Source organism: Apteryx rowi, unplaced genomic scaffold, assembly GCF_003343035.1.
Source record: "Apteryx rowi isolate R43461 unplaced genomic scaffold, aptRow1 scaffold_657, whole genome shotgun sequence".
Classification (NCBI taxonomy): domain Eukaryota; kingdom Metazoa; phylum Chordata; class Aves; order Apterygiformes; family Apterygidae; genus Apteryx; species Apteryx rowi.
The window spans coordinates 250,215-315,877 of NW_020450935.1; the positions used below are offsets into that span (position 1 = coordinate 250,215).

General features: G+C 44.8%; 1 protein-coding gene across 1 annotated transcript; it reads left to right on the plus strand.

Moving 5' to 3' along the window:
* The first annotated feature begins 9,955 nt into the window (after nucleotides 1-9,955).
* On the plus strand, nucleotides 9,956-58,731 carry SCN8A (sodium voltage-gated channel alpha subunit 8). Its single transcript, XM_026084972.1, has 26 exons — nucleotides 9,956-10,282; nucleotides 17,737-17,855; nucleotides 19,917-20,006; nucleotides 20,226-20,354; nucleotides 22,598-22,689; nucleotides 27,281-27,502; nucleotides 28,290-28,353; nucleotides 29,028-29,169; nucleotides 29,869-30,075; nucleotides 30,705-30,992; nucleotides 31,840-32,199; nucleotides 34,898-35,033; nucleotides 37,019-37,257; nucleotides 37,706-37,879; nucleotides 38,850-39,206; nucleotides 40,360-40,830; nucleotides 41,226-41,343; nucleotides 42,015-42,169; nucleotides 43,090-43,263; nucleotides 48,197-48,319; nucleotides 52,059-52,343; nucleotides 52,753-52,806; nucleotides 54,144-54,281; nucleotides 55,023-55,127; nucleotides 55,947-56,217; nucleotides 57,220-58,731. The coding sequence occupies exons 1-26, from the start codon at nucleotides 10,010-10,012 to the stop codon at nucleotides 58,365-58,367; spliced, it is 5,934 nt and encodes a 1,977-aa protein (XP_025940757.1). The 5' UTR covers nucleotides 9,956-10,009; the 3' UTR covers nucleotides 58,368-58,731.
* Nucleotides 58,732-65,663: the final 6,932 nt, after the last annotated feature.

Below are 65,663 nucleotides of genomic sequence, written 5' to 3' on the forward strand. Positions count from 1 at the left end.
CCCGGAGGTCTCGTCGGCATCCCTGCCCCTCCCCTCCCCCCGGCCCCGCTGCGGAGCGGGCCCGGCCGCCGCCGCCCCCTCCTCTCCTCCCCCCCCCCTCCGCCGGCCGCGGGGGGAGAAGTTGGAGGAGAGAGTTTTGTGGGGGAGCTCCGTGGGGCGGCCTCGGTGCTTCGGCTGACCTCGGTGTGGGCACCGTGCTTGGTGCCCTCGCTTCCTTCCGCTGTACAGATTTGGGGGAATTAGGAGGGTAGACCTCTTCTTCTTCTTCTTTTTCTTTTTTTCCTTTTTTTTCCCCCTGGGGAAAAGGAATTGCCTGTTCACAAGTTTTTTCTATTAAAAATCTGGGTGTCTTCTCCCCCTCCCCCCCCTCCTCGCTGGTGCAAATTGTGCCCAGCTGACGTGGGGGTGGGGAGGCTGGAGGAGACTCCACGGCAGGAGCTGCGGCTGAGCCGGGGTGAAGTCTGAAAGTCTGCCGGCAAGGGGAGTGTGTGCAGCGGGGGCGGCCCGGCCGGAGCCGGGGGTCTCCGAGGGGCCGGAGCTCAGTTTTGGGAGCGAGACTGCAGGTGTGGTAGGTTTAGACGCCGCTTTCTTTCCATGTGCGCCGCGTTAGAGGCGATCGGCGCGGGGTCGCTTAGGAGTCTTACAGGTGGGGTCGTTTTTTTGGGGTGCCGGCTGCGCGTCTGTGGTGTGTGGACATGTCACCCGGCCCTTGTAACACTGCAGCAATCCGCCCCGATGGGAACCCGTGACCCGTATGTCCTCATTTCACACCGGGAAAGACTCAAACGTGAGCAACGAGGCTGTTCCGGGAGCCTGCTCGCCCCCTCCTAGAGTCCGGAGGCGAAAAGGGGAGCAGCATTCCCGTCTTCCCGTTGCCGCTGTCCGGCAATCCGTGGCCGGCGCCGTTTCGGAGGGAGGGCGGCTGGAAATGTCGTTGCACAGTAACGCTCGTCGTCCGCGCCGCGTGATGGACGGGCCCGCGGAAAGAGCCCCGGAGCCGGGGCGGGCAGCGCGGCCGGCAGCCGCGGGGGGGACGCGGGACGCCGCCGCCGGCGCCCGGTTGCGGAGGGACGGCGCGTCCCGTGGTGCTGAAATGGACAGCGACGGCCGGGGCCGGGGCCGGGCGGCGGCACCGGGGCCGCCACCGCGCGTTGAAGAGGTCGTTATATAACCTCCGGTGTGCGGGGAAAACCCCCGTCGCCGTCCGGGCTGCGACGCGTTCCCGCTTAGCCGAACAAGCGGAACGCGAGTGTTTCCTGAGCAGAGGCGGAGAGCGAGGCCGGCGACAGGCAAAGAGAGCAATCGCATGGCGCAAGAAATGCGGCACGGGCGTTCGGTTTAGTTTTCGGTTAAAGGGGGAGAAATAGAGACTCGATCAGCATTGAGTGAAAATAGCAGAGTCTGAAATTCTGAAACACGGTGTCATCTTCTTCCCCCTTTTAACTGCTATGTCTGCTTTCATTTGTGGGTTTGTTTAGCAGGCTTTTTCATTAAAATGAACCAATAGGGCTTTTCTTTACTTATCGGTTGATGCTTACTATTTTTCAATGACTCGAGAAGCAGTCGGCACCAGAGGCTGTATGTGACTCCTGGGGCACACAGTGTTCATGTGGTCACATGGTTTCCATTCACTATTGATTGCCTTCCTCCTGGAGCGCTTGCAACTGTCATTGAAATAAACAATGCACTAGGATCAATAATCTGTCGTTATGCTCAACGAAATGGTCTGGATTAAAGAAGATGTGGTAAAATAATGTAACAAAGGCATTAGAGATGAGAGCAAGTTTCTCTGCAAGTAGGCACTCGTGTGGAGATGGAAAAAAAATAATAAAAAAAAAACACAGAAGAGATTGCATGTGATGGCTCATGTTGCTGGTACTGCAGTGGAGACCCTATTGTTGTTTGGCCATTGGTTTGAATCCAGCGTGGTTCGGAAGTAACTAAATGCTATATCGGTCCATTGGACCATGTTGGTGATCTCGGTCCAGTCCCCAGTTAAAAAGCATCCACCCTTCAACCTTCAGAGAAACTGGCTTTAGTTGTCCTTCTCGTTGGCGTTTTCGGCAAAGAGGGGCCATAAAGTCTGTTCCTCACAGGCCCAGATTCTCCTTTATGCCATATTATTCCAGGCTCTGTGTGAGCAGAGCGGACAGTCACCAAGCAGGAGAAGACAAGTACAGAGAAGGTAGTTCACCACTGCAGGATAAGAGTAGTAAAATTCCTTCTTGGTAGTATCTCAGAGTCAAGAGTAGCTTCTAACTTTTTGCATGATCTTCTGTCCTATGAAAGAAGTGTCTTTGAATACTGCTCCGAAGTTAGAATAACTTCTGCCTTTCTTCTCTCAGTCTTTTCCTATAGCAAAGTACTATCCCTACCTAATGGAGCACATCAGCATGGAGGATCTCTTAAGCAGAAAGAGTAGCCATCAGGGACTGGACTGCAGCAAATCAGTGAAGTGCTCTTTTCTAAGAGTAGCCATTTTAAAAAGCAAAATTTTGCCATCTAAGACCTGAAAATCATATTCCGTGTTGCTCATGCTGCTCCTGTGCTAACAGAAAGGTGTAAGGATTCTATATTTGAAAATAAAATATTCTCAGCAGTTAATTCTAGGAGGAAACATTTTCCAAAAAAAAAAGCGGTAGTGTTTTTCATTGTTAAGTAGCGTATAATACATCCTTGACATTACAAGTAGTGGTCTTAAAGGCATATAAATAAAACCTGTTATTGATTCATTGTTATAGAAGTAGAGAGTGGAAAATCTTGAAAAAGACTAAAAGCCATCGCCTTACTCTTTTTTCTCTCTCAATATATGTGCACTGTTATTTATGTTCACCGGAACTCTACATATGAATTTTAAAAACAAATAAAATACACACGTATGCAGCCACTTAGGTATGTCTAAGAGGGCTTCGAAACCGTTCAGCTCGGCTCCTGGGGGAGGACGTGGTGCTGCTGCTGCTCAGAGGCTCCTACGGCTTGTTGAGGCAAACTTAGCAATATCCGGTTCTCTTTGGCCAGTGAGGTGATATTCTGGCTTTGGGTTTTGCGGAAGGATACTTTAAAAACAAAGCAGCAAAGCTCATCACAGATAACTTGCATATCTTTTCCCAGTGCTTCAGCTTACCTGATTTTCTTTTCCTGGCTAAGCACCTGCCCAGGTATTAACTAAATTTATTTTGTAACTTATGATAAACAGGAATATTGCCATTCTGCGGCCAAGAATGATAAAGCCTGTCTCGATTTCCAGGCATGTCGAATTCCCAGTAGTTCTGTGGAAATCTAATAGGAGTCAGTACTCAACACCTTTAAAAATTAGACCACTTTTAAGGAGCCTAACTTAATAGTTACAAAGTTGCAAAGCTAGATGTCCAATCCTCAGCCCATTCATGGATTTTATCTTCCTTAGTGACTTAAGTGGCACTTAAGTGATACATAGGCCCTTCGCTGTGAGTTAAAGTTCACCTAAGAGGGAAAGTACTCTAAAAACATGAGGTTGAACAACAAATGCCTGTATTTTAATGATATTTTAAACAGGAGCAGAAGGTGAACTTTTTATTGACTGGCCAGTGAAGTCAGTAGCAGGATGGTAATGTAAGAGAACTAGGAATAGCTGGATGGCTCTAACTACATCTTTTGCAAGACATCAGGGAAGAATGTTTTTTGTCTAGTTAGCTGAGATCTGCGTGTGAAGAGAAGAGAAGATGAAGGCAGCACGGCTCAGGCAGCATGGGGAAACGCTGGGCCTGCATGGGTTGTATTCCAGAACATGGCAGAACTTTTGAGAATCTGTGTTGTGTAACAGCAGAGAAGTAGAAGCTGGCTTATTCTCCTTCCTTTCATTTTGTTAACAGATTTGCGTATTTATACTGTTTATTATTGTACCATTTGAGCGCATCACAACCTTAAATGAATTCCTCCAAACTTCCTGTGAAGAATAACCTTGCTCCTGTTTTGTGGGTCACTAATAGGCTAAATGACTTGAAAAAGGAATTAAATTCTGAACAAGGAATTAAATTTAGGTCTTTCAAGCAGTACACTGGTGTCTTTTAATTATTAAGCAACACCTATTTTGAACAATTCTTTGTTCAGAACTTAGCTTTTCGAAAGGGAAGCTTGAAGCGCCATACTTCAGGGTGCTTAATCGGGATGAATCGCCAGGTTCCTACGTGCAGTTGGTGATAAATGCAAGTCAGCTTTGAGTACTGTCAAAGACAGGGAACTGGAGATCTGGGTTTAGCTATTTTTAGTTCTCATAACTTAGTGGGTGACATTAGAGAAGTCATACTGCTACTGATGGGGATTTAAAAAACCCACAGTACTAGCTCTTAAGTTTTTCAGTTCTTTATTAAAGCCTCTTTAAATGTTACAATTAGTATATTTAATACTTTTCTGTTGCTTTGGGTTGCTGCTGTGCTCCTGTCTCCTCCACCCAGCTCTGTGCATTTTTGTCACATGGCAGCTTTTCTAAGGGAAAGGTTTCCACCTGCATCTCCGCCAGTTACATTGTCCTGCACTTTTATCCATGAAGTTGGCCTGTTCTAGACTCGCAGAATTTACCGCAGGGGGAGAAGATTTGCTGGTTCTTTTGAATGCCATTTCCAGCCACAGATTCTCTCATACACAGATTTTTTTTTCATTTTGATTCCAGGTGTTTTAGGGTCTCATCCAGTCGTATTTCAGAGGATTATTCATCTATACTGATGTCGTCTTTTCTGCCCCAACCCTGCATGTTCAAATCAAAACCCATGTGTCTCTATGTGGGTTATATAAAAATTCTTATAGAAAGGCTCTTTTTTGAAGGAACTGAAACATACACTGTGAATGACTGAATCTTGCAAATTAATATGCGAAGAAATGTGTTAAAGCAAAGATATTGCTTCAAAAGTGTTTTTCAATTTATTTTGACAATCAGCTTTAATAATTTATTAGAGTATTTCATAATGCACCAGTAAGTGGACTGCTGGGAACATTTGTAAAAAATAATTAATTCTTAGTAAGTGAACACCTCAGTACAGCATTTTTTGGGGTGTAAAATCTTTGATCTTTGAAGAATATGTGTGTAAATAGGCAGTTAGGCCCCAGGTGTTTCTATGCRTTAAACTCCAGGTGCCTGGGACAAATTTCTGACTCCCCTGAAGTCATCGTGAATTGCACTGCTGATCCCCAACAACAGCATTTCATTCCCGATGTGGTCRTCCGTAGCTGGGAAAAGCATGTACACTTTTCTCTGATTCCAGCCCGATAGGCAGCCTTTGTCACAATTTTTTAAAAGTTTCTGTTGGAGGTTGAAGAATTGCATTGCGGAAAGCGTTGCCTTTGCCAAAACGAATTCTAGCACCTATTCTCACCAATTTCTGTGTATCCCGGCAAGGCTTTGCTCATCTGTAAAAAGAAGCGGCTAGTTTTCTAGGCTGAAGAAACCCGTGCGGAGCGGACGAGGCTGCGCTCCGGCGGCCCAGGCGTGCCGTGGCCGAGGTGCTCGGAGCCGGTGTTGAGGGAGGCGAGCGCAAGCCGCTTGGCTCCCCGGACACCGCCCGCGAAATAGGCCTGGGGCCCGCGAGAGTCCCAGTGCTTGTGATCTGCTTCCAGTTCTGCCACTGATTTCTGGGTGATCTTGGACATGTTATTTTCCCTTTCTATGTCCGTCTCTGCAGAGAAACTTTTTTTTTTTTTTTGCTTAAATTGAGAGCTCTTCAGGATGACGACAGTTTAATGTTTGTTCAATCAGCGAACACGTGGATATGGACTGATTTTAGTAAAGATCTTTAAACGTTACTGTTATGTTAAAAAAGAGCAAAGAATTAGGTAATACTTGGTGCTTTTTAAATACCCTCTAATAACTACTAYGTGGGATGCGCAAAAAGGAAAAGGAATGAAATCAGCTCATCCTTTTGGCTGCGCTTCCTCTACAAGCCCCTACAGCAGCAATGGAGTTTTACTGGAATAAGCAGATTGGACTCTGAATTCACCCAAGAAGCAGATGCCCTGAGATGCTCTCTCTGTGCGGCTGGGTTTTGTGRGGATTTTGTTTGTTTGTTTGTTTTTAGTGGATGCTTTTGCGCTTTCCACTCAGTTCCTCGTTTTCCCTTCTCCAGAAGAGATACCTGAGCCCTCCCTTGGTGGGTGCTGAGGGAGGCTTAAGAAATGCTCTTGGATCCTTGGGTGAAAAATTGTTGCTGTTGCTGGGGTTTTCTCGTCTTCCATGTGGATTGCTCCGCAGATGCCGTTTTAAGCACTGCTCCTGGTTGCACGGTGGCGTAGGTCCTGCTCCGCACGTGCTGCGGCGAGCCCGGGCAGCTTGGCACGGCCGTGTGGCTAGGGCGTCCCGGCTTCCTTGGCCATGCGGTTTTTGTAACGAACCTAGCTCTCTGAAACATCCCGCGGAAGTGGGGTCTGATGGTGCTGAGTAAAAGGGAAGGGGTGAGCATTGGCTGTTGGAGCTGCAAAGCATAAAAACTGCTACGTGGGTCTGGTTTAAGGAATTAAGTAAATAGCCCATTCCTATCCTTTCAATTTATATCCTGATTCTGTCTATAATCTTAATGTGGGATAATTTACTGGGAAAACAAGTTAAGGCAGGCAAGAAAATCCCAAGAAATGAGAATGCCGGATCAGCATTATGTATTGATATTGAGCAAGTAACAGATCTGGGAGTAAATACCAGCTACTGAAACAAAAGCAATTGCGTCTTTTAAGTCCGGCAGCAGAACAGGCTAGCACCTATGTGTAAATAGAGAACAAGCAGCAGGAGGCAAACTTCTTCCGTACAGTATCAGAGTGTCTCGTGATTTATTAACGGACAGAGTCCTTGCAAACACTTTTGAGGGAGAGAAATATTTACAGTAGCGCACTGCGAGTCAGAGTTGAAACRTCCCGGCAAACAAAGAGCACGTGGGGATCTGCCCCAGAGGGGGATAAAAGAGCCCCACGTCGTCACCCTGAGCTGGGGACACGGGGGCCCAGCGTCGTATGCAGTCGTGCACCGGATTTGGAGGGTTTTTTTTTTTTTAAAGGGCCACTTCGATTGGTTGGTTGCTTCCAGTTCCCGGTTGTGTAATTGTGCATACAAATAAGGCATCCATTTGTGCCTTCGGGTTTTTTTTTTCCTTTTTTATGCTCCTGTGTCCCTGAGCTACTTTGGTTTCTAAATTCAGGCCTTACATATTTATCTGTGCCATTCAATTAGACCACATCCCCAATGCTGCTATATAGTTTCACAGTATGTGGGAAATTTGGTAATTAAATGCATGCAAATGCTGCAAGAATAGAATAAATTAATTTTTCCTTAATATCAGCAGGCTCTTCTGTGATGTTTCTGGAGATAATGTAACCAAGATATTGGCTTTTCTTTTCCCTTCTTCCCATCTTTTTGAGTTTTTATTATTATTACTCTAGAAATATCTGTTAAAGTTTACATGAAAAGAATTCCAACTCGGGCTACGCTGTGTTGTTACATAAGGAGGAAAATCCGTACTTAGGTTTCTTTGGATATGCAAATAAAACCYGAGCTGGAAAGAGTGTTTAAGTTCTATAGGTGTGGTGCGGTCTGGGTTTTACATGCAAACCGGCACCTCCATAAAGTCTGTAAATGGCGATATCACAGCTAGAGTGAAGCAATAAGCTGGAATCACTTGGAGGGTTACTTTGCACCTGATACTTTGTGTTTTGGAAATACCCTGGGTACCGTATTGAAGGCTGGGATCTGCACGTCTTTTAAAAAAGATAACTCAGGTCATTTCCATGATGCATTTGTTTTGAAATCCACTGAAATCCGTGCAAAGTTGGTGATTCTAAGTCAAGTTTGCAAAGTCACATTACTTCTATATAAATAGCTCCTACAGGCCTCAGGAAGGATCAGGAAGGCCAGTAGGAATCCAGTGGCAGGAGGAACAGCGCGTACGTGTGTCGGGGAGAGTCCTGCCCCAAATGTCTTTCACTGAAAGAGGAGGGGCCGAGCGGGGGACTGTGTCGTGGGGAAGGGGAGGAAGGAAGGAGTCATCCCGCTGCCTTGCCCCGATAGCCGCCTCCGGCTGTTCCGGGAGCCCACGGCACTGCGGGCACGCCGGGCGGGAGGGAAGGCATGGAGGAGCTTTGAAGACGTGTCCACCAGCAAGGGTTTGAGCGCGCCCTGAAGGAGCCTGTTTCTTTTTGTCTTGCACCTCTCCCCCAACGCCTTGGCGCAGCTCCCGAGACGTTCGGTGCAAGCCTTGGAGGGCGTCTGTCGCTAAAGCTGGGCGGATGGGTCCCAGCCGGTCGTTATGGGTAGGAGTGTCCCTCCCTCGCCTCCGTTTTGGTGAAGTCCCTGGATTTGGTGAACTCTTGCCAGGCTGATACATGTAGTCCTCAAAGCCAAGGGCCGGAAAGGCTGTTGGTGGCTAACTTCACGCTAGAATAGCTGAATCTTAATGATTCGGTCCTGTACGGATTGTAGGTTTCAAGGAATTCGAAAGTCGTTCTTCATTCAGAGAGCCAAAATCTTTAATACATGTTACGAGGCTGTGTGTGTCTGTTAGATTAAAAAGATCTGACRTTACTGATAACCTTTTTTCTTTAAATACGGGGTCTTAGCCTGCATGCATAGCTTTTAGTCTTTCTGTGCCATATACTCCATGGCTCTTTTGTCTTTCCTCGGAAGTTGCCTGCCAGCTCCTTGTGTGGGTTAGTCCCCGAAGCGCCGGGCAGTGTCAGGGCTCCGTTGTATTCCAGCCTGCAGTACTGCAGTGCTGTTGCATCAGTGCAGGATTTCTGTAATTCCTCTCCTCCCGCGGCCTCTTCCTGTAGTGCGAAAAGCTCGACGAGGTAACAGCATCTCGGCGTTGCAATATATTCTGGTTGCTGCTTCTCCAGCAAGAGCTTGGCACAAGGTGCCGAGCTGCAGAGGGTTTGTGGGCGTGCTGGATTCGGATAAACTGATTCCCCGGCAGGGTTTCTCCTTTGCAGGAGCCAGGGGGGCAGTGCTAGGTGCCCTTTGTAGGGACGGTGTAAAACCCTGGGAAAGGTCCGTGCTCCTCGCGGGCTGGAGCCCCTGCGAGGCCTTCCTAGTGCTTTTGTACCTGGTCTGCTTCCCTTTGCTTCTCTTCGTGTTCTGGTATCGTTTGCATTGCATGTGATGCAARGAAGACTCTGCATCTAACCCACGTATTACGCAAGTTTAACTTTCAAAAATTACTATTGTGCTTCATGAAAAGATTTTAAAGATTATTTAATTCCTAGGGCCTAAAATTAATAGAAACCCTGCTAATTATATGCATGTAAAATGAAAGGGTGAGATTTGACTTGCTGTAATAGAGAGCTGGCATGTTCCAAGGCAGGAAGTCCTGACGTGCATCTTGTCAGCRGGGTAGGACATGTGCTGATGCCCATCCTTCCGGACGCGGCCCAACACCTCATCCCGACCCTGGGAACAGAAAGGACTTGGAATTGTTATCTAATAAATAGCTTGTGAGAGAGCAAGGACTGGTAAAATCATTTTTGTGGGAACGTAGTGTTCTTGATAAAGTTGCTGTTCAGAAAGATTTCTTTGTGATAGACCAGAATTCCCGGCCGGAAGGTACCGGCTCAGGGGAGCCATCCGTGTGGGCGTTGGCGGTGCGGCTCTGTGCCTGCTCTTGCTTCGTTGTTAAACCTAGGTGAAAATGCCTCGACTGTGAGGCTGCGATTCCATCCCGGGGCAGAGTGGGAAGGCTTTCGAAATTCCAGATCCTGGGATATGGGAAAACAGTTCTCCACTAGCTACCCGGCACTGGGTGGTGCGGGGACTGGGAGGTCCGCTCCGTTGGGCAGTACCCGGCACCTAACTTTATTGGCGTCTGCCAGTAACTTTTATTGGGAGCTTGCCTCTCCCCGGGAGGACGGGAGGATCTCGGGCGCCCTTGGCTCTTCGGCGCTCTGTGCTTGCCTGTGTGGTTTTGCGGTGCCTGACTCTGCTCTGCCTGTGCTCTTTGCTCCCTTGCAGAGCTGACCTGCCCAGGGTGCAACATAACTAAAGAAGCTGCTGCAGGATGAAAAGATGGCAGCACGGCTGCTCGCACCACCAGGCCCTGATAGTTTTAAACCTTTCACTCCGGAGTCTCTGGCTAACATTGAGAAACGCATTGCAGAAGAAAAAAAGAAGCGTCCAAAGCAAGACAGCAGCCACCGGGATGATGATGAAGACAGCAAACCAAAACCAAACAGTGACCTTGAGGCGGGGAAGAATTTGCCTTTCATCTACGGGGACATCCCAAAAGGCCTGGTTGCTGTACCACTGGAGGACTTTGACCCTTATTATATGACCCAGAAAGTGAGTCCGCTCTGCACTAGGAAAGAAGTCACTAAGCCATCTTTTTCTTAAGAAGTTGCAGGTTTAAGTATGGTTTAAATAGAAGACAAAAAATCGAGTCTTTGGATGGGGCCTATATTTTTTTATGTATTTTTTTTCTTGATGTTTAACAGTGTTGCTCTTGTGCTTCATGTACCTTCCAAACAATTATCCAGTTTAACTAAGTTAGAGATTGTATGATTAGTCTTTTAAGCACCTGCTTGGGTGGAGATGGCAGAACAAGGTCTGGAAACTAAAAATAGATTAACTTGTACAAATGTGACAATTTTTAACCATGAGGGCAATAAGAAGGATTTCATTGAGGGGTAACGGGTTTATTGTGTAATTCATTGCTTGCACTGGATTCAGTCTGAATTTGGTCATAATGAAACAAAGGGATAGAACTGGGACAAAATCAAAGCGAGATGAATTACTTAACTCACTTTCATCTTCATAACTTTTATTTTTTTAATTGTTGTCTGGGGAATTCAGGTGATGAGTCTGGAGGCATTTGTTGATGCTGAAATTTATTAAGAAATGAAGTAGTGTCTTGAGGGAAGTGGTGAGTAAGCAAGCAGTATGCTGGAAATGGAGAGGGGGGGCATCTTGTACTGGTGAAACAGGGAAGAGTGTGATCACTGATCTTTTTTCCTAGAAGTCTAGATGACTTAAAACTGAGCTTCTTTTTTATTGCTTCATTTAATCACTTTCTTTCATAGAAACTGAATTTAAGTAAGCTAATTACTAGAAAGATATAACTCGGGCTTGGCTGTGCTTGAGAAGCTGGAGGTTTGACTGTATGTGTGACAACAATTGTGATTTTACCCAAGTTTTGAATGGTTACATGGGTGTCATGTAAAATATCAGTAAGTCATCATGGGTAACAGAATATTTTCTGACTTTGGGGAAGGCGTTTTTTGCCATGCTCAGAAAYGATTCTGTGAATTGCGGGGCGTTATTTGCATAGAGTCGCCTGGGACTGGCTGCTAAAGCCTCGTATAACTTGGAGTTCTTCGCTGCACTGACACTAGCAAATTCAGTGCTTGTTGATTGTGTCAGAGTTGCTAAGAGTGCAGGTACYGACTCGGAGCAGGGCTTCAGAATAGGCGCTTTGGGTGCGTGTTGAATACCAGGCAGAGAGGAGTTTAGGTGGATGTTATGCTTAAGGAAGAGTGTTGATGGCTGCTGTTGCTGGTGAGAAGGAAGCTTACATTATCCCTCAGAGATGTTTTATCTGTGTTAAACAAATCTGTTGTTGCCTGGCTTTGGTGTGGGCGGGCTGAGCTAGAGATATGCAGCTTAATAGCAGGTCCCAGTGTATCTTTGGCTTCGTGTGGCCACTTGCACCCAACCAGAGTAGGYGTGAAATGACACCGCAAATCCAAACAGGGTTGTTTTATGCCCTCTCTGCAGTCRCACAGCTGGATGGACAGTGCACGTGGGAGAATCGGGCCACGTGCTTTCAAGCCGTAACAGGAGAGCAGTGCCGAAAGGGTAACGGCCACTGCTGTGTCCTGAAGCATTGAGACCTGCCTTTGTTGTCTCAGTATTCCCCCAGAAACAGGAGACAGAGGTGAACCCCATTAACCCTCGTGTTTTATCAGTCTTCTGAGCTGGGAACGTTGCTTTTTTTTTTTTCCTCTAAAAATGAGAGTTTTAAAATAGCATTTTGTTTGGAGGCAAATCTGACGACATCTGTCATGTCCCCCGAAGAGAGCTGTCATTTCTGCGTGCAGCCGCTTGCAGAGTTTCTGCGAGCTCGGCGCGCCGGCCGGGCAGAGAGCCCGCGCGTGCCTTTGGCTGGCAGGGGCAGGCCGAGGTTCGGGGCTGGAGACCGGCCTGGACGGCCCTGCCAGCCTCCTACCRCTGTTCGGCAAAAGGAGCCCTTCCCTCCCCTTAGACATGGAATTAGCATTTTACTGCCTTTATTTCTTTTGCATCCACATCGGTATGGCGAGAGTTTAGATGTGTGTTACTTTTTTGCTTCTTCAAATACTCAGCGACTTCCCACAAAGAATTTTTTTTAAGGCTATTAAAAAAGGCCCTTCTCTGAATCATCAGGAATTGCGAATCTGCTTGAATCATGGGAAGTTTTCCAAGACTTTTTTTTTTTTTTTCCTTCTCTAGCATTTGCCAGAAGGCTTTGCATCATAGGTCTTTTCTTTTAAAGCTAGACATACAGCATGCATAGGAACAAATCAGCTGGTTGCTTTTCCTTGCAGTAGGACACAGTGATCTTGGTTTATCTAAGGAAACTGAAACTGCATTTTAACTGCGAAGCTGAACTTTCCAGTGGCCTGTTAACTGATATTTAAAGGAGAAACAGTGCAACCTAGAAACAGAGCCACGATACGGGGAGTYGAAACTCCTGGGTTTGGAGCCTGCCCCTGCAAGTGATACTGTTTTCTCCAAGCTGCTTTGCTCTTCTCTGCTCATTTTTTTCATTTTTGTAAAATGGGAGTAATGGCTCTTAATAGAATCAGGAAAATCCATTTACTCACAAGTAAAAGATTATGGAGCTAATTTAGCACTTTTTTGTTTTCATTTAAGTACCAGGGAGAATTTTTTCATGAACTTTTTTTGCAAATAATTTGATCATCTTCCAATTTCTGGTCTGGAGTATATGATGGAAGCATTACTGGCCCATGAAATCTAGTGTGGGCACCTGAAACATTTTAAATTAAAAAAAGAAAAAGGCAAATGCTTGCACATGAACTTCCTTGTTGACGTATGCAAAAGAAATTCATGAAAGATAACTGTGTGAACACCCCGAGCAATGAATGCAAACCAGTTGTTTGTCTTATGGGAAAATGAGCTACAGTGCAAGCATATAGTCTAAGCCAGCGGTGAATCAGAATTTGTAAGTGTGTTTTCCTAGTGCCCACTTGGCTCAAACACTTTTTACCCTGGAAGGTCTCAGAGAGTTTTGTGAAGATCTTGGAGATCTTTGGATGAAAGATTTTTGTAGAAACAGATGTTATCGCCTACTGCAGAAAGAAGTGCCAGTCACTTAGCGGYGTTGCCTCTTTCTTGTGCTCTTGAGACCTGGTGCTCTGCTTGTCTGGCAACCCGTGTCAGCAGCTGAGCAGAATGGGGAGAAACAGAACAATTCTCCACATGGAAGTGGGCTGTAGAGCAGAACATTCTTCGGTGTTTGCTTATGCAAGAGGTAAGTGTCATCCCCCTCTTCTTTTTGTGTCCACAACCTCACTAATATTTCTTTTCTTTATGGTTTTCCACCTTTTAGGCCTCTCTCCTTTCTCCTCCGTTTATGGCATCTGCTGTCACTTCTGTTGAGCAACTCTTCTTGTTCTTCTCCACCAAACATGACCATGAACAGAGCCAGGCTCTGGTCATTTTCCTTAAGTGCCTTCCATCCATCTCACTTGATTATATGAATCTGTTCTATACTTGCTACATAACAAGGCAAAGGTGCTAATGCTCCTGCAGTTTCTCCATTTAGGAGAAGTAGAAGGTCCCTGGATATTCTGAGAGGGGAGACCATATTTAAGCTTAGGTGGATTGAGCCCAGTGGGTACTGGGGTACTCTGCAGTTGCGGAAAGCAACCTACACGTCTCTGAACATCAGAGTCTGGAGTGGGATTGTCTGAGGTCACCTATAGCTCGCAGATGGGCACCTGAGGATCCTTCTAGTGTGTATGTGCCAAGAGTGACTTGCAACTTCATCAAGTCACATGCTCCATTTGGAAACAGGCCCTCCAGCCCAGAATGTCACCTTGAGTGCACAGAACTGGGAAAATTACAGGGATATGAAAGAGCAGCTCGGGGGAAGCATGTCTGACTCTAGCATGTGCTTCAAGGAGCCTTCTCCTATGACTTCTTTGTATGGCAAGGTTGTGGCCATACAAGGTCATGGTACTATGGCTAGGCTTGATGGGGAGAAGCAAAAGATCCAGGCCATCTCAAAACCAGCCCTTTATTCTCATTTCCAAAAGCGAATTGCCTTTTCCAGGCCTTGTAGGTATGATATTACTACTTCTTGCCCTCCATCCGCCCAGAGGCTTAAAAGGAGCAGGAAAAGGAAGCATACACTTGCTAGTTATCCTCCCTACTGTCCTGGTGGAGCAAAGGAAGGAGAGGGTAATCTCCTGGGCAGCCGTCTTTTCCAGTTCCCGCTGGGAGCTGCGTGGTAGGCAAGCTGGAACAGAGTCGTTCGCAGTTGTATACCTGTTCATGAGATGACAGACAGCAGCACTACTTACATCCAGTTCTTAGTGTTGCAGTAGCAAGTAGAGCTTTCTTCCTGTGATCAGGATCGCGTTATGCTGGGTATGACACAGGCCAGGAGGCAAGAGAAGCTCTGCCGCAATAGTCTAAACAGATGAAACCTGTTGGTGATGACTGAAAGGAAGAATGATCATCCCCACTTCTAGGACAGAATGAAATTCCCTGCATAGGCAGTTTCTGATGTTGGTAAACCAGATCGGTTCCTCAGTACTGCATGATGAACAATACTTATGYTTTGAAAATATATCTTTAGGGAATATAGATAGATAAAAATTGAAAACATTTCCAAAAAAAAAGCTCCAGGGGGTTTTGCTGTATTGGGCTCCAAACAAGAGTTTAAAAGAAGCACAAGATGTGGCAGATACTTTTTTTCACCCATAAGCTTTTCAGTGGTAAAGAATAAGATACTGATAAACACTAGATGTATCCCCTTTTTGGGAGGGATGGAAAAATAAATATTAAGTAATATGTTTTCTGTGTAAAAAAAGTACATCTTTATGAGGCAAAACGGACTTGAAAAATGTTTTGAAGTGACTTTTAATTCTGTGTATACCTCCTCAGCTTACAGAGGTCCCTATAAATCCGTTTTGCCTATAGCTACGTTCAGGTATCGTTCTCAGGATGCCATCGGCGAGTCATTGCTCTCTCTTGCATTGAGCAAGGCAGTCATATACCCCTGCGGGAATGCAGTCCCATATGTTCCCTGTGCTGTTCATGAAGCTGTTTTCTTCTTGAATCTTCTGCCCACTCCTCCTCGCTTTGCAGCCATCACAGACGTGCTTAATGTAAAACCTGCATGAAGCGAGCCTAGTTTYGATCCTCGTGTAACCAGAGTTCTTTTTGCCATCATTTGATCAGTTCTGCCCTACTCTCCAACAGAGCTTCTTCCATGCGTTATTTTGCAAATTGATTTACAGACTTGAATGCAGTGGTTTTAATGAGGCCTGTTCCTTAAGAGTATTTCTTTTTTGATACTATTTCTTTTTATATGAGGGATATTTTTAAAGTTCCTATAAAACATAAAATCCCAGCCAACTTTAAGCAAACTAAAATGGACAGAGCCTTTTCAACAACTGCTTAACAACAAACTGAGGCCTTCTGAAACTTCTAACAGACTTCATCTCTTCTAAGAGGACTGCAAAATGCCTTTCTCCAGGTATCGCCTTTCTCTGAGTTTTGAGCTTTGCCTCAGCAGATCTTAAAAGGGCTTAAGGATGTTCTTGGACCTGAACCAGCAAACATTTTAAGTGCATGCAGCCATTTTGAAATTGAGTTTTAATATGTCAGCAGCATAAAGAAAAAATAAGGTAAGTTTTTAAAACGCCAGACGCTTTTTTGGCTTTTCTCTTCTTCTTTCTATTTACAACGCCAAGTGGAGATTTACCCAGGGTTTTATAAGGTACACTAGGGAACTGTAGTGGCAGATCTTGGAACCATCATGATAAATGAGCGGAGCAGACTCTCATTTGTGTTACAGTCGTAGTGAGAGGCCCAGTTATGACTGGCATTGTGCAGAGGAGTAAGTTCAACAAGCATTACAGTCTGAATAGGGAAAGCCATTGCCAGGGATGGTGAGAGGAGGCTTTAAAATGAAAGGTATGTGAATTTTGAAAAGTTGGTTGTATCAGGGAAGGAGAGGCAGCTGGTTTTTCTGATGGGGTGGCCTTCGAGCACTCTGTAACCTGCAGCTTAGAAAAAGTCATGGCCTTTTACAGTATTCCTACATGCCAAGATAATTCATTCATTAATTCTTGATGCCGCAGCCGAAGAGCTGTCCAAGGTTGTCTTTAAAGTGCTCTTTGTTGGGAGGTGCATTAGTGGTTGCGCTAACTAATATTTCTCACTTAGKGCTAAACCACAACCTGATTTTGATTTCCTTTTCAAATAATTTGCTGCTCAATGGTCTAATTTAGCCAAATGAGCTAAAATATGTTGTTTCACTTGTTAGGAGGGAAATGACAAATTTCCGAAGAGGGAGTCTCCCAGGGAGGCTCAGGCGCTGCTTTGGCAGAGGGCCCTGGTGGATTCCCTCGCGTTGGACTCCCGGAGGCTCGGGGCTGTGCCAGGCGGTGGGTTAGTGCCGGGGAGCGAGCCAGCGGGGAGGTAGGCTCTACTCTGTCCCCCTGCGGGGCTCCGAGTTTCGTCCTGTCGCACCCATTCTGCAGCCCGCAGGAGGGATTGTACAACGGGAAACTGGTGCCAGGGCTTTTATTGGCTTTTATTGGCTTTTATTGGCTTTTATTGGCTTTTCAGTACACACAAATTACTTTTTTTCCTTTAACTTGAATGGTAGATGCGCTGGGTGTGCTGGTATTAGGAGACCGAGGTTCTAACTTTGCCTCTCAAGACGATTCTCCCAGTGCCATCCAGTATGCACATTCCTTACTGGGGAGATAAAATAGGGGGTCTCTGTTTTAAGGATAGTGATAGATGAGATCAGTTCTGCCTTATGTTTGCATACTTCATTTCACAGCTTCTGTAAACATTCGTGAATGTTAACAATTCTCTAATTAAAGGCAGTGAGAGCACCTGCTTGTGACTGACGCTTGCGCACCATTGCGCGATGTGTCCAACGTTACCAGCGAGCGGGGAGCCCTGGGTGTCTGGCTTGTTGAGCATGCTGGGGTTGGGCTCCACCGGTAAGGTTTTTTCCCACCTATATGTCAAAGGCTTTTGCAGGTGAGGTGCTGTCTCATCGCAACACGATGCACTGTGGGAGCTGTCCACAAGGTTTGGGAAGGAGGAATAGGTCACGGAAGCACGATGCCATAAAAATGGTCTTGTGTGTTGGGCGATGACTTGAAGCCTGGCTTCAGCTGCCAACTCGGCTCCTGAATTTGATCGTAGGGAAGCTCCTTAGCTGCTTTGGGCCTTGGTTCTCATCTATAAGAGAGGGCTAACAGGGCTTGGACCCCTGTGTAATGAGAATGCAAGCTCTTGGGTGGGAGAGTTTGCTTCTGCTCTGGGTAATGTCTAGTAAAATGGGATGGCTTGAGGAAGAATTATTAATGATGTACTGGTAGGTATGTTTTACCCTAATGGGAACTTCTTAAAGGAGAATATGCTTTAGAAAAGCAGAAAATAATCTTTTACTATTAAAGTTGTTGCTCTTTCTTGTACAATTCATACTTTGGTTTTCATGCATTAACTCTCTCTTTCTCTTTCTTTCTTTCTTTCTTTCTCTACAGACCTTTGTAGTACTAAACAGAGGGAAAACACTCTTCCGATTTAGTGCCACACCTGCCTTGTACATTTTAAGTCCTTTTAATCTGTTTAGAAGAATAGCTATTAAAATTTTGATACATTCATATCCTTTTTATTATTGAGTTATTTTGTCTTTGTTTATTGCTTGAAAAATCTCTGACCTGTTGTCTCACTGCTCCATTCAGACATTATTTATGAATTACAGTTCTGTGCCTGGTGAAGTTGGATTTGCCTTGGAGCATACGCAGAAATGTGTATTTTGAATGAAAAACATAACCCTTAGATATAGCCTATCAATTAACATTTCATTTATATTCCCTGCTAAATTGTATCTATCTGTATCAGTTCTTCCACCAATACACAGACATTGATAAGTATTGGAACAGACATGATTTAAAGTTATGCTTCCATGGAGAGGAGTCGAGCTTTAACTCGCTGCTAAAATGGTTAAACAGAATTGTTATCTGGAGAAGCAGCCAAAGATACTGTATATATAATTAGATGCTGACTAATTTCTTGCTCTTTTGGCATCTCTCAAACTTCCTTCTAATGGCAAAGCTATTCCAAAATGTTCCACTGCTGGGCTTCAGAGAGCTCTGACAGCTTCCAAAACATCACCTGCGTGTGTTATTTAAAAAGGAAGGAAAAAAAAAAAAAGACAGGAAAAAAGTGGTAGTATATTGGATGAGCTGGTTTGTCCTATTTATTTTTAGAAAGTGACTCTAAAACATCTTGTGGAAACGCATTTGTTTGTTGTTTTAGAGGCTTCTATATAATTACTTCCTGCATCTCATATGAAAAAAATTCTTTTCCATCTTTTAATGCTTCAAACTCAACCTGGGATCTAAGGCTGGGAACAGGCTCTTTTGGCTCCTGGGTTGTTTCTTGTAGACTTTCCTCCTCGCTTTGTGTGTTAGGATGCAGCTGAGAGATGCAAATGGGCCAGATTGAGACAGAGGTTTTGGCACTGGGTCTTGAGCCCTGTTCTAAAATTCGAGGCTGCTTAAATAGTTTTTTGATTTCAAACAGCTTTGGATCTGACCCTGGGTTTCACCATTCTGCTAATAATTCAGTAGTCAAAATTGACTCAAACTTCCAATTCTGAAGCTGTATCGTCCCCGCAATGCTCCTCGAATTAAATAATAAGGAACCTTTCATCTGCAGATAAGACGCACAAGATCCTTGACGCTCAGAGGGAGCAGCAGCGATTAGTAAAAAGGTGCTTTTGTGAACTCTCCCTTTCTGATAAACATGCTGACTACACGTGAAAAATCTCATTTTGGATAYACAAGTCCATAATTATTTCAGCAAACATTGAAAAGATTGGTCAGAAGCATGGTCAACCAATTTATCCAAGCCAGATATTGATTTAAAGGGACAAGGAGGAACAACTCTATTTATATCTGAAGAGTTGAAGGGATTTTATTCCCAACCAACCCTCCTTCCTCTTTCCCATAGCAGAATATATGAAAAAACATGTTGCCTTTTTTAAAAACACTTTGTTTTTTGAGTAATGTGTTTGAAATTTGTCGTCTTTTTGCTCATGCAAGTGACTGTGCATGCGACAGCGAGAGTATATGGGGAGACTCGTGTCTGTAAATTTGGTGACCAGGCCACGGCCACTAGCAGGTGGTGTCAGGTATGAAAACCTGCCTCTTTCCGTATGGAATCAGAAACGAGATAACATCTGTACCTCTGAGATGCAGGATTAATCTGTCCAGTGTGCTCCGCTTTGGAAGGACAGGTTTCATTTAAAATACTCCTTGTGCAGATTTGTGAGATTTTCTCCAAGCAAAATCCCAGGTGTCAGTGGGATGCAATGCCGCTTCCTTGCGGGATATATTAGCAGGCCATGAACTTTGATGTTATTAGGGAATTATTTGGGAAGACCTTTTCATTAAGGCCTGTGATTTTTGAACTGCTAAGAGAGAACAGAAAATAGAAAATTAAGTGAATGGCGACATAAAAGTAGTATTTACGTATAGCTGCCGCTGTTCTTGTCTCCCATGATGCAGGAAGTGTCTTGGCTCTTGGGTGTATTCCGGGAGGGATGGACTGGACACGGTTGTTCTAGAACTGTGTTGTAGTTCAGTGACCTGTCAGAGGGTGTAAGCTGATGTAAAGAGCCACGTTAGTGTCCCTTTGATCCTTGACTTTGTTCCACATTATTTAGCATGATCATTATGTGCACTATTTTGACCAACTGTGTATTCATGACTTTTAGTAACCCGCCTGAATGGTCGAAGAATGTGGAGTAAGTAATACTTTTTGTATCTTTAAGAATCTTACAGAATGTTGTTTTCTGACTGTTTGGAAATCTTTTCCTACTCGTGTTTACGTTAGCATGAACACAAGTAGTCTTTTATATCCACTTTGCTTAGACAAGAAAGTCTGTAATTTATCTTTTTTTTTCATGACCAAAATTACATTTCTACAGACTTCTCAGTACAGCTCTCTCTCCTCCTTTTAACAGGTATACATTCACTGGTATTTATACATTTGAATCACTTGTGAAAATTATTGCGAGAGGTTTCTGTATAGATGGCTTTACTTTCCTACGCGATCCATGGAACTGGCTAGATTTCAGTGTGATCATGATGGCGTAAGTTGCATTTTTAGATTATTTCAGGTATTTGTTATATGTGGGAGGGCATCAGATCTTAGGAAGAGGGTGGGTGTGTAAGGCAAAAATAAAGCAAGGAGAACTTAAGTGAATCCCCAAAAGATTTTTCTCTTAATTTTCGAAAGAAAGCTTTAGCTTGACATAGAATCACAGATCTAAAAGGCAGTTCAATGGAATTAGCAGAGCTGCTGCAAAAATAATACAGTTTTCTTAATAACTGCCTTTGTTAACGTGTGGTTTTATAATAGTGTCAAGCGTTTTAGGTTGTCTCGTGTGCCAGAGTGGCAGCTTGCTGTGTTGAACACAGGATTAGGTTAAACTCGTCTCTGCCACTCGGTCCCTCTTCAGCCAGGCCCTGCATGTTCACGTTTCCCGGGCTGCAGCTTGCGGCTACCGAACAGCTCCCAACCCGTTTCAGATGAAGATGCAGTGTCAGAAAAGGAAAGACTTTATTTTGCTTCCTCATTCTTTTCTCTCATGCTAGATCAGCTTACCTTGGTCTAAGAATGAGGAGCTCATGTGGATGTTTGAGTTGACTTCTGAAGCCGGAGGTGCAGTCTAGATTTCCGGGGGCCGCCGGGCTCTTTCCGGGCTGCCCTGACCGTTGCTTAGTCTTCCTGCCGCTGATGAAAACCAGCTGCACGTCACTGGCAGTCTGAGCTGCTGGTGGAAGAGATTCCTTTTGCTCTTTTGCATTTGTTTTGGGATGTTACAGTTGCAGATGTTTGGGCTCCCACAGTCACCCATGGCCAGTGAAAACTGAGGGCTAAACTAGGGAGGCTCCGGGTCCTAATTTTCAAGGGTTCAGAGCACTTGAATTTGTTTGCAATAAAATGCTTAAACCTTCTAAAAAGCCATGGCCTCGTGTTGGCTGGATTCTGCAGCTGAGAGTGCTGGTTTTCCTGAATATCTGCCCTTTTTCTACTTGCCTTTTAGTTGTGTATTTAAATGATATGCAGAGGGTTGTGCATTGTCCAAAGAAGGGCAAATAACTCGTAACTCGCTGACGCTTGCGTTTTGCTTTAGAATAGGCAGGGATCTGCTGTGGGCAGCATAACGTGCCTCTGTGGGGGAGGCTCCCAGGGCTGGGCGCGTAGGTCGAATTCACTGAGGATTGATTCCTTTCTTTATGTTTCTTAAATTAACCAATATCAGCATGCTGGCTTTGAAAGGCCCAAGGCACTGATACTAAATAAACATGCTAAATCTTCAGCTAATCCAGCTATATAATCTCCTTACTGCCAGTGGGGTCGCATTGCTGTGGGAGAGTTTGGCCCCGTAAACACAGAATAAAATACTTTTTTTGTCGAGGGCTAGAGCAAACCTCTGTGTTATTTAAATCTCACTAATAGAGTCCACATTTTATGAAGTGCTTGAGATGGCCTTTCTGTACCAGGAAGAATCCTGAATATAGTGCATTTCTCTGACTTTTTATACCCTATTTCTCCCCAAACAGCACAGAGGAAATATTCTATTCTCAGTTGTGATTTAAAAAAAAAAAAAACTCCATAGCTCCTAGCCTCTGTGTGTCTCAGGTTTGCCCCTCTTTAAAATGGGGATAATAGCACCTACCTGTAGCTCACAAACAGGTAGTAAAGCATAAGGATTAAAATAAAGGACAATAATAAAAGCAAAAGATGATGGTACTTTATTAAAAACATGAAGGAAAATGAAGCAAATATACCTGAAACAGTTGAATTGAGGTGATGCCACCAAGTCTCCTGGCACATTTAACAGTTTTACAATTACCTTCTTCTGTAGAGATAGCATTAAATTTTTGCGTGCTATATAGGAGAGAACGCACAGCTGGATAAGCTGGCTTGCAGCGTGAGAGACCGAAACTGTTTTCACCTTGAAACTTTCTGTCTCTCTCTCTCTCTTTTAAATGCCAATTCGCAAACATTTTAAATTAACAAGCTGTTTCCTGCAAACAGACAACTATATTCAAAGGAAGGTGACCCCAATGGTGCCATTAACTCTGGTTTAATTCTGCAGGTATATAACAGAGTTTGTAAACCTAGGCAATGTTTCAGCTCTGCGCACTTTCAGGGTTCTGAGAGCTTTGAAAACTATTTCTGTAATTCCAGGTAAGGCGGCCTCCGGTTGGTGTTAGCTGTTGGGTACAGGCCCCTGTGAGTGATGTATTGCTTTGTCTGTAGTTGTTGTTTTTTTGGTGTGTGTATTGTCATTGTGTTTTTTGTGTGTGACCTCCCTCATTGCAGATATGTCACAGAGTTTGTGGACCTTGGGAATGTCTCAGCATTGAGAACTTTCAGAGTTCTCCGAGCTTTGAAAACTATCTCTGTTATTCCAGGTGAGAAACCGTTAAGCATTAAAGGCTAGTCTTGCCTGTATCTCTTCTCCATATCTTTTCCCTCGTCCTGCATTGCTTATTTCTCAGAAATGGCACTGGGATGTTTTTGATGGGCTTTGCAGTCTGCGTAAATAGAGTTGTTTGAAATTAATATAAGGCTTCTGAGCCATCAAATTTGCTTTATTCCTGGATGAACAGTCTGCTGTTCTGTACTTTATCTCTGTATGCATACGGCTATCCAATCTCCTAAATGAAAGCCAACCCAAAAGTTTAGTTCGGTACGAGTAAAGGATCAGGTGCTACCTTCCTACTCGAGCTGAATAGTTTTGTGGTCTGTGAGTCATCCCATCAGCACCAGTGTTTCTAGAGTTGTTTTAGAAAGAAGTTTATAAAGCAAGCAAACAAAACCCAACCAAAGTGAAACCTTTCTGCCTGAGGCTGCTCCAGCAACTGGGAGTCAGGTGGGATCTGGGACAGGTTCTGTCTTCAGTAACGACGCTAAGCTTGCCTCCCTGCCTTCAGAAAGGATTGATGTTCACATTTTGAGATAGACGAAGCTAAATGGAGCATTGCCATTATCAGTCTTGCTGTTTATATTTTTTAATGGAACTGGTCATCAGATATTAATATAATAGTACGGGGCCCAAATCAAGCCAGAAGTCCCAATTCCTAGACGTGCCCATTTCACGTGGGCTTTGCAGGACSGCCATTCACAAAGCCGCTTCTGGACTTTTGCCCAGTCTGCGTGTCAAAGCGGGAGCAAAGGCTCTTCCTTTATCGTAAGAGACCGTGGAGGCACCGTGACGGGGACTGAGAATACGATTAGAAGCAAGAAACTCCTAATTCTTGTATACAAAGTGCACATGACTTGTTTAGAAAAGTCTTTTGTGGATGATTTCTCAAAAGTGCCCCTGGTTTTAAGGCTAAGCTTAAGATATTTTAAGGCTCAATTCTCACAGGTGCTAAATCCCCTGTAGCTTTCCAGCTTCTAGGTGCTTGACATATTTCAAGGTAGGCACCCAAAATAAGCAGCCACTTGGTGAGTTGTGGTCTTCTATTTCTGTGTGTTTTGTTTCCTAATGCATTAACTGATAATGGTTCTGTGGCTTTCTCAGGCTACACTTGCTTATATATTTGCCAAAAAAAGAAGTGGGAATTCTAGAAGCCCATCACTTTTATCCCCTCTCCRGACTGCTAAACCCATCAGATGTACATGGCTGTTGTGCATGATGCTCTTAAGTGGAACCTGCTTTTCTTGCACTGAATGAGGGAATGCTAGAATAATGTTCTTACTTAGCCTTTCCTAATGTTTGGCCGTGCACATACAAAGAGCAAAAGGGATTTGGTAATTGCTGATAGCAGTGCACTAGATGGATCTGAAATGCAGTTGTGATTTTATCAGCCTGCTACAGGGATTAACTGGCTTGCTAAAAGAGAAGCATCAATGTTAATATAAGTTTTCTGTGTGTTTTGCTTTCGTGATCATAGCAAAATGAAGATGATGCAACTTTAATGAGCCGGTTACTAAATGTGTGACAGCATGCCTTGTCCTCCTGTGGAAAGGAGCAGAAGAGTTCAGCTTTGTGTCATTCTCTCCACACTGCTCAAAACTAAAGGAGTTTTCCTTTTATTTCAAATGACAGCAAGGGTAGGGGATTGGAGACCCTTCTTCCAGTTCAGTGCAGCCACGTTTTTTTTACTGGATGATGATTTGCTGCACCCAGCTGAGATTGCTTGTTTTGAGTATTAAATACACCGAACTCATCCGTGGCTAGAACTGGAGGTGGCAAAACTTCAGTTATTTGTATCAGTTAGACTTTGGGATAGAATTGCCCCAATTGTGGTTCTGCAGCAGGCAGGGGAGGTACAAACCTTGCTCCCCCTTTGGTTTCGCCACTAACAACACGAAGAACATGAAGCGCTTCTGTAATTAACCTTTTGGGTTATTTAACATGAAGTCAGGCTTAGTGTGCTCTTTATGGGTTTCAATGTTACTATGTTTCATGGCAGAAGTGATTTTTAGAATACACTTAATATATTAAAATATGACAGCGTTCTCTTACCGCCTCAGTGCGTGTAATGGAATGGGAATTTTAACATTGTGCTAATGAGAAAATCATCTTGCTGTTATGACGAGTGCTAACTGCATCGCCTATAAATAATTAGGATTGTCCTCAGTGTGGTTTTTTTAGACAAGATACAAGTAAGAAGTATTGTCAGGAGAAGACATGCCACTGGATAAAATGCTGTGCAGGAGGAGGGTCTATATGGACTGGTGTGACAGGCCTGGGCTGTGGCACCTGTGATCTATATGAGCTGAAATATCAAAATGTTGCCTTCATCTTATGGCTTGATAGACCATCTTAAACTCTGTGATGGTCCAAAGAAAGTTTTTCATTGGCACTTAAGTCACTGGTGAGTTACTTAATTTAAGTTAATGCCATCAGCCTCCTTGCACTGTCGGCCTCAGCGGCACTTTCTGCCCTAGATAGGACCCGGGGTGACCGAGACCTGCAGCACAGGGGGGCAATTCCTTCAGCTGAGAGTTGTTGAAGGTGCATTTATCTTGTGACTGGGCTGGGAACTCTCTTGCTGCCCGTTTATCATCTTTGTTCGAGACCACTTTCTCCTGATATGCCTATGAGAGAGCAGCGTACAAGCCAGAAACGCGAATGCGAGTGCCCATGGCTGCATGTACGGAGCGGTGCATATTGGAGCAGTGGAGATTAGCATGCGAATGAGTGTCCTAACGGCTATTTGTCTGCCAGAACTAACAGCAAAACAACTGCTTTGTGTTTGCATAGGACTTTGGCATTGATTTAAAAGTTTTGAAGGAAATAAAAGATGCTTCTGAACTTTTTCCTCCATAAGAATTCTTTTTTATTTATGTATTTTTGAATCTTTACGTGCCTGATATGGATCAAACCTGTGTTGGTATAAAAAGGCTTCTTGTCAAAAGTTTATAGTTTGTTGCAGAATGCTTATGTGGCCTCAGCCGGAGACTTGGATCTGATCTAGCCCTACCAAAAATGTATTCAGCTGGACCTGACTTTGTTTTGTTTTGTTTCTTTTAAACTTCTGAGTTGGTTCCTTTAAGCAGCCTCTTGTTCATCGGGATATTATGGATGTTTGATGCAATCCAAAGAAGCATTTCAAGACTGGAATAATTGCTTGGATTTCAAAATACCTATACGTGTTGAATCTTTAAATATGTCAGAAACAGACCTTCTCCATCAGTACTATTTTAATTAACATCAGTTACACTGGCATGGAAGCACTGAGAGATAGGGGTATGGCATATATGCCAGGGCATGGAAATCATGCACGATTAGGGAATAATAAAATACTTTGCAAAAAGTTGGCGCTAACAGTAGATTTGAGTAAGAAACGTATAAAGCAGAACACTCAACAACTCATTAAATGCCTTTTYCATATCATGAATTAAAGGATGGGAGGACTGAATTATGGAACTAGATTAATTGCATGGAAGAAGAAAAAGGATTTGTGCTTGAATTCATGCATCTGGGAGAATCTGTAGGTTTTTATTAAACTTTACTCCATCAATTCTAGGAGCAGTCTATTCATCTCTTAGAATGAGACTTCCGGCATTCTTCAAAGAAGAAGGTTTCTTATAAGAACTGTATTTTGCCCTCATTTAACAGAATTTCTCCCTCATGAAAATATTACCTTGCTCTTTGCATTAAAGAAAGATGGTAGAAGCTTTTATTTGCTGAAGCATTATATGAATTTGTACAGTGAGGCAGTTTGATTTGCAAAATCTCTGAACCTTGTGAGCAGGAAGAGTGATTTGGGAATTGTCAAGGGAGAGGCAGGTAAGAGCATTGTTTCCCAAGCTTTTCAGAAAAATTTGGAAAAAGACAGTCATTTAACTCCTTACTCTCTTCAGCCTCCTTCACCACTCATATATGCAAGACTGTTCTGCTGGACATCTGAAAGGCTCATTTACAAGGTCCTAGTACTGTATCATTCCTGCATCCCAAATTCTTTCTTATTTATATCAACAACCCTTGATCTCAATGAAGGATTCTGCTTCTGCAGGGAAAAGCGAAATGCTGAAACAATTCAGTTAACCAATACAAACTTATGATGCAGACAGTATGACAGGTATTGGATCTTTGTAAGTTGTAGTTTGTGCCGTAAGCCAGGTTTAAGCACAGCTAAATGCGTCCATGGAGAGGTTTATAGCAGTGTATCTTAATTTAACATCTTTGCTTAGGCAAACCCTGCCGTTCGTTATGATGATTCTTAAGTATGCTTTGCATACTCTTCTACAAAACTCGGATATTTTCAGGGATGAACTTCTGTATTTTGATCTCACTGCTGCAAGTTCACCGTTGAAACTGTTCGGCTTAACGTCTGGCATGAGAATGGTTCGTTCGTCATATTCGTTATACTCTGTGGAAAAAGCCGAATGCAAGTGGTGCATCTTGGAGTTCCCAGGAATCCGGCCACTTTAGAGCGATAATCCTGTGCTACCGATGTGGCGGTGGTAACATACCGTATGCATTTGAAGTTTCCATGTCTTTTTATTCTACAGGAGTGATTTCCAGTCTTGTTTTTTTTCCTGCAGGCCTGAAGACCATTGTGGGTGCCCTAATTCAGTCGGTGAAGAAGCTGTCAGATGTAATGATCTTGACAGTGTTTTGTCTCAGTGTCTTTGCTCTGATCGGGTTGCAGCTGTTTATGGGCAATTTGAGGAACAAGTGTGTGATATGGCCAATTAATGTGAACGAGACGTTCCTGGACAACGGCTCTAGGGGCTTTGACTGGGAGGAATACACCAACAATATCTGTAGGTATTTCTGCAGTGATACTCCCCAAAACCTTATTATTTGACTTAATGCTGCTGCCCAGGATTTCTGACATGACTTATATGCCCAGCTTTGCCCGATTAAAAACTCCATACTCAGATGTCTTTCAGTTTCTGGAAGCCTGACCTTGTTAAGGTGTTTCTAGTTGGGCTCGTCTCTTTAGAAAGTCTTGGCTGTGTTGTTTCTAGCTAGATAAAGACTTGGTCCAAAATGCTTTTTTTTTTTTTTCTGATTCGTTTCCAATTAAAAACAGGGTATAAGTATGGTAAAAGGGAAGTAACTCTGCCCATTTAAATCCCTGGACTGAGTGCCAAGTCCTTCGTTTAGTTTTGCTGAGTTCTTGTTTGACGAATGCACATGAAGTTGCTCGTACCTGTTTCTGCTTGCTAACGGGAGGTGACTTGTTTCCATGCTGGCAGGATTTCAAAGCTGTAATGATGCTGCAGCTGATCAAGAAACCAGGCTCCAAGTTTTTGTAACTTAATTTCTTCCTCCCTTCTCGCTTTGAACTAAGCTTCTCTGCTGTGCAGTCACCCAGTCTTAAATTTTTATTCAAAATGCTCTGCTGGCTTTCAGAAAGGTGTTTAAACTCAGGCACAGTTAGTGGGGCTAATGTTATTTAAAGCTGAGTTAGTTTACTGATAAATTCGTCAGTAGAGCCCCCAGAGGACTATTCAGTTCAAGTTTTTATAGTGTTGTAGTATGTTAAATCCTCTAACTCCATATGTGTGTGTGCATGTAATTCTTTATCTTTTTCATCTTCTTCAGCAAATTTTTACATAATTCCTGGGGCCCCTGATCCCTTGCTCTGTGGTAACAGCTCAGATGCAGGGTGAGTGTTGGGATTTATTAAAAGTAAAGACTCTAATTGCTAGTGGTGTTTGCTGTTGATGACAACCTTTGGAATATTTCCTGTCACTTCCTGTGTTGGTTCTTATGTTAATTTGCATGCAGAAAGTTTTCACATCTCTTGATCTAGTTATTAATCCATTGCTGCTGCCTGTTTGGCTCATGTGATGTAAGCTGGCATTTTTCTTGTCGTCTCAGGAGGCAGGTATGTCTAATGATGCCTGTTAGTGGCATTACTTCCTTCTCAGTCCAACCATAAAGATCATCAGAGAAGTGGGGGATGGAGGTTCAGAATTGGAAACTTCCCACGTAGCATTGCCTCCAATTGGTTTTTCACCTAGTCCTTCGACTGCAAGGAGAGTTAGAACAGAGGCTGGTCCTTTCTGCTTAGGTTGAGCCTGCCTGCCTGGCTCAGAGCGGGTGGAAAGCCTCGTGTTGCCCTGTCTCGTGTCTGTAGGACAAGGGTGACGGGGGCTTTCTCAAGTATTGTCCGTCAGCCTCCTTGATCTGCTATTCTTAACGAGGAAAGCAAAATGCATGCAATTTGTTATGAGCATTGGGAAAGTCTCCTAAGCATGGATAACGTGCATGTTGTGAATCTGCCCTGTCCCTTTCTCTTGTACTGATGGCCCGATACTGCTTTTGTGTTCTTTGCAGCCAGTGTCCGGAGGGTTACACGTGCATGAAAGCAGGACGGAACCCCAACTATGGTTACACGAGCTTTGACACTTTCAGCTGGGCTTTTCTGGCTTTATTTCGCCTTATGACTCAGGACTTTTGGGAAAACTTATATCAATTAGTAAGTAAACATTTTGCTTTGGTGTTATACAAGATGAGAAGTTGGGGACAAGTTGGGAAAGGAAATGATGACTAGCTTGCTTTCTTCCTAGTATCTGAAAAAGTGACTGCAGGTAGAGCTGCAGAATGAGATATTGTGCATTGAGGAGGAAGGGGACAATGCCTGAAAGCGGGTGTTGTGCTTACAAACCTAGAAGAGATTCTGGGTCCTTAGCGGGTATGAAGCTAAACTCTGGATTAGTTCTGGAGAAACTTCACTCCGTGTTGCAGAGACTGGATGCAGCTTTGGCTTGACTCGTAGAGGATACTCAGGCGCTTTAGAGGGCAGAGTGTTTCCTTGTAACCTAAGGACAGTTTGGGGACCTTGCTGAAATGGCTGTTTTCTTTTTGAGGGAGTCTAAGCATTGAGTTTCATGCTGTTTTTCTGAATCCTTTTTAACTTCCATCCCTTTGCTTGTTATCTTAAGAGAAGAAGAGTGATGTCACCTTTTGCGTGTATGGCTACTGAATGTGCAATGTCTGAATGCTTTGCAGTGGAAGTGTTGAGATGTTAAATATTCAGCACCGCTATGTTTTCTTAGAAACATTTGGGTCAAGAAACTTGGAATCAGCTGCTCAAGTTTTTTTATCAGGTGATCCCTCTAGAAATTGCTTTCCCTTTTCCTTTTCTCTTCCCTCTGTCATTCTCTTCTACTTCCAGACCTTACGAGCAGCAGGAAAAACCTACATGATCTTCTTTGTCTTGGTGATCTTTGTGGGATCGTTCTATCTGGTTAATCTAATTTTGGCTGTGGTGGCTATGGCTTATGAAGAGCAGAACCAGGCCACATTGGAGGAGGCAGAGCAGAAAGAGGCAGAATTTAAGGCCATGTTAGAACAATTGAAAAAGCAGCAGGAGGAAGCACAGGTGAGTGTTTTGATCATATATTTTTAATGAGTTTACGTATTTTTAGATTTATTTGCCCATTATTACAGAGCAGTAATGCTATGGCGAGCCTTCTCAGCATCGCTTTCCTCTGTGGACTGGGGTTAATGCTGGTGTAAGTGGCGGGAGGGGAGGCAGGCGAGTGGGACACGTGTTGTGGGGCTGCCCTAGGCATGTGGAGGCAAACTTGGTGTCTCTGTCTGCTGCTGCTGTGTTTTTCTGAATGTATGCAAGCTTGCCTTGTTTATTTTCTATTGGAAAACTGCCTTTTATTAAGGAATTTTTAAACATTCTCACAGTCTATAGTTAAGTCTGGGAATTCCTTTGCAAAATAGACAAGTACTTTGTCTAAGTACTTTGTTAATCCTATATCAAACAGTTATAAACAAAGCTGAAGACCTGAGAGAGATTTTACTACTTGCAAAAGTAGACTATTAAAGTACTTATGAGTCCTGGCTGCAAGTACCCCTCAAGAGAAAGAATAAGCATCTCAGCCCTGTCCCAAAGTGCTTATGTGCACTAAGCCACACTCTTCTTTTTAAAGCAGAAAATGGAATAGTAGTCAAGGTAAGATCTGATTTATTTTGCCGTTTTCTTCCCTTCGCCCTCAGGCTGCTGCTATGGTCACTTCGGCAGGGACGGTCTCTGAAGATGCTGTGGAGGATGACGGTGGGGGGAGGGTGTCTCGGAGCTCTTCGGAGATTTCCAAACTCAGTTCCAAGAGTGCCAAGGAGCGCCGAAATAGGAGGAAAAAACGAAAGGACAAAGAACTGTCGGAAGGAGAGGAGAAGGGTGACAATGAGAAGGTGTTCAAGTCGGAATCAGAAGATGGCATGAGGAGGAAAGCCTTCAGGCTACCAGACAACAGGCTAGGAAGGAAGTTTTCCATCATGAACCAGGTAGTATTCATTTCCTTCTCTAATGTTTCGTGCTGATTTATATTCAGAGTGATATCCTAGTTTAGACCCCGGTTAGCATTTCAGAGGAATCTGCCCACTGACTTAAGCTTACGATGGATTGGGGGATGCTTAGGGCCCAGATTGGTAGTCCTCGCGCTTACTTATCCTAGCACAAATTATTACTGAGGTTAGTGAATTTAACAAGCTAACTTTATTTAGGAGTTCAGTTGATTTATGAAAAAGGGATTTATGRCTCTGAAATCACTCAGGTGCCCAAGGCCTGTCCGTACGCTCCAGCCGGCATCACTGCGCGAGCACTGTCCGCTGCAGCCGTCCTGCTGAATCTATTCCCTTGGCTCCAGTCGTGGCAAAGGCTTGTCTCTGTCATGACAGCACCTTAAAGGCAGAGTGGGGAACGGCCTCGCGCTGTGCCAAGCAGCATGCAGGCAGTCCCTGTCCCTTAAGTATTTCAACAGTGAAGGGCTGGTGCGCTCTCCAGAGCGAACTCGGCAGCAGTTACCTCTGCAACCCTTTCTGAAGGAGCTGTGACTTGCCTCCACGCTCTTTTGACAGTGCTGTTTCATCTGGTTCCCCAGAGTGAGCTCTGCTGACAAAAGTACTCTTGCTGGCGTAACTGAATTTACACAAACTTCTTTACCAGTGTAGCTCAGCCGGTCAAGAGGATTTACATCAACAACTTTTAAGGGTAGCCAAAGTCTAAGTGGTGATGGTTTGTATAAGTTTGGAGAGGGAGCGAACCCACTTCACCAACACGTGACGGCGCTGAAGTGCTTTGTTTTTGCCATGCTATTCACACTGTTGTCGTTCTTTCTTTTCTTCCCCCTAGTCTCTTCTCAGTATCCCAGGCTCCCCTTTTATCTCCCGACACAATAGCAAAAGCAGCATCTTCAGCTACAAAGGACGCTTTCGTGACCCGGGCTCGGAAAACGAGTTTGCCGATGACGAGCACAGCACGGTGGAGGAAAGCGAAGGCAGGAGAGACTCCCTCTTCATCCCTATCCGTGGCCGCGATCGAAGAAGCAGCTACAGCGGCTACAGCGGTTACAGCCAAGGCAGCCGGTCCTCGCGCATTTTCCCCAACCTGCGCCGCAACGTGAAGAGGAACAGCACGGTGGACTGTAACGGAGTGGTGTCCCTCATTGGTGGCCCGCCTTCCAGCATGCCTGGTGGACGCCTTCTGCCTGAGGTGAAAATAGATAAGGCAGCTACCGATGACAGTGTAAGGAAGGCAATGAGTAGATAGCGTAGGCATGGCGGTCTGTCCTCTTCCGCTTTCCTGTATGCCGCCCTCCAAGTGAAACAGGCTCCCCGATGGAATGAGAATCGGTTTGTCTGACCGCAGGCGACGAAGTCTGCACTGGATTTTAAAATGACTGCTTTAACTTCCCCTTTTCTTTCCTTCTCAATCTTATTGACCCACATCCTTTTCCCCCGGCTTCCTGGGAAAAAAAGGCTTGGAATTGAGTCCTTAATTAAAGGCATAATAATAGCAGAAATCCTTGGCATTTGTCAGGATGATTCCTAAATACCAGTTTATCAAAACATGGGGATGGGGACATTGATCACAGCGTGTTGCAAATGTTTCTCCACAATAAGAAATAATATTCAGGAATTTAAAAGGAAATATAAAGAACAATGTTAGAGTCGTCACTAAATTTAAAGAGGAGACATCTTTTCTTTAGCAGGAGCGGGAATACCTTTGAATACAAACAAGGAGATTGTTTTCCTTGTTTTTACGAAGTTAAGGCCTACCTTACCTGTGAAATTACTGGGGACACACCTGCACTTAAGGGCATCAGCTTGTAGGATTTCTTTCAAATAGATGGGCTTACAGAATGAGGGCCCTGCAAGGGAAGGAAGGCGAAGGAGAAGTCTCCAAAACAAAGTTTGGTTCTAAAAGACGGCCCTGGGAGAGAGATTGGACACAAAGAAAAATTACAATTCAGGTAAAAATGAGAGATTTAGAAAGGGACACTGTCAAGAAATTCAAGTCCAAAATTTAGGTTTTGTGTAAAACACTTAATGAATAGAAATATTTTCACAATAGAAATGTTTTCACAGAATTGAGACATTTATATGAAAACAGCTTAATTTTGGATTTAGCGTTTCTGAGCATGTAAAAATCTGTGAAAGAGGAAATGTAGCTGCTTGTAACAGGGAGAGGCTTTCATTCGCCTAGCTTCAGTCTCTCAACTGAAAAAAATCCAAAGGGTGAAAACCATTATTTAAGGTGCTTGTTTTAAAACCTTCCATATTAAACATTGAACTTCTTGTTTGCAAAGCCTATGCAAGGTAGGACAGGTTGGGCAGTGGTTGAACATTTCCATCAGGCTGTGGAGGCCTCATCAGTCTGCATAAGACTCTAGATCTTTATCAGGATCAAGTCCTGCACCCTAAAGCATTGAAGTGTCTTTAGGGGAATATCTGTGGGACTCTACTAGTTTCATTGCTATTAAATTCTGTAGGTTTATTTTACAAGGCAAGCTGTTAATGTAATACAAATAAGGACTTTTAAAGTTTACTTTCCTTTCAATTTCTGAATTTTTCTTGACAGTGATTTTTTTTAAAGAGTTGACTGAATTGGTATTGGCTAATTTTTTTAATGGATCAACATTTCAAAATGCAGCAGAGAAACAAAGCTCAAAAAATAAGTGTGTTAGTGGGGACTATAATAATCTGGATAAGATTAAAACAGTAACATTCGAGAGGTAACTAAAGCAAGAGTTTCTGGAAAAAAGTCTGAGCTTGCTACCATGTCTATAAATTCCAAGCTATTTTTTTTTTTTAGTTACTTCAATTCTTGCAACCTAATTGACCTTAATTAGTTATGTTCAATATTAGTTGCTACTTTTTTTTTCCAGTTAGCATGTTAATATAATGTTTTGCTTCAGTATTTAGTTCTCTTTATAACACAGCATGAACATAGTAGGAAGAGTAATCAGCATGATGCATGCATAAAAGATAAAGTATTAGTTGGCAGTTGTTTTTCATAGCTTTATAAAGAGTTAAACACGCAGCAACAAATGAAGTATCGTGGTGGGAGAGCTGCATGGGTTGTGCGGATACCTCCGCTGCTCACAGAAGTATTTCATTCTCTTGGGAAAGCGTGGTGAAAGGCCTCGCAGTTGACAAGCAGACAGTGCCAAATTCTTTAAAAGAAAAAAAAAAAGCAATTATCTGTTAGTACACAACATTTTGTGTACCTAAACAGCGACTGGCACTTTCAAAGCAATCTGAAGAGGGGAACCTGGGAGGTGCCTGTGAAAGCATCTGCTTTTTGGCTTGAGTGCAGCAAGATGATTCTGAACAAGGGTGAAACCTGAGACTTGGTGATGTCCCTGTTGTGTTGGAGAATGAGCTTCTCGGGGGGCTAGAGCATGAGATTCCCACTAGTTCTTAGAGGCGATGCACCATGCTGAACTCCTTTTATCCCAATTTTCAGACAAGGATTTTGAAATAAATGTAGATGCTATCAAATCCTCAGTTTCCTTTTTAGTTTGGGTGGCTCAGATGAGGCTGGGGTGGGATTTGCACCCTGACCAGAAGTGTTGTAAAGTGGCCTGGTTAAAAGATTCACTTCCTGTCTGTGCTGTTAGTCTAGTAGTAGTACAGAATATATAATGCTTAGTACTACAGCAGTATTTGTTAAAATCGTTCTTTAAAATATAATCCTTAATTTCTCTAAGGCTGCAAAGCACTGGTACTAGCAGAAACAAGGGCTTGAGTTTTGCTTTGACCACTTATGTAATACAGGAGAGTGAAAAGGACAGCAGGAGCAAAGGTTTTTTTCTCTTTTGGGCATGTGTACCATATTTCTAGGCTGATAATATGTAAAGCACCAGGCAGACTAAGAGTTTGTGTTAATTGGCGTATGAATTTTGCAGGGTACTACTGAAATCGAAATTAAGAAGAAGCCTGGTGGCTCTCTCTTGGTCTCAATGGATCAGATGAATGCGTCCTACGGAAGGAAGGATCGAACCAACAGTATCATGACGGTTTTGACGAATACTCTTGTTGAGGGTAGGTATGCTTGGAAGGTGTCTTTGCTGGTTTTCAGTACGCATGCATCGATTGCCCCCTCGTGGTGCGTTTTAGGTAGGCAGAGGACCTCTTCTCCTGGCAGTTGTGGGAGAGGCTCTTGCACCCCTGTGGGGACCTAGATCTGCCTGAGGTCGCTTGTGCAGAGCCGGAGCCCTGCTGGCTGCCCATCCACAGCCAGAGGGGTTGCCGGAGGGCACAGACAGATGCGTCTGCTCCGTCTGTCCAAGAGGATGCTGGGTGTTAATGTTAAACTCAGTGAGATGGCTTCTCAGTGGCTTCGGTTGGTTAATGAGGTTACGCTGGGGAATACCTTATTGGGGACCAGGGTGAAGAGTGTAGGATGGGGGAGCACAGACGGAGGCCAGGCATGGCTGAGGCCTGTGAGGTGAAGTGTCGCCCAGCACAGACCTGTTTTGAGCCTTAAGTCCCTGTTCTCATATGCATGCCCTTCAGACGTAAAGAATTTTGCTGTTCCTGCTTTCGAGTAGTACATATTCATGCACTGTTTTTACATAAACCTGCTGCTTCTCAGTCATTATTAACACAGAAGCATTTATTAGGCTTTATTTTACCTGGTTTTGCATCCGAATTATGCAGATCCACAAGTAAAAACAACGGAAGAGTTGTGATATTGCAATAAGGAATATGCAGTGTGGAGATTATAGGAGTAAGACAACGTGTGATGATACAGGGGTACTGTGTCCCCCATGCCCCAAGGGCTGGAGACACCCTCCTCTGTTTACAGCCCGGGAGAGAAAGGTTTGAGCTGCACTGAGATCTCAAGTGTGGCTGCTGTCAAAAGAGAATGGGACTTCTGTACGATGGCAATTCCGAAACGGACCGCATGCAGAGACGAGATTTCCAAATATGTTATGCAGGAGCCGGCAAGAACTTGTGAACAGCAGCCATACGAGGTTGATGATCTCAAATTCCTGCTGTCTCCTGCAATAAAATTGCATGAAAACTAAATATACTTAGAAACAGAGCAAGGTTCTTCTGCTGCTTCCCTCCTGCGCAAACGCCTACAGGCTACAGTGCTACGATCCTCTTTTTTAACTTTAGAAATTCCAAGGCAACTAAATACCAAGCAACCGAAGAACCAATCAGAAAGAGAGAGCGATGGTCCTTTCCCTACCCATAAAAAATAGAGCATCAGGATGAACAGCTGTATAGCCTGAATGGAATCACTGCAAGACAAAGAATAGGGGCGGGAGGGAAATTCTTGATTTCCACCCCCCCCAACCATTTGAAATAAGCCGGTTTAAAAAATGGACACAGCATTATGTTTGATTTCTGTAAATGGATGTGGTTTGTCTTAATCAGCTTCTTGCTATTTAAATTGCTTTGCAGCATTATGTCATTTATTTCCTCTTTTAGACTATGTCTGTATTCAACATTGAATTCGTTTAACTTTTAAGTTATTTAAAAACTGGCACCAAAGATGGTTTAGAATCTGTTAGTTTAAATCATTTTACCTTGATCAGTTCTGAGTTAAATATATTCCTCCATTTAAAATAATTTGAATTGAATCAGGAGATGCACAAAGTCTTGTTGCACAAATTTAAAAATGTACTTCCTGGTAGTCTAGTGCAAATGTGTATGTTGATATTGCCTAGATACAAGGAAGAACTCGGTGAAGCTCAGTACAAGACTTGACCTGACTCTTTGCATCTATCATGGTGATCTGCATCTGCATTGGCCATGGTGATGAGGTTCAGTGCTTATTAATTGTTTGCATTAAGCTATTGCTGAGCATTGTGAAGTTCATCGTTGAGTGCTGTATGTACATACAGCAAAAAATATCTTTCCCCAAGAACGCTGAATTATTGTGTAAGCAAGAAGAGAGAAGTTCAGGACAGGCAAGATCAGCGAGTTAATATTTTAGCCATGCTAAGAGTCAGACAGATGCAGCAGCTTTAGAGGCAAAGACTTAAGTCCATTGCTGTTCTTTTTTGTAACTGTAGAGCTGGAGGAGTCCCAGAGGAAGTGTCCCCCTTGCTGGTACAAATTTGCCAACACATTCTTGATTTGGGAATGCCACCCGTACTGGATCAAGCTGAAGGAGATAGTGAACTTAATTGTCATGGATCCTTTTGTTGACCTGGCCATCACCATCTGTATTGTGCTGAACACTTTATTCATGGCAATGGAGCACCATCCTATGACCCCACAGTTTGAACATGTGCTCTCCGTAGGAAATCTGGTAAGATAGCATTGGTAAACGTGCCCTACAGATCTGCTCCTGTTGGGATACTCTACTTGTTAATGTAGACTTAGCCTGAAAGAGGTGCTGTTACAGGTTCCTAGAGGACACTGAGATGCATGAGTTGCCCTCGCTGCAATCTATGGCAACTCAGAGACGTTGGCTACGGGCACACCTTTCTGGTCAAAATTTGTTACTACTTCTAATCCGTCCATTAGTTTCTGGTATGCTAAAGATTGCCTGTGTAGGTCTACAAGGTTCATGCTAGTGAAGCTACATCAATAGAGAAAAGACTTTATTGCAGGCAAGCATGTGGCATTGTACAGACTCCACGTGTGAATCAGTGTGACAAAGTGCATTGTTTGATGCTGACACTGATGATCAGAAAATGAACAAACGGGAATCTTTGTACGCCTGTTCTTTTCTGTGTCTTTCCTCACCACTCCAGGTTTTCACTGGGATTTTCACGGCAGAAATGTTCCTGAAGCTTATAGCCATGGATCCCTACTATTATTTCCAAGAAGGCTGGAACATCTTTGATGGATTTATTGTTTCCCTCAGTTTAATGGAACTGGGTCTGGCAGATGTGGAAGGACTTTCAGTGCTGCGATCTTTCCGATTGGTATTCCATATTTCAGTCCTTTTTTGAATGTTTCTGTCTTGCAGCTACTAGAAAACTTTTTTCATAAATTAATATGGTAGAACTGAAAAGCAAACCCCCTCTTTTTCTGTGTTGGGGAGGACAGCAATGGGGCGTTGTCATTTTTGTGGTCTCCTCTCACTTCACAACTGCTGTTTACATTTTGAGACCTGAGCAGCAGCTCGTTCCATGTAGGCAGTGAAGGATCATGTGGGAGGTATCTTGGGAAGTAGATGAAAGTAGGTGAAATAAAAGGTGCATTCTAATGTCACCTACATGGTCTCTCCAGGTAATTCACTGAGTCAAATTTGGTAGGTTCTATATAATGGTATAATAAAAGTGCTGAATACCTACAGCCCTCATGTGCTTTATCTTGCTCTGGCAATGGTTAGAGCTTGTGAAAATTAAATTATGAAAACCTCAAGGTTAGATTTTTGGACACTGAGAACCATGGCTGAGGTCAGATTTTCCAAAGAGCTCGTACTCGGAAGCTCACGCTTACATGCAACTTCAGAAGGTCTGTCTCCCTCCTCTGAGATGAGATTCTCTGGAAATTAAACTTTGATTGTGTGCTCTGGCTTTGCCAGGAAACCTGGTACTTTTTTCCAGGGGAACATGAGAAGCATTCAGGGAAGAAAAAATTGTGACACACAACCTTCAAATAAGTCTCCTGACTTCCTTAATGTTGCAGAGTTTGCAAAGCAAGAAAGATGCTCCATACTTTTCCTGTGTAAAGGGAGAGGAGTATGTGGGGGATAACAAAGTACAAAATACAGGGGGCCAAATTCAGAGAGAAGTTAAGCATTCCCTACTCCCACTGACTTCAGCAGCAGAAACGTGGGCTTATATTTTCATAACATACAGGTTGTTGCCATTTAGAAAGTTTTACCTGGCTTTCCTCTTTGTTTTAGGTGAAATTGAATTAAATGCCTTGTTTTGTTTTGTTTTGTAGCTGAGAGTCTTCAAACTAGCCAAGTCCTGGCCCACTCTGAACATGCTGATAAAAATCATCGGTAACTCAGTGGGCGCTTTGGGGAACTTGACCTTGGTGCTAGCCATCATCGTGTTTATCTTTGCTGTGGTGGGCATGCAGCTCTTCGGCAAAAGCTACAAGGAGTGCGTCTGCAAGATCAATCCGGAGTGTGAGCTACCCCGCTGGCACATGCACGATTTCTTCCACTCCTTCCTTATTGTCTTCCGTGTGTTGTGTGGGGAATGGATTGAGACCATGTGGGATTGTATGGAAGTGGCAGGACAGGCCATGTGCTTGATTGTCTTCATGATGGTCATGGTCATCGGAAATTTAGTGGTCAGTAAATGGTTACTGATGGTCTTTATTGGTTGCCTCGGGGGGGGATAGAACATGGGGAGACCAAAGGACTAGATTTGTGAGTCTTCCAGCTCTGTTGGGGTCCTTTGTGGCCTTTGGCATATGAACAGTCCTGTTGACTTTGGTAGCACAATATTAAGGCTTTGTTTTGCTTGGTTAGGGCCTTAACAGTTGCCCATCAAAAAAGAATGCTAGCACTTGGCAATAAAAGCTGGAGGTACGAAACCCTCAGTCAGAAGGGACAGATCTACAACTTGCCTGATGGGGTAAAAGAAGCTGGCAAGAAGCAAAGCCTGGCTTTCAAATTCCAGGAGAAGCAATAACGTGGTAAGCAAGGGAAGGTCCTGAAACATTAAAAATAAGATTGGAAGTTCTTCTAAAATCTGCCCACTAGCTCAATCATGAGGTATGGTTGTGTGCAAGAATCGGCTGGTGAAATTGCACTGCCTGTTGTGTGGGAGGTTAGACTAGATCATGATGTTTCCTTCTGGTCTTAAATTTTATGGAAAAAAAAAATCTATGGAAGAAAAAATAATCAAGAATGGTGTAGTGTGAACAGTTGCATATCTTAAAAAGAGTGTTGTGAGCTTTCTCCCAGAAGATTTGTCTCACCAAGGGATTTTGACAAAATAAGCCTTGGGGACTATGAGTAGATGTGAGCAAGGAAATAGAGCAGGGAGTGATTGCTCAAAACGACTAGGTTTGGCACACTTCCTTTGAACCAGAGATGGAACCAAACTAATAACACTGAATTTAAATCCCTTAGATCGTTGCTGCTTAAATCCCTACCTTTAACATCTGCAGTCTGGATCCTGCAATGAAGTCTATGTCAGGGACCCTTTTACCTGCACTGAACCCCACTGACAGCAGCGGGGTTGTGTGCTGCACAGGGCTCCCTGTTTATGGAATGCATTGCAGGATCGGTGCTTTGATCCTTGAGTCCTGGATACCTTGATAGGTCTGTTGGACACCAGAGCTGGTTCTCAGTGTGGTGTTTGGAGGCTTGACTCTGCAGGCCCTGTTAACATCAGCAGGACTCAGGTGGCTAAATACTCATACTCAGCTTTGGAAATATTACCCTTGTGTGTCAGCACAGTCAGAGCTCTGCCAAGCGTGACCTCTTCTCCTTCAGGTGCTGAACCTGTTCTTGGCCTTGCTACTGAGCTCCTTCAGCGCAGACAACTTAGCAGCAACAGATGATGATGGGGAGATGAACAACCTGCAGATCTCTGTTATTCGCATCAAGAAGGGCATTGCTTGGATCAAGGCGAAAGTGCGTGAGTTCATGCAGACTCATTTCAAGCAGAGAGAGGCAGACGAGGTCAAACCTTTGGATGAATTGTACGACAAGAAGGCGAACTGCATTGCTAACCATACAGGGGCCGATATCAACAGAGACATTGATTATCAGAAGAATGGCAATGGCACAACCAGTGGAATTGGGAGCAGTGTGGAGAAATACATAATAGATGAAGATCACATGTCCTTCATCAATAACCCCAATCTCACTGTCCGGGTGCCTATTGCTGTAGGTGAATCAGATTTTGAAAATCTCAACACAGAAGATTGCAGCAGCGACACGGATCCTGATGGGAGTAAAGAGGTAGGAAAAAATGCTAAAGAATCATTCAGCCTTGTGCAAAGTACCTTGGGAGGGAGAACTGGGTAGTTCCAGCACAAGGGTTTGTTTATTTTATGGTATTGTCTTTGCACCCAAGACAGAAGCCTCTTTCTTGTGCTAGTTATGCTCTATGGAGAGCCACAAATGCTACTTAATTTGTTTAGTCAATTTAGGTATAAGGTGAAAGTCAGCAATTGAATAAAACTCTGTGTGTCCTGTAAATATGAGATGCAAGCAGGGCCAGGGTTTAATGAGATGAGGTGAGGAATGAACTTCCTTTACAGTAAATATGGTGAACTTGTTGCTGAGTCATCATGAAGTTCCATGTTTGGTGGCATCTAATTATAGGCTGGATTGGGTTTTATTTTGTGTTCAAGAAACTTGATTATACCAGCTCCTCTGAAGGTAGCACCATTGATATAAAGCCYGAAGTGGAAGAAGTCCCCGTGGAGGCACCAGAGGAGTATCTGGATCCAGATGCATGCTTCACAGAAGGTAAGCTGTGCAAAGTGTAGTACATAAGTGTACAAACAAGCCTCTGAGCTGCTATTGGGAACTACGTCTACTATAAACTTGCTTTAAGGTTAGGTCTGAGTGTGGCTCAGGGCTGGATATTGGCTTATTTTGAATTAGTTTGGAAGCATTTGCAAGATGAAGGCCTTGGAGATGCAGGTGCTGTTGCCAGGATCTAGATGATCTACAGCTAAGGCAAGTCGATCTTTTGTACAACTGATACCTTGAGTATTCTGAAGCAGAAAAATCTGGCTTCTGGTTTGTTTTTTTCCCCCCTCCGCTGTTGCTGGCCTCAATGTCTTTCTGTGACTGATTTGTTACAGCTATTCCCATGGCAAAGATATTTTAAATGGTTCAAGGTTATTTTATCAGCAAGTTCTCCATTCCACTCCTGTCAAGTGCATGGATGCCTCACCAAATATAACTAGCTTAATCTGTTCACAAATTGATGTTAATTCAGGTGCCCGTAAATTCAGGTAAAAGTAATCAAGAAAGCCTCTAGAATGCACAGTTTTAGCAGAAATTCAACATCTCTAATACTGTTTGCATCAAAATCACTGTTAGGCAAAGACATTTTACATTCTTACATTTTCTCATCTGTTACCTAACAAAACGTGGGGCTCATTCTCCTCTCTACACTATCCCCATTCCAGGTTGTACGCAGCGCTGTAAATGCTGTCAGGTCAATATTGAGGAAGGGCTGGGAAAGTCTTGGTGGACCTTGAGGAAGACTTGCTTTCTCATTGTGGAACATAACTGGTTTGAGACTTTCATCATCTTTATGATCCTACTGAGCAGTGGTGCTCTGGTGAGTACAATGTAGAAATATGTGTAGCCTAGTTGCATTAAGTTAGGAGACATCTACATGGGAAAGCTGTATATAAAAAATTTGGTGAAAAAGAAAGCTATATTGATGATTTTTGCAAAACAACAGTTCCTTTGTGGTAGATACTGTACAATAGCCTTTCTTAATGATTTTGCTTAGTTTAAATTAAGGTTGAAAACTTAAAGGTCTGGAAATCTGGGTTCTAATCATAGCTTGACTGGAAATGTGATGATTTTGGACAAAGTCAGCCTGTATCTGTCTTATTTTCACATTACCAAAAATAACTTCCCTTTTTTCACTTTCCCATCATCATAGAGGTTCTTGAGCTTGTGGTGTTACATAGCTACAAATAATCACTGTGTTTGTTTGTCGTCTTGCAGAGGATCAGCACACTGAGTATTTAGTAGATAGGGTTATACAACAAACAACCACAGCGCATTTTACTCGCAAGTTCTGGAAGAAAAAAGTGCACAACAGTTGGTATCCCACAGTCGAGGCTGGATACTTTCCACATGCATAGCTCTCCTGAAAATTGAGTCCATTTTTCAATGAACTCAGCCCACTTGAATGTGCTGAGCGTTCAGCTGCAGGGAATACCTGTCTGTATGTGTTATAGGAGAGATAGGATGTGCTGAGCATTTAGAAAGAAAGGATTTTATTCGGATGCCTAGAAGGTAGAGAAGTTCTTCTGTAAACCTAGCTTTTCAGGGTTGTTTTTGCAGGATTTTTTTTTTTTGGTTTGGCATTGAATTGTTGCAACTACTAGAGCAGATAAGTTGCACTTACAAGAAATGTAATTCCACTCTTCATGTCAATATAGTTTGAGTTAAACTTCTGGATTACCACGTGGAATTGTGGAATAAATCTGATATCATTGACAAGAGTACCTGGTTATTTCCCAGGCTTTTGAGGATATTTACATAGAACAGAGAAAAACCATCCGGACCATCCTGGAGTATGCAGACAAGGTCTTCACTTACATTTTTATCCTGGAGATGTTGCTGAAATGGTGTGCTTATGGATTCGTCAAGTTCTTCACTAACGCCTGGTGCTGGCTGGATTTCCTCATTGTGGCTGTATGTATCCTCTTCTCCTTATTTCTGATTGGAAAAAATTGTTAGTTAGAAGAGTGCTGGGGTCATGTTTTCTTCTGAGAACTGAATCATATGTTTAATGGGGAAGTGGATTGAATCCGGGATATCTGTAAGTTTCTAAAACATGATGAAAGGTGAAGCCTTTGAGCCCACTGAGTATTGCTCGTGTTCCCTATGCAGCTGTGAACTTTCTGCCCTGCAGTTCCTAGTGAGCCTACACAGACCGCGAAGGGTTTTCCAGCCCTTCCTTGTGCTCTGCTGAAATGACTGTCTGCAAGAGGCCTTCCTGCATGTTGAGCTATTGGCAGGTGTCAGCAGTGGGAGAACTTGTGCTGGGTGCAAACCTGGCATTCCCTAAGGTCAGACACTGACACCCACTGTTCTCCAAGTGATTTGGTGGCGTTTGTAACCATGGGAGCATGATGAGGCAGTTACTACTGCCTAACGTGGTCTGTTATTCTGAACACCAGGTGCTCAGAGTAACAGGTCCTTTCCTACGTTTGTACAGATAGGAGTACTTATAAAGCTTATCATGCAAAATGAAGTTCAACATCATCCTTCTGTTAAAAATAAATGAATGAATAAATAAAATCTAATGCCCAGGGGAAAAAGAAAGGACCACATCAAACAGAGGCAGTAGCTTGTTGGTAAGAGATCATAGTATATAAAAGAAAGTGGTGGTCAGTCTGGATGGATCAGCACGTAATCAGCCCGGAATCCCCCTGCAGAACATCTTGGTTGGGAGAATGAATTTGAGAATTAAAACAAGAACAGTAGAGAGAAATGTTAGTAATAAATCTGAGTCTGAAAAAGAAACAGCAAGGGCACTTAAAATAAATGAAATTTATGCTGTCAAAAATGGTAAAGACTTACAGGAAGTCCATAGGACTTGGAGTCCTAAGAATTGTAGAAAGTGGAAGTTTAGGATCCCAAATGTTTGTATTCTCTAAAAAAATTTTGTCACATCCAGTTGTGAAACAGTGTCCTAGCGAGTGCCCCAAGAACAAGTATTAAACAAACAAAAAAGCRTTTTTCCAAGTCCCATGCTGGGAGAAGGAGTATTTTGAATATGATTCACTTGTGCCAAGTTGCTGTTCAGTGACATTAGCACTCTGGAAATATTTCTGAGTAGGTGGAGGAACTATCCTTGGAATTCAGGGGCAGAAGTGACTCAGGATGTCTACATTTCCGGTGGAAAACTGAATATTTAAGAGAAAAAAAAAAAAAAAGTCCTCTCTGATCCCTTAACACCTTTCCTTTTTAATATACATCTCGAAGAAGTAACTCTTCTGAAAATAACTCTGTATCTCTTTCACTGCATTAAACTGAAGTGCAAGTGCTAACGTGGACACTAATGCAAGATACCACCTATTCTTCTGTACTGCTTTGAGGAGAGTGTTTCTGAAAATTAAATTCATTGGGGTATCGTATTTAAAAAGAAGACCAGCACTTGAGCGTGCCACAACAAAAACAGCAAAGTCATTCACAGTCCTCATGCTTCATGTTGTGAGTTGAATTCCAGCTGTTGGGAACAAGTGAATGCTTTAATTGGCAGATGTGTTACAAGTTTTATTGTCTTCCTTCCAAAGCACCTGGCTACTGGCAGGGTAAAGATATGGGACTTCCCAGTCAGGCAGCAGATTTACATGCAGTGAACAAGTGCAGTGCAAGTGATACACATGAGGAACCTGAGCTCTCTGCGTTCATAGTTCTTCAGTAGAAATTTCTCATTTCCCTTGGTACCAGAGGTGGGGAAGTTGCACGTTTTTGCCTGCAGAAAATCTGAAGTTTGAATTTGAGATGCCAAAAGCTATCGAATAAGTTGATGTTAAAAGTAATGAACCAAGACTGAATATTACTCAGCAAAATCTCAGCTATGCATCTTCTTCTGTATCTGTTAAACACGTTTTTTTCAACGTTTCTTATGTGGCATAAATGGGGTTTAAGTGAAGTCACGTGATGGCAGCCATAGCTAATGGAGAATAAGCCTTTTCATCATAACAACGCTCTTGAATGTTATTTTTCAGGTTTGATAGCATTGTCAAATAACCCTCCTCCTCTGATTCCCAAAGCTTGCTGGGTGTATTTGTGAAGACAAAGTCTTTTTCTGGGTAATAATGAAGGCTTCTGCTTTTCAGTCGATTTGCAATTCCTTTCGTCTTACCTCGATGCCCACTGTGTATTCTGCTGGAGTGTCCTGAGAGAATAACACTGGAAAGAGCCACTGGAAGCTAAATTAGCTGTTAGAAATTTCACTGCTGTTTTGTCAGTTAAACTCAGGAGCAAGGCGTTATCCTAAGGGAAAGAAGCTCCAAAATTGAGGACTCAATTAAGCCTTCCCCCCGTGTTATATTTAGGGAGAGAAGTGCTGTACTTTGTGTATGTGGACCTTACAGCTCCTGCCTCTAAATCCCATCCATACTTTGAAATTTGGGATCTGAACCCTGATCAGTCTTCCAGCAAAATCCTATGGCTGCTCTATCTGGATTTATCGAGGCACTCCCCTCCTCAGAGCTTCATGGGAGCTGGTTTTGCTCAGTGGGCCAGGTTGCCTTGAGTGTACGCCTGTGCCGATGCTGCTTGTGCAACCCAGACTGAGACGGAGCTCACGCAGTTAGTTTGCCCTTCAGGTGATTTCTTGTAACGTTTTCCATTCTGCTTGTTTCTGGCATAATTAGCATGTTCTCAGATAGCTGTGCAGACCCAGGGTCCCCAACGGTGACCATTCAATCTATGGTAGAAAAGGAGTGGCTCAGCGTGGGATTTGAATCTCAGCTAAACTTCAGGGAACCAGGGCTTTAAATGCACCAGTTCCTCGGTTCCTCCCCGAGTAGGTTGATTTTGTTTCACAAAGGCTCTGTTGTAAAATTTTGGGGCACCCCGGGCATTTTTTTTTTTTTATCAGTGTAATTTCAAAATCCAAACCACATGGAAAAACCTTAAAAGAGCCATATCTATTGTGGCCATTTGTTTCGGGGCAGAGATGAAGACAGAGAAAGCAAGAAGCACGGGCGCAAAGAGTAAAATAATGAAATGGAACYGGCATCCTGCAAGCGCAAGCAAGTTTTGTAATTCTTCCCAACATCCCTCTACCAGATAGATTGAAAACATGTTCATTTGCTGCTGTCTGGGCAGCGTTACCGTTCTTGGAAAGCTGTGATAGGTAGAGATCACGTACTGGTGTTGGATGAGGAAATACATGCCTTCATGTGCTTGGCCTGCAGAGGGTAAGAGTCCTTTACAACCTACAATAACAAAAGGCGATTCTTCAGGCCAGGCTGTACAAATCGAGCTTTTCATCTCTGGAGATCCTAGGTTCAGTCTCTCGTATACTAGGTGAGAAGACACTTGGCAGGTATGATGAAGGAAGTCCAGAAGCTGGCACAGAAATTCTCCTGCATGTTTATGTATTTGAAATGTCCTGAATTTTTCCTGGAGTGTGTGGGCTTTTTTTAAGGATCATCCTTGCAATTAATTTCACTTTGGTATCTTAATGGCCCTTTAAAAAAAAAAAAAAAAAAGGATAAATAGGAAGTGTCCTATTCTGAGAATTAACTAATGATCAAAAAGAAAAACTGCCATGGGAGGACGTCTCAGGGTTTTCCATTATTTGTTACTGTATATTGATGTCTTGTCTTTTTTCTTTTCTTTTTTTTTCCCCAAAGGTTGACATATCTGTTCTTATGTGTGTCTGTAATGTGATACTAGCCAAAAATGGAAGATAGTGGGATGCAGATGAAATGGGGTCTGTGGATGTTATTTATACATGGCCAAGTCGCATCTGATTTAATCCAAAGAGCAGTCCCTTGGCTAGCGTGGGAATTGGACTGCTGCCCCAAATGCACGTGGCAGCTTAAAACTAGATGGTCCCGTGCGTTCATGTTTTTGGTGATACAAATCTCGACCCTGCGAGACCCCAGGCTGCCCTCACCCCCCTTGGCTGAGGATGTCCAGTAGTTGTAGAGCCTAAATTTGATTCCACGCTGCTAAAGAAAAYGGGTTGTCTGTGTGGTTATGGTGTTGAAAAATGGATTTAAGAAACCTGTCTCCAGCTTTGTCATGGTTTCAGGGTATGAGCTTGAGCAACCACGTATTTGGTGTACACTCGCTTTCCCCATCTGTAAGATGTGCTTGCTTGACCTAATCTTCCCTCAAAGACGGTCACAAATGTCACTGCAGCTTCCTGAGGCACAAAAGTGCTTAACAGCCGCTCTGCAAACTGTCAAGCAAAAACCCCGCCTGTTCTTGGGCTTTTAAGGCAGTAAAAGTTGGATTTAGCTACCTTAGTACCAAAGATGGATCATATCGTGTGGAGCTAGCGTTCACGTTTTTCAAAATTATTTTGACAGAAGCAAACTCTCTGTCACAGATGCTGTCCCTGGAGGCCATTGCCGTGGACGAGGCGCYGCCGCGCGGCGTGAGCACGGCGGCTTGCTGTGCGAGTTGAGCGCAGTTTGTGCAGTGTGTGTATTTATCTGTATTCTTTCTCATAGGTACCTTTAAAATTTGTCTGGCTTAATTTAATGGGAGCCGCTGGGATCCTGCAGACAGTAAAGGGCGAGGGTAAGGTTTTTGTCATCCATTTGGGCTCTTCCTTCCGACAGACCCCTTCTCCGTCTGTGTGTCTCTGCCTCTCTCTCACTTATCTTTCCCCTATGTTTTTTTCTTATGCCTTTCTCAACCTCATTATTTCCTTCCAGGTCGTTTCAGTCAAGTGAAGTAGGCAGCTGGTGTCATGTCTTCGGTATTTATCTATGGGGGCCCAGGCTGGCAGTCTGGGCTGGGCAATCAGTGCTAGGGGATTCATTCTAACAGTCTGGAACCTTTTTTTTTCTTTTTCTTTTTTTTTTTCTTTCTTTCTTTTTTTTCTTTTTTTCTTTCTTTCTTTTTTTCTTTTTTTCTATTTTCTGTGTAGGTCTCTTTAGTCAGCCTTGTAGCTAATGCCCTGGGCTACTCGGAACTAGGTGCCATAAAGTCCCTTAGGACACTAAGAGCTTTGAGGCCTTTAAGAGCGTTGTCCCGATTTGAGGGGATGAGGGTAAGATGCCATTAGCAGCTGATCCTTCTGCATGCCTGTGGAGCGGGTTTTTTTAAGCATGCTAGAACTGATCAAACTGGTGGAAAGAAACTTCCAAACAGAATCATGATGCAGCTGCTGACTTGATCACCTCTATCGTTTCTGTCCCCTCACCCTGCCCACCGCTGCACACTCCCCTCCTAAGAAAGGGAGATGCATTAAGCTGCCTCATTACATTAATTACTGGCCCAAACCACATGCCATTTGTAGACTATGTTAACACTTGGCTGTTCTCATTTAGCCTGGCTTCTACCTCTAGCATCTGAGGGGGCTTCTCAGCTGTAACTTTTTTTTTTACCTAGGGAGAATCACCAGGTGCAAAGAAGCAGAATTTGAACCACCTCAGTGTCTCCACCCCCTCTCAGTGTTGGCCGCTGGTGGAATTTGATTGAAAGAATATCGGAGGGGGTTTTAAAAATGCAATCTGCGTGCAAGTGGGTAAAAAGCGGCTTCCTTCCTTGGATAGCTCAGGCCTTCAGGAAGGGAAYGGTGGGGAGCTCAGCTGTTTGGAGAGAGAGAAAAAAAAAAAAAAAAAGGGTTTGGTTTAATTCCTCTTGTTGCACCTTGTTGTTCTCGGTCCAGTCTGGTGGCGACTGGAAGCCTTGTCTGATAGTGAAGCTTCTCCTTTCCACTCCCTCCCTTTTACCATGCTTTTATGGTCCCCTGTCCTGTCACTGTGAAACTAGCAGTAAAGCACAAGCAAAGCATTGAACTTAACAAGCTTTCCTCAAATTGTTAGACGGCACCACTGTCTCGGGGATCCAAAATTATTGCAGTGTCTTGCTGCTTTGCCACTAATATTCTGTATTTTGGTGCTTTTTTTTTTCCTTTTTGGATTGAAAGAATCTCGTAAGAACATGCAAAAAACCTGTATATTTCTATAAGTAAAGGTATGTTCTATTAATGGGTTTGCAGCTGCTTCTAGAACAATAATTTAGGTCTTTTGTGCTAGACCTCAGTTAGCTCACAATTAGAGATATACTTAAAAAACAGGAAAATTCCCCCCCTCCCCAAACCCTGAAGAAAATAGCAGTCACTTAGATGACTTCAGTGTACGACTGGAGTGATTCCACCTGGATCATTCTGATTTCCTTTAATTTGCTCTGCTGTAATTTAGTGCAAAATACAGTGTAAAAGATGCAATGAACTAATTGGGAATTTTCAAAGAAATTCTCAAATTTTGTAGGAAGTGATATAGGAGTAAACAATGTGACAGTAAATCCAAAGAAGGTTGTTCCTTCCCTGATAAGTCATCCTGCCATTATTTCTATGTATCATTTAGGCTCTGTTAGCTTAATGCTAAGCTTTATTATATAATGCAGCCACAAAGGATGATTTTTTTCTTTTCCATCGGCTCAAAGCTAGAGCTTTTGCCAGGCCGCGCTCAGGCCCTGCCTGGGGGTTCAGCACTTGTTTCCTCTTCAGACCCRACTTTGTCACCCCCTTGGGCACTTGGGTCCCTTTTCCTCCCCAGCTTTGTATAAACTCGTTCCCAAAGTGATGAACGTTAGATCAATGTGCTGCTACGGTTGACTCTGCACGGGGACAAATTTTATCCAGATGGAAGTGTTTTACCCCTAGTACATTATCAGTTCAGTCCGAATTAATTTTTTTGCCACTAAAGCGCGTGGTCGTTTTTGCTAAAGTATATTGCTAATCAGAAGTTTAGCTAACTGTCATGAGAGAGTCCAGTGTAATCGCAGAGGAGAAGACCTAGCACTAAATCTCTAGATATTAAATGCTATTTTAAAACCGTGCAAGAGAGAAGGCTGTGATTCGCAATACACAAACAAGAAATTCTTATGCTTAAAGTGGGGAATTTTCAGTACAGTAAAATCAATACAGAATTATAGCTTCTACTCAGTAACTCTGTTACCTAAAACCAATTAATTCTTCCTTTGTTTTGACTTTAAGACAAGTGTTGCTGCCCTGTACTACCAGAACAATTCTTCTGAGCCAAAGAATAGAGATCTGAAATGCCTTTGCAAAGGAAACATAAAATGCAGTTCTTTGCTTTTCTCTACTCCATAGTAATCTGCATCTTAAAGAGCTTGCTCTGCTCTTAAATTCCTCAGGAAGTATGACAGTAATGCTGTGAAATGTGCATGCATCTTTGTCAACTGCCGATGTTCAGTCTGCACACAAAAGCCATGTTCCTTCTCTCGGATCGGCTTGAAAGCTGTGAAAATTCAGCGTACTCTAAGTGACCATATCCGTTTTGGTAAACGATTACAGGAGGATGTAAGACTTTTTCTCGTTGCTTTGGTGAACTGGAATAAACCAGCATGCCAATACCCGCAGAGCCTTAAAATCACAAGGCGTGATTGCTGGCGCATTGGTGTTCAGCAGCGGAGCATCCGACGTGGATGGAATTGGGAGGAAAGGCAGCAAAGGTGCTATGTACGCAGCCCCGCTGCAGGGCCTGATCCTAATCTTTGTCTTAGCACTGTAAACCCAGCGACTTGCAGAATCCATGATGTTGCGTGATAGTGTCGTAATGCYCCGTATCGTCTAGACCACGGTGGTCTCCAGTTTTTCCTGCTTGCTGTGATGGAGGAAAGGTGCTGGCTGCAGAGCTTGTCACGTGCGCGGCGACTGCACCTAGCAGGCGGGTCGTGGAGGAGGAGAGGGGACACTACGCCACAGCCAGCAACTGTGGCAGGGCCAGCCGTGGCCCCGGGTCGGTAGCTGAGGACTGCTGGAGCACAGTGTATTGGAGAAGTCTTTCAAAACCATGGCAGAGGGGTAAAAGTTTAGATTCTGTTCAGCTATTAAAGGAGTCTAAATGAGGAGATCGTAATAAAAGATTTAGTAGCCTGCTGACCTAGCTCTATTAAAAACCTGCTAGCTTAAGTTTTGTCATGTGTTGGTCAGGGATGCTTAGGGACACGCTGCTCCCAAACTGGGAAGGGCTCAAATTAAGAGACAGGGGCAGATACAAGCTCTGACAAAAGCCCCGGCGCTCGGCGCTGCGTTTGCTGCAGTTTGGAGGAAGGAACATGGCTTTTGTGTCTTCTTGAGCCTGCCTAGCTGCATGCTCAGCTGTCTGCCTGGGACAACATGATTGGCCTTGCTTAGTCACAAATATGATCTTGATGTTTACACCAACTCACTGCTGAGTCTTAACAGAGCAATTCCAGGGCCTGGTCCTGCCCCCGTCGGCGTTGGGGCCGCGCGTTTGCTGCGGAGCTCGGTGGGAGCAGGAAGCAGGCTTTGAAGTGAAAACAGCCTTGTTTGAAAGTGGGGAATGGCCGTAAGGGCCCTGGCCGACCAGCAAAAGTCTTGTCAAACCCGGCTCTGAGAAAACTCTAGTTAGGAGCCTGTTTGTTGCTAAGAAGAGAGTGTGAGCCTCACTCATTAATATCCCCTCTCCCTTTTGGCAACTAAAATGATTTAACACAATTGTTGTTTAACTAAAAAAACAAACAAACAAAAAAAAAAAACAAATCCAAAATCAAAACCGGTAAAGCTAACAGCCTGGCCTGTTTTATTTTAAAAAACAGAGCTTCAGTAGGTGGCTTTTAAGCAGATTTTCTTCACCGCTTGGAATAAGTTCACTGCCAACTTTGCATGGAGTAAATGCCACCGATCTGTCAGTGGCCTTACCTCCAGTTCCCCCCCCAAAAACAGCTGTATTGATGCTTGCTGTCTCCTGCCTTGTGTTTTATACTGAAACTTTTTCCCACCCCTTCCAACACAGGTGGTTGTCAACGCCTTGGTTGGCGCTATCCCTTCCATTATGAATGTGTTGTTGGTCTGCCTTATCTTCTGGCTGATTTTCAGCATTATGGGGGTTAACCTGTTTGCCGGGAAATATCATTACTGCTTTAATGAAACAGCTGAGGAGCGCTTTGAAATAGATATTGTTAACAACAAGACTGACTGCGAAGCGCTGATGCCGCCCAACTCCACTGAGATTCGATGGAAGAACGTGAAAATTAATTTTGACAACGTTGGGGCAGGATATCTGGCTCTTCTGCAAGTTGTAAGTTTTGCCTTTGCCACCTCCCTAGTATTGATAAAAATGAGCTTTTCTAAAGTATTTTCTCCGTTTTTGACTGCTTCCCTCTCTCCATGTAATGAGCATTCCCGTTAATTCCCCTCGGGTTTGGGTCTGGCATACAATCCCCATTTCATCTCTCATCCCTTTGCCTAGTTTGGGTCTCCCAGTGCAGGAAGCAGCCCCAAAAGAGTCTACCAAATCTCCCATGAGACAACAATAAATCCGTGCATTTAGACTAAATGAAAAGAGACATATTTAAATAATGTGGAAGTTCATTATAAAGGGAGGGGAAGAGTGCCAGGGAATCCTTGAAAGAGCTGACACAAATCAGACTTGTTCATTTTTTCTCCAGATGAATTCTGTCTAAGAGAACGTGTGTTTTCTTTGCTAGGCAACTTTCAAGGGCTGGATGGACATCATGTATGCAGCAGTAGATTCCAGAAAGGTAAAGTACACGACCACGTACACTCTCACCTCCCCATCGCTCTGCTATTTTGTCGTCTTTAAATTCAAGAGTAAAAACGGTAGAACTGTGCTTGTATTATGTATTTATGTTGTGATTGTGTTTAGTTTGCTGCTGTTAGTAAGTTAAAAGACACTCAACAAAACCCAAAAGAGCAAGAGTCTTCTGCTTGCTTGGTGCAGGAAAACTGCTGGAGTAGAACTGCAGTGAAAAAAGAATACACCAAGAATATATATTTCATTAAAACAAATTATGGAGAGGAATTAGCCAGGAGGGTCTCCATGAACCTTGCACCTACATGGGAACCCAAGTCTGTGTCTGAATCCAGTTTCAGAAATCCTGGAACGGCTGGAATTCTTCCTTCAGGCACTTTTCTTGTTCTCGCACGCTGGAATCATGCAAATACCACTATGTTCCTTCCCCCCCCTCTTTTCTCCTCTTCTCTTGGCTTTATGTGAAAAGATTTTAAAATGTTTTTTCTTGTTGCATGCTGAGTGCAGGGCAGGAAAAAAAATGAGTATGAATACATGGGGACAACGTAAAAATGTTTTCCCTTTTTGATCAAATGATATACTTACATGCCCCTTTCCAAAAGAAAAGATGATGCTTTCACTCTGACAGTGCTTGTCATTGCAGTGACAATTTCCTTATGATTTGCAAATTACCGTGTATTTTATGGGCCTAATACAGCAGCGCTGACCTCAATTACAGTGAAAGTCAGTTTAAACTGTAGCGTATTGTATTTCTGAAAATGAGGTCTGATGGCTATATTAAGTTAAAAACTCTTGATGGTTGGTTTTGGAAGCTTGTGTATTAACAACTTTCTGTGTTTTTTGGGAGACTCTCCCCCTCTAGCCTCCCTGCATATACCTGCAGTAGGCACACATATGCTTTTGCTTTACTTTAAACAGTGTGAAGACGCTAAGATTCCAGATATAACCGCAGCTTACAGAGTATGACTGCCTTACATGTGAATACTTGGAAACATGACTAATGCTTCTGTCCTGTCTTGGCAAGCACTGGAGTTATTGTGCAATCAAGGACATATTGTCTGGTTACATTTTCTTTGATTGTACCCACTACCTTTGTAGAAATCTGGAGGAAAGAGGGATCCAAGGTATAATCTATATGAGGAAAAAGATGACTCAGTTGCAATTGCTTTCTCCTTTAGGTAAACTGACTCAGATCTGATCTAGATTTGTTTTTCTTTTGTATCTGTTAAGTGAGCACCCCTTTTGGAAAGCTCACAGAACTGTCTTCATTTTAACTGTATTTTATGATGCCTTTGAAATGTCACTTATTTCTCCTCTCCCATTCAGCAAGAAGAGCAACCCAAGTATGAGGACAACATTTACATGTACATATATTTTGTAATCTTCATCATCTTTGGCTCCTTTTTCACCCTGAACTTGTTCATTGGTGTCATCATTGACAACTTCAATCAACAAAAGAAAAAGATAAGTGATCGATATTTGCTTATTAGTAGGGGAGATGAGGCCTGCCTGTGTGACGGGCAGAACTGTTGCTTCTTCAGGCCAGAGGGGCTTTTCTGCATCACGAAGGCCGAAGACCTTCACTCGGTGACTCTGGCCTCCTCTCTTAGAGCTATGGGCTGCAGAACCGCTGTGACTTTTTAGTGCGTCGCTCCCTACCCAGCCCCTCTGAGAGTGGCTAGGCAGGCTCAGAGAGTGCAAGCGGCAATGCAAAACTTTAGCTAGAGTTCTACCCAAGTTTGGAAAACTTCCCTCAGCTTAATTTTCATGCATTTCTGTTTTCTGATCTTGGCTACGATATACAGACTGGAGGTAGGGTCTCTCCCCCCCCTTGCCACTGTCATTTCCTCTCTCTTTAATACTGCTTTTCTTCTCTGGAACTTGAGGATTTGCATGCATAAAGTACCTGCTTACACAGCCTTCATTTTAGAACAAGTGTGAAACCTCTGCTGCTGGTTTGTTGCAAATGAGATAGAGGGGAGTGGCAGGATGTAATGAAGTAAAAACATTATTCATAGGAAAAATACTCAGTTTTCTTTAAAGGAAAATCAGCATCTCTTGGGTATTAGTACAAGTTATTTCTGTCTAAAATAGCTGCCACCAACTTCCCATATGGCAGGTATCCTCATGACTTAGCTAGTGTGTGATTCCTTTCCCTTCTGGTGGATGAGCTGATTGTAACCAGTTTTCCTTTTGCTCCTTTACTTTGGAGGTCAAGATATTTTTATGACAGAAGAACAAAAGAAGTACTATAATGCCATGAAAAAGCTGGGCTCAAAGAAACCTCAAAAACCTATTCCCCGACCTCTGGTGAGTATGATATAAAGGGAACCGAAGGAAGAAAACGCAGAGCAGACTTTCAAAGGAGCTTCAACTCCAAAAGCTTCATTTGTTCTCCCTCATGCTTGACTCCACATCACCATGTTCTTGTCATTATAATGCAGGTATGATCTGAGAAAGGTTAAAGTGCTGCAGCCATGGTTGATATTAATCAATTGGCTGACTTGAATCAACAAAAAAAATCTGAAAATCCTGTCTGGCTGAAAGGCCAGCCATAGGGTAGGAAGTTTCCTGGCATTAGTGAGGGGGACCTCGGACAGTCAGCCAGCCATGTGGGTTACATTGACTGAGACCAAAGTACATTTCCCTGCTTCGTGCAAGGCTTTGTTTGTGACATTGGGTGAGTCCCTAAGGTAATGTCTGCACTACTATAGATAAGCCATCCTGCCGATCTGCCTGCTTCTGGGACTAGACTGCTGCCAGGACCYGAAGGAGGTAGCTGAAGTCTAGTTCAAGTATTTCTGCAGCCAGAGTCACTACAGCAATATAGACCTGGCTGCTTTCTCCATGTGTGAATGGAAACGCATCACCTTGCCTTTGGTCTCAACAAAGAGCAAGATATGCTCAGAATAGGGTTTTGTTAGCATGTTTAGGGTTTAAAGAGTAGCATTTTCATACCTTTCCCACAAACAGATTGACCTGTGAGGTAGAGCCTGCCTTGAAATCTTTGTAACAAAGATCATGGTAATGCTGCATCCTCATCTGTGTTTCTCCCAACAGTGAAGTGTTGGCTAGTAGTAGATTTTTGTTCAAATCTGTTTGGTTCACCGTCTCTCTCCTGTTGCACAGAACCGCATTCAAGGAGCTGTCTTTGACTTTGTCACTCAGCAAGCGTTTGATATAGTCATCATGATGCTCATCTGCCTCAACATGGTGACCATGATGGTGGAGACAGACACACAAAGCAAGCAGATGGAGAACATCCTCTACTGGATCAACCTGGTGTTTGTCATCTTCTTCACCTGCGAGTGTGTGCTGAAGATGTTTGCCTTGCGGCACTATTATTTCACCATTGGGTGGAACATTTTTGACTTTGTGGTCGTGATTCTGTCCATTGTGGGTAAGTGCGATACCAATTAGAGGTCTGTGCATTGCACAACTTTCTTTGAYGTCATGCGGAGCTAGGCTGTCTTCCTCTGTGTTTGCAGAGCAGAGCATATTCTTGTCATTGAGGAGGATGTATTTTATGCTGGATGCATAAAATACCATAGAGCCAGAACTTCTGGCCTCTCCTTTTAGGATTGTGAAGAGACTGTGGCATAGTTTTGCAGTCTGAAGTCCTGACTAATGCCCCCTTCTCCCTCAGTTCTGGAATTCATTTCCAGTTTTATTGCGTAAAAACACAATTACTCTTTCCCTGTCTTTAAAAATAAATATTTTACTCACCTCACAGGTGTTCATAAGCATTGTAACATTCCTGAATATAGCACTGTAGTGCTTCCAGCCTCCATCAGTATGTGATTTGCATTCTCTTGTTTCCAGTTTAGGTTGAAGGTGAGTAGACTAGTTTCTTCCACCAGGTTTTTGTTCTTAGTGGCTAATCTGTAATTTATACATAATCTCACAAGTACAACAGGATCACTCAAAAAGCTTGCCTGGACACAACTCTGCCTGGACATATTGACAAAACACCAGCCAAAATTTAGCGACTGTCCTGCAATCTAAAGCTCTGATGCAGATTTGTCTGCTGCTTAAAATAAGATTTGTCTTACATATTTTTAAGCACCTTCAAAATGAAATCCATAGCCAAAATTTGTTATCTAGGCTCTCGTGGCGGAGTTTAGACATGGAGAACTAGACACCTCCAGGAAACCACTCATCCATCCTTATGCAGGTGGAATGAATCATGCTGCAGCTGTACCCTCTCCATTTAGGAGAACTATTTAGGGAGCCTGAGCAGCTAGCTAAGAGTTAGCTGCCTGAAAGGGAGGCATCTCAGTCACAGGCTTCTTGTGAAAGTCTGACCGAGCTGTTCTGTGGCCCAAGTCCCTTAGCTAGATTCAGAACAAGAGGCAGACTGCACATCTCTGTTGTCACACTTCTTCCTTCTCTTCTACTTCAGGTATGTTCCTGGCCGAAATCATTGAGAAGTATTTCGTGTCGCCCACTCTATTCCGAGTCATCCGACTGGCTCGCATTGGACGTATCCTGCGTTTGATCAAAGGAGCCAAAGGAATCCGCACCTTGCTTTTTGCCTTAATGATGTCTTTGCCTGCCTTGTTCAACATTGGCCTCTTGCTGTTCTTGGTCATGTTCATCTTCTCCATCTTTGGCATGTCAAACTTTGCCTACGTCAAGCATGAGGCTGGCATAGATGATATGTTCAATTTTGAGACCTTTGGAAACAGCATGATCTGCTTGTTCCAGATCACTACATCGGCTGGTTGGGATGGCCTGCTGCTGCCGATCCTAAACCGGCCGCCAGACTGCAGCCTAGACAAGGAGCACCCTGGGAGTGGTTTTAAGGGCGATTGTGGGAACCCTTCAGTGGGGATATTTTTCTTCGTGAGTTATATCATCATCTCCTTCCTGATCGTGGTGAACATGTACATTGCCATCATCCTGGAGAACTTCAGCGTGGCCACCGAGGAGAGTGCCGATCCACTAAGCGAGGATGACTTTGAAACCTTCTATGAGATCTGGGAGAAGTTTGACCCCGACGCCACGCAGTTCATCGAATACTGCAAGCTAGCAGACTTTGCTGATGCTTTGGAACATCCTCTCCGTGTCCCCAAACCCAACACCATTGAACTCATTGCCATGGACTTGCCTATGGTAAGTGGAGACAGGATTCACTGTTTAGACATCCTGTTTGCCTTCACCAAACGTGTCCTGGGGGACAGCGGAGAGCTGGACATCCTGAGACAACAGATGGAGGAAAGATTTGTGGCGTCCAACCCTTCCAAAGTGTCTTATGAGCCCATCACAACTACGCTGCGGCGTAAGCAGGAAGAGGTTTCAGCGGTGGTTATCCAGAGGGCTTACAGGTCTCGTTTAGCAAGGCGGGGTTTTATTAGTCGAARGCCTGTCTCCACCAAAATGGAAAACGGAGGAGCAAACAGGGAGAAAAAAGAAGGCACCCCCTCTACAGCATCTCTCCCATCATATGACAGTGTTACTAAACCAGAGAAGGAGAAACAGCAACGGGCAGAGGAAGGAAGACGAGAAAGAGTGAAAAGACCAAAAGATGTCAGGGAATCCAAGTGTTGAGACAAAATAATAAAATTGTACAAATTAAAAAAATTTGCAAGTGAAAAAGATTGTTTACAAACTTCATGAAATATATCAATACAGAACAGCTGTGGAGACACTTACCTGAAGATCTTATACCAAACATAGTCTGCTTACTGTGTGACAGCGTTGCATCTAAAGCAGTGACCTACCACCTGTTTAAAGGACCCTTGYAAACAAACATTTAAAAACAAAAAAGGAAAAAAAAAAAGGATTTTCTATTGTTTGGGCAGGTGGATACTGCATGTTCCACATCAGTCAATGCAACTTAGGACAAACAAGCAAAACAAAACACACACACACAGAAACAAAACCTGCTGCTGGGATTCATATATTTTTCCAAAGCAGCCAAAAATGGATTTTATTTTCCCATTTTGTTGATTATTGAAAGAAAACCCAGAAGTCACAATGTTAAAGGGTTTGTTCATGCAAAACTAGATTTGCGTTTAGTTAAGCAGCAAAAANAAAAAAAAAAAGAAAAAAAAGAGAAAAATGCGAAAATAAGCAAAACAAAAAAAGAAACCACCCATTTAGCCCATGTCATTTAATTGTCATAGTTTATTTGGTATTTATTATCTGCATTCTACTTTCTACATGGGCTTTACTTGGTTTGGGAGATGGGGTAATCGGGTACCTTCAGCCTGGAGCCAGCTCGGGCTGATTCCCCCCAAAAAAGTGCTCGTTCAATGCATAGAAACGATTTGCATGATGGCATGCCGTGACCGGGAACCATGCATGAGGAACCATTGAAGCACCAGGCACTCGAGAATCTGTCCACAGCAGTGTGTTAAGCCATAAATTCGAGGCACTCCACTGACTACCGTCCACTGTATTCGGAGATAAACCGTAACGCTAATCACGCCCTTCACCAGTACTTACCACTTCGTAGCAATCTTTTGTAGACCTGCCAGTAGGGGAAAAAAAAATGAAACAAAAAATGAAACAAGCGGATGAATTAATTGTGTGTGTGTGTGTGTGTGTGTGTGTGTGTGTATGTTTAACAACGTCTTTCCCCCCCCCCCCAGCCATCTTTTGCACACTGAAATAAATATAACAAAACTAAATGCTGCTCCGGCCCTCGCCCGAGGGGAGATGATAAAAATCGAGACCGGCTTGTTACGCTGCGTCACTGTAAAACCCGAACTAGGGCTTCGAGACCAGTCAGTAAATCCATTTGTATCCTGTAATAGTTGTCATTAGTTATTATTCTGCCACCATCCTGCCGCACAGACACTTTATTTATTTTTTCCCCCAAAGAGATGAGTGCTAAGGAAAGTGGCACGCTATCTCTGCGGGGACAATTCGGGGACGTCCCCAAGACGACCCCAGTCGCAGGGCTGGGGCCATGATGCACTATTTTTTCCCGTTTGCACTTTGACGCCACATGGGTTTTTTTCCCCCCTCTCCTTGCTTCTGTAGCCACAAGATTGTTTTTTTTCCCCTCCTTATTTTCCCCCCCCCCCCTTAAAGGGCAGCGCCTTTGCTTTCCTCCCGCGAGCGGCCACGGAAGAGCCGCTGCCGGGGGGTGGGAACCGGCACCGGCCCCAGTGCAAACTGCGGGGTTTCTCCCCAGCCAGCATTTTGCAGCATCCTCGCGCCCCTGCGCCGCACCGTCTGCACCCGGTTCCTTAAACAGGGGCATCCATGGCCCAAGCTAAGGGTACCCATGAGAGAGGGGGGTAGAAAAACCCCACCCCGAGGCAACCGCGCTTTCAGGCGGCAGCTTGGTTTGCATCATCTCGCAGCCGGGACAGTTCGAAGCCGCGGCGCCCCGCAGCTCGCGCCCGAATAACGAAGAAAAAAATAATCTACATCCATCTGTACAGGCTACATTGTAAACAGCACAAAACAAGACAAAACAAATAGCTGGAAAGTGTGGTTGAACTTTTTAAGAGAATATTATAAATACTGTAATATATCATTTTATTTTATCGGCATGCCTTTTTGTAAATACAAAGGACTACAAAAATAATAGAATGGCTTCTGGCTTATGCCATTGTCCATGTTTATTTTTATTTTTTTAATATTTTTCCTTTTTCCTTAGACTTTAGATAGCTGGTAAACATCCCCCCCCCAAAGGAAAACAAAACCCTACCCCCAAACTAGATCTAAAAAATAAAAAAAATGCAAAAAAAAAGCTTTACTGCAAATTATCTTTGCAACAGCAAAAGTATATATTTTTGGGTTCCAATGTGCAATAAGTTGACCACTTCTATGCAAGATTTGGCTAAACTTCATAATTGTTCTTAAGCTGGGCTCTTGGCTCGTACGTGACGCTTGGTACCTTCCGCGCTCATGCTGGCACTTTCATTAAGCTACTCGATTACTTTTAAAGAAAGAGAAGTCCCTTCAAACTATGTATATATATTTATTTTTTTAACATTAGATCTGTATTAAATGCAAGAGGCCAGGGGTGTTGTYGATCAGCCAATATTGCCAAAAAACACCAGGAACGAATAGTTTCTTCAACTCTCCGTTGCCTGAGCGAGTCCTTCTGCTCCGAGCGAAGCGTCCTGGACCGTTTCTTTTTTTGTTCGTTTTTTAATTGCTTAGTTTCCTTCCTACAGCAGATATTTCCATCGGCCACAGTTCACAGGTGCTGAAAATAACGGATCTGCATTTTTGTACATCTTCACTAGGTGAAGCCAAGGACAGGAGGGAAACTTTGGGCACCGCGCGTTACAGACCTCGGCGTCATGCCTGAACTGCCGGCTCCGCAGCGAGACGCCCACGCGGACGCTATTGCGGATCGAGGGTGGCGGGAACGAGGCGAGTGTGGGGTTGTCAATGCAAAACACRTAGCCAAAAAATTCAGACTTCAGCCAGTGGCTCTCCTCCCCCCCCACACACACTTACAAAAACCTCCCTTTTTTATTAATTTGTTACCGTGTTCTTAAAAGAGCAGAGGGGAAAGCGGAAAAAAAAGAAAAAAGAAATACCAATCCAAGCTGCTTTGTTCACTTTTCCTGTTCACCTTTTTTTAAAATATAGAAGCCAATGTTGAACAAAAAAAATAAATAAAACCATGATATGACATAGAGGCCACACCCGAGTTCGAATTATTTAATTTTCCGCCGCAAAAAAAAAAAAAGTGTTAAAGCTGTAAAAGATCAATAGTGAAGATTAGTGTATTAGAAATTGCATGGTGGCTCATAACGATCTTACCCAACTTGGTTAAAGAATTACGTTACTATAAGCCAAAAGAAAATAAAATAAACGTTACCCTTTTCACTGTATGAGGTGAGGTTGTCTCGGTGTCCCAGTTATTTGCCCGGCTGCACTCTGCCCCCCCCCCCCAAGATGTCCCTCAAGAGCCTTTTCTGCTCCGTTTTTGTGAAAATAAGCGGGGAGAAGGGACCAGATGAGACGCAGGAAGGGAGCTGGGGGCGTTTCGTGGCGGGGACCCCCCCGGTGCCCCGGTTCCTGCGGGCCGGGTCCTGCTCCAGGTTGGTGCCATTCAGGAGGCGCCGGGGGCTCATCCCGAGCACTGCCACCAAAAGCCACTTAAAAAAGCCCAAGTCCAGCCCTTCGCCGCATGGATGCTCGGCACCGCGGCGCCAGTTCCTGCCTTTGCTCTCCAGAAACGGGGTCCAAACAGCCCCAAGGCCCCACGGGCAGCAGGAGCCGGCGCCGCGGTTTCGCCAGCCCTGCGCCCCTTTTCTGCACCTTGTCTTCACCTCCGGGTAGCGCCTTAGCTCCGAGATGGAGCTCGTGCACGGGGTTTAGAAATTGAAGGAAAAGAGCCAAGGGCTCCCCCCCCCTTTAAGATGACTAAAGCTAAGAAGAAAAGCAGCTTTTCCAGCGCCTGTTCGCTGCACGGCTGCAGCCGGGTGCGGGTGCACGGAGCAGGCGCCTGCCGCAGCCCCCAGAGCTCCCGGCTTCCCACCTCCTGCCCCTGCGCAAAACCGGTCCCTAATCACCCACCTCCCAGCAGGGTTGGGAGGTTTAATTAGCCACCAGGTGCAACGCTTGGAGAATTGCCCCAAAAAATGGCCTTCAGAGGCACCCAGCGGAGCCTCGGCCGCAAGACAGCAGCGCAAATGCTGCTGCAAAAAGCCCCGGAACAGCCCCGCTCCGACTGGCACCGCTTCCTGCCGTGGGGCGGCATCTTCCCTCCCGCTTCCCTCCGGCAGCTGCCCCGAACCCCGTTTCCCCCCACACTCTGCTCACTCCCCCCTTCACTCCGAGCTGTCTGCCCAGCTCCGCTGCAGCCCAAGAGGGAGGGGATGCAAACATGGAAAACCAGTGTGTTGGGAATTTGATGCCTGAACTTCGATGTCCTTTGTACTGTACAGCCTCTTTCTTTGGACTTTGCAATAAAAAGGTTTTTCCATCCTGCTTTAACAACGCCTCCCACGCGACCCGTCGTTCCGCGGCCCGTCGGGCGGTTGCAGCCCGGGCATCGAGCTATCGCAGCGCCTGCCGCATCCGCACTGGAGCTGCGGATGCCCCGATCCCCCGGTGAACAGCACTCCCTAAAGGCTGCAATAAATATTTCCATGATATTCACTTTTCTAAAAATGCAACTTGAACTGTTTCACTTGCCTTTTAAAGCTGGTGCTACTTGTCCTTTGCTTTCTTTCCTAATCCCTGCTCCCGATGCTGGTGTTTTGGCTCGATATTAGCCCTTTCTTGATGCAGAATGCGGTTTTAAACTCTAATTGCAAAGAGCCTCCCGTAAAGCCGTGCTGGAGACGGGCGGCCGAGGAGCTGCAGGCAGGGCAGGCGCGGGCAGGTCCGTCCTTCCCCGGCCACGCTCAGCCCCTCTCTCGCCAGCCCCAATGGAGCCAAAACCCAATGCGCAAGCGAAGAGCCGCCCGGAGGGCTTCTCGCACGCGAAGCTGTTTCAGGGCAGCGCAGGCGCGCGGTGCAGCTCGGCCAAGACGCCCCCAGCCCCCTTTCCCAGCACCGCCGCTCCCGTCGCATCCGCAGCACCAGCCAGACTGCTGCACGGCGGGGAACCGAGCCTCTCCACGCCTCTTGCTGCTGCCCGGTGAGGGGACATTCCCGCATGGGACAGGGAGCAGCCACAGACCGTGGCTGTGGGTCACGGCTGAAGGTTGCAACCATGGGTTGCACCATGGACCATGGCTGTGGGTTGCAACCATGGGTTGCACCACGGACTGCAGCCACGTGTTGCAGCCAGAACACGGCCACGGCAGCTGCCGGGGTGACACGAGCCCTGTCGGTGGGCCAGGGTGGGGACAGAGGACACGTGGGGTTGGTCTCCTGGCTCTCAGCTCCTCCGCAAGGCTTTATTGGATCTCGCTTTCCCGCAGGACATCGCGACGGCGGGTGCATCCCCCGTCCCAGCCTGGCACCCGGCGGTGGGAGCAGGCAGCAGCGAGGAGGAGGAGGAGGACAGAGGCGAGGAAGCCCCCCAGGACACCCGAGGCCAGGGGACCGACCCATCCCAGCAGGCTCCGGGCGTAGGGTGGCGGCCCCCCACTCCGGATGGGGCTGCCGGCTCTCCGAGCCCTGCCGCCGCGGTGATGGTCGCCCTCCAGCAGCAGCGAGGAGGCGAGACGGGCCACGGCGCGGCCGTAGCCCTCCACGTTCCTGCGCAGCTCCAGGCTGCGGTCCTGGTTCAGGTTCTTGCCCAGCTCGCGGGCGACGTCGGGGCGGCCGAYGTGGCGGAGGCCGCGGGACAGCCGGTCCCAGGGGGTGGCCGCGCCGGCAGTGCCCAACCAGCGGTGCAGGGCGGCGGCGCAGTTGGCGGGGGCCCGGCGCACCCGGGCCAGGGGGTTCCTCGCCTCCGAGAGCTGCTCCAGCTCCCGCTCCAGGTCGCCGTCTGGCCCCGCCAGCTGGGCCCGGAGCTGCCGGCACTCGGCCGGCGAGAGCAGCCGCACCAGGCGGTCCACGGCGTGCCGGCCCAGCACCGCCGCCACCGCGTCCTCGCCGCGGCCCCACGCCACCAGCAAGAGGAGGCCGAGCCCTGCCGGGACCAGCATCGCCCGAGGGGACCCGGAGCCCCCGCGACCCGCCTGGTTCTGGATCACCGTTGCCGAGCTAGAACGTCCCCTCCATCCCCTTCCCCAGGGACCGGGGGGGGGGGGGAGAAGCTCCCACTTGTTGTCTGCGCAGGGAACGTGCTCCGCTGGCACCGTTTCCCACCAAACTTGAGTTTTCCAGCACATGGGAAGGGTCGAAGGGGCCCCATAGCCACGAGGTGGCAACGCGGCCCCGAAGTCAGCAGCCTCCCACTTCTCCCTCCGCTCAGACGCCCCTGGTTAACAGGATGGAGGGTGATGTCCCATCCCAACATCCGCAGCCGGAGACCTGGAGCAAGCTGCCACCAGCCATCGAGCGTCTTATTTTGCACCACGAGTTTTTTTTTTCCCCCAAAGGATGCAAAAGCCTCGTGAGCCAAGACCGAGGTTTTGGAGCGTTTCCCGGGGACGTTCAGTGGCATTTCCTCGCAACRCTCGACGCACCCAGGGCCCTGCACCAGCTGTTTCCATGCCGGAGCCTCCAGAAACTCCCAGTCGGGACACATGTTCCTTGCAGCGACCCAAAACGCCGGCGAGCACTCGCCTCGGCTCCCTTCGCCCTCCCGTGCGCCAGCTCCAGCCAAGTTAAAGAGGTTTTTCCCACCGCCAGGATACGGTGATCCCCCAAACCCAGCTTGTGCCCCCACGCTCAGGGGAGCCAATTCCCCCCTGGGGCCAGTTTATCCCCTTGCAGGAGCACTGAGCTGCCCAAACACATAACTTAATGCAAAAAAAAGAAGCCAGGATGAGGATTTCACAGGTTTCCAGAGAGAGAAGCACCACCTACCAGCTAGGACTGATAGGAGACTTGAAGAAACGAGCAGTCGGGGGGGGAGCAGTAGGGTTTAAGGCACATATATTAGCTTAAAAATTAAATAAATAATCAACCCAAGGCTGCCAAAGAAGAAACATAACCAAGCATCAGTGACAATCGATGGAGCACAGACACAAAAATACCCAAAAGGAGCAGCCACCCCCCACAGCCCCCTTACCTGCAGCTCCTCGCAGTGACACAGCCAAGGTGGTGTGCAGAGACCCCCAGGACCCATCACTAGAGCCCCCCTTCCTCATCCAGACTCGGGGGTGGAGGAGCCTCCTAATGAGGGGATGGGACCCACCTGGGCCCAAACTGCTGCTGCCCCTTAACGAGGGGATGGGACCCACCTGGGCCCAAACTGCTGCTGCCCCTTAACGAGGGGATGGGACCCACCTGGGCCCAAACAGCCCCCGCAGGGGATGGGGCCAGCCCCAGCTGCAATAACCCCCCCATGGTACCCCCCCACCC